This window comes from Chenopodium album, chromosome 14, assembly GCF_948465745.1.
Source record: "Chenopodium album chromosome 14, dcCheAlbu1.1, whole genome shotgun sequence".
Taxonomy (NCBI): domain Eukaryota; kingdom Viridiplantae; phylum Streptophyta; class Magnoliopsida; order Caryophyllales; family Amaranthaceae; genus Chenopodium; species Chenopodium album.
Window position 1 is genome coordinate 17,450,276 of NC_137847.1, and position 72,089 is coordinate 17,522,364.

The following is a 72,089-nucleotide window of genomic DNA, read 5'->3' on the forward strand; positions in this document are numbered from 1 at the left end:
GTTCGGGGAGGGCAGTGTTGGGTTGGGGAGAGGGCGGTGGTGGCGCGGTAGTTGACATGGAAGATCGAGGAAGATGAAGAAGAAACGTCAAAAAGGTGGGCCCTACTAATGGGTTCATGGACGGAATCTATTAGTTGGTGGTAAAATCGAATTTTTGGAAATTTTGTTGGTGGTAAAATAAATCTTTTTTTTATGGAGGTGGTAAAATCAATTAAGTCGTTTTTTAGAGGTGGTAAAAGTCAAAATTTCCTTAAATTTATTTTTCTTATTTAAATGGATAATGCTAATAAATTATCCATCCAAAGAGTACAAAGAGTAGGAGCTTAATTTTACTTTGGTTGTATTAAAATTCTTCAACATTAATTGTAAAGTCCCTAAACTTTTTCTTAGTCATCACTTTTAGTCCCTATACTCCACTTAGTCATCACTCCCAGTCCCTAAACTTTGTTGACTCCACGCTAAAAGCCCCTAAAATTTGGCTAAGTTGGTAGCAGACATCCCTAAACTTTGCTAACTCAAAAATCCCTTCACTAAAAATAGTGAGGCAAGGGTAGTAGAGGGACCAATTTGCCTCATTTGAAAGACAAGAGACTAAATATACAATTAATAGTAAAATTCATAGAGCATATTTTAGTTTATGTCTACGCAAGTACTAAATGCAGTACAAAATAACCTAAATGCAGAATTAAATTAATGATAATAATAGAATAAAAAGACTGAAATACCCTTTTACAAAATTAAAAGAATGGAAAAATGACTCTTGTTTTAGTATTTCACGCTTAACAACCCTTTTTTCTAGTTTTTCACTTCAATTCATTTTGTTCTCAATTTCTACCTCTTGAATCCCTAATCCCTCAAAATATTTCAATCTGAGAAACGAAGAAATTGTTCACCATTCATAAATCTTCCGGTCTAAGGTATGTTTTTTTGCTTAATTTATTGATAAATTTGTTGATTTTGAAAATTTTTTGATCGTACAATTGTTCTCAAATTGACGAATCTTGTGACTATTCCTTCTGATTTGTAATTTTTCATATGAAGTGGCTTGATTTTTTATATTCATTTGGGTATTAATGAAATTATTGATATTGGAAGAACCCAATTGAAATTAGTTTAATACATTGAAATTTATTGAAAGAATTGGGGAATTTGGGATTGTAAATTATAAGAATTTTGCCCAGATTATCATAACATGAACATGCATTGTAGCTTGGACCCTTTGTGTTGATAATTTAATAATGATTACTTGTAGAATTGTAAATGTTGAATTTGAGTGAGGTGAGGTTTGTTCTGACTGCAGCAAGCTTTACTAGTACTAACAGCAGGGGAAATTGATTAGTTTAGCCTTTGGGGCTTTAATATCAGCTTTTATGGAGTGTAATTTGCTCGAAAACAAAATAATTCATGTGTGTGCATCGCCCATAGAAAAATTCCTGATATTAACTTCTTTTTTTTTTTTCTGAATTCGATTTCCATTATATTTTATTTCCATTATATTTTTCATGTTAAAAATAGCAGATCTTATGGGCGATGCACACACATGAATTATTTATAACATTGGCGTGTTTTTTAAATTTTTTTTTATAAGCCTCAGTTCCATTTTCTTTTGGCTTTTTGTTCAACTAAAGTTATTACTATGATTGTCTAGAACTAAATGCAGAACAATTGCTCTGCCTCAAACTTTTGCCCATAGGAACCATCATGACATGCATTGGAGTCCATGTGACGAAATTGTTATGAATAATGGAACTGTATCTTGATCGTGGGCTTTTTATTGTAGTCGGTGGTGTGGAAATTAGCATCATCTAGGAGTACTCTAGAGCTTATCTGTTCTGAATTATTGAGAGTGGATTGTGATAAAATTATCCCAAATATGAAAGGTCAGTGTTAGATTTAGCAAATGAGTCAAAGTGTTAAGAGTATGAAAGGTCAGTGTTAGATTTAGCAGATGAGTCAAAGTGTTAAGAGTATGACATTGTCTGATATTAATATATTATGGTTTATTGGTAATTTTGTTAAACAAATTTTGTTAAGCAAATGAGTTAGTGTTAAGAAATATGACATTGTCAGAGTGTTAAGAGTATGACATTGTCTTGTAGTCTATTGAGTTGCCATTTCCTTGACATTCATCATAAGTGAACTGAAGAAATCTAAAATGTACGACATATGGCCTGACAATATATACCATTAATTAATTATTACAATTTTTTTTATCAGATGTCACAAGTTGTAGAGGTGGACGTTCGAAAAGTAAGAGGCTGAAAGAGAGTACTAATATCAATGAGGATATTCCTATTGCACGACTACGTCCTATAGTATCTAATAGGGCTAAGCGTGTTAAGACCAGCAAACTTCTTTCAAATAATACGCATAATCCTAAATTTGGACCTTTATACATTGAACTAAAGAAAGGGGAACAAGAGTACTTGGATTCATTTGAAATAGCAATTCAGCAATCTGTTCATGCTAATCAAATAGGTTCAGAAGTTCCGTCTTGGAGTGGGAAGGGAAAGGTTTAATGTCTAAAATAGATTGTCTAACCAATGAAGACGATGACGATAAGAATAATGAGGAGGAGGAGGAGGAGGAGGAGGATGAGGAGGAGGAGGATGATGATGATGATGAAGGATGAGCCACTATCAAAACAACAATTTGGTTAAAAAATGAGTAGTTATCGAGGTAACTTTGAGGTGCATGGGAGATTTGGGAGAGATAGATAGGTTTGTCTTGAAGACTATAGTGAGTTGCAAGATTCAATTTGATGGTGGCCCAACAAATCCTGAATTGCTAAAAAGTTTTCGTGGTCACGTTGCATATTATATTTGGCATGGTCGAGTAAGTCTAAATAGTTTGTTTATTATTTAATTAGTAGTATTTATATAATCTGTTTTATGATCTACATTTCACAATTTAATTGGAGAGAGATAAATACATATTTATATTGAATTCTTACTTGATATTTATATATGCATTACATTTGTGACTTGAATAGGAACGAAGTGTACTGAAAGGTCACAAACAAAGTGAGCGTTTACAAAAGTGGAAACCTTGTAGCAAGGAGGTGAAGTCATTAATTATAGCTAGTGAGCTTTTTCATCTGGTTGATTGTATGTATTCTAATTTGAATATGCCGTTAATATCTGCTTTTGTGAAGAGGTGGCATCCAGAAACAAATTCATTTCATCTACCATTTGGAGAGATGACAATAACACTACATGATGTGGCATACATTTTAAGTATTCCTATCACCGGACTAGCAGTTTATGGTAAACCTATAGTTTCTGAATTAAAAGAGCATTTAAAAACAACTCTTAATGTATCAATATCTAAAGTGGATAATGAATATCGTAGGGGGAGTGTGCGGTTGAACTTTATACAAGGGTGTTGTTCATCAAATAATTTGCATTCGTCTTTGGAAGTTATTGGATAATTGTTGTGGTTATTAGGGTGTACTATTTTTGTAGACAGGTCATCTACTAGTGTTAGTCCTTATCTTATACCATACTTGGTTGATTTGGAAAAGGTTAAAGATTATGCATGGGGTGCTGCTTGTTTGACATATATGTATCGTCAATTAGGGGTAGCTTCCAGATTTGACAATGCTCAAATTGCTGGATGTTTAACGCTAGTTCAGGTACTATTTAATATAAAATTTCCTTACATTTTAATACAAAATTTTGTAATGTTAATAATATATTGTTATTTTTGTTAGGCTTGGATATATGCTTACTTTCCGACCTTTCGACCCCAAAAGAACAAGGATTGGGATTTAAGTTTACCGCATGCACAACAATGGATCCCTCCACATGTCCAAAGGGTTGGTATTGATTCTTTGGTGTCTTATAGACGCATACTAGATGATATGAAAGTTGATGAGGTTAGAACTTTACAAATTTGTATTATTGAAAATATATTACTATATCCTTCAACATTTGTTACTCATAATGTTATTTTCAAAATTTAGGTAGTGTGGACTCCATTTGATAGAAATCCTCATCAGTCGTTTCCGATTACATTGTATTCCGGTGTAATTCATTATAGGGATATTACAGAGCCACATATGCCTGATCGTGTATTGAGACAATTTGGTTATGTGTAAATTATACCAATACGTTTATTGCACCCAAAACTAGTTCCAGAGGACCAGAGAACAACAAATATAAATGCAAATATGATGAGAACCTTTGTGCATGGGATTCTTAGATGAATCATTGTTGTAGAGTAGGTGAAGCAGGTTCTTACAGAGCAAATTTTTCTACTGAAATGGTAGAAGGATATCTTGATTATTATCGAGCTCGCACTCATATTCGAGTTCATAGAGATGTCGCATTAGCACCATGTCAATACAACCATGTGATATGTCCGAAGTTGCAGTAAGTTTTATTTTAATTTATTTTATTATTTTAATTGGAAAGTAGAGTCCATGTTATTATTGTAGGGTAACATTTATTTGAAATTGCAGCGTCTGCAATACTTAGGTGCAAGAGCTTACCCACTCCACCCAGACGTTCGACATCGGACTGATGATGTGACATTTTGGCAATGCCTTGATGATTTAACCCGTCACTTAGAAGATTGGATGCCAAGAATACAAGATGATCGTCAGCGAAGAGGTGTAGGTGGTTGTTCAAGGAGGGGTAGTCGTAAAGGATAACATTTGTTTTATAGGAAGATTTTTTTTTTATAGATGCAAAGTAAAACTTGTTATAATCATATTGTTTCATATATGTATCTTGAATTAGATGCAAAGTGTAATATTTAAAATTGACCCTTGTTATAATCATTTCGATTGATTTATAAACACTAACTCTATATATGAAGCAAATAAAAAGAAGTGGAAATAAAAAAATAAAAAAAAAGCAAGAACATAAGTAAGAAACTTAGTAATAATAATATCAATAAGCAAATTTCCTCCATAAATTTTTATAAAAACAATAAAATTTTCTACTTATCACCATTTAATTGACGATATAAATCAAGTTGATCCTTGAATATAGTTGAAGCCCATCGTCGTACATCAGAGCTACCATTATGGATGTTACTGGAAAAAATAGGTGGTAAAGGAATATTTGGTGGCATGTGGAGGGAAATATAATGATTACTCCATACACAAGCTAAATTGATGTATATAGATGGCGGTTGATCAACCACTCGAGTCTCCAATGGTAAGAATGTGACAGATCGATTTTTAGACCAACTAGTCACAATTCTTTGATATCTAGTAGCGACTACCATGCCCAAACCTAGTGTATCATACCAATGTTGAAACGGAGCTGGACACTTGTCACAATTTACCACATTAAGCATTCTATTATACTCTTGAATACTTCCCAATGCTTCTCTATCTCTATATAACTCCACATGCTTTGTTAACTCATCTTGTAAATCACGCTGCACATCAAGCCATTTGCTTTCGTCACCATACTCAAAAGTGGCAATTGCTCGAAAACCACAGTGTCCATCACCACACACATTTATATGTCCTTCAACATAAGGCAATATGAATTCGGGTAATTGACAAGGCCATGGAAATGAATATCTAGTTGACTTTGTTGTTTTCTTTTGCCCTTCATATAACATATTAAATTAGAACTTTTGATTTGTTAACACGAACTATTATTAATAACAGTAAAATAACAGTCAACACCTTTTGATTTATTTTGGGAGGTTGGTACATGTCCGGTACAACTTTCTTTTGCACTCTTTTCCTTATTCGGATCTATATATGTTATAGATTATAATTATTTTTGAGATAACTAAATAATGCACTACATAGTTAATCAAATATATACCATTAAAAAATGTACCTTTTGATTTATTTTGGGAAGTTGGTACATGTTCAGTATGACTTTCTTTTGCACTCTTTTTCTTCTTCGGCTCTGTATATATTATAAATTATAATTATATATATAAGAGAACTAATAATGCACTACATAATTAATCAAACATATACAATTAAAAAATGTACCTTTTGATTTTTTTGCAGCATCTTGTTTAGGATCTTTATTTGAATTTTGTTTTCTTCGATCCTGCATATAAGTATATACATTAGAATTAAAGAAAAATATGTTTGACACCGTGACAATAAAGTTGTTAAGTTCACCTTTAGTAGCATTCTTCTCGGAATGCTCCCAACCAGATTTATCCCTCTTTGTTGGATTATGTTTTGGACGACCTTTGTGGGGACGATGTATTGGCTGCTTCAAATCGATAGATTCAAGAAACAGTATATTATATATTGCATTTGCAAAAAAGTATTGTTGATCAGGAGGGTATTGTTTCATCATTGCTACTAATTCGTCTATTCATTGTGAAGATGTTTGTCTTAAACCCTCTTTCTCCTGAAAATTTCGTCCCTCCATGTCCAAAGTCTTCCAGAATATATGGACATCTAATAAATCAATTGGAGTATACGTATTCATTAATTCACACATTTCATGGGCACACGGTAAACATAATTGTTCCTCATTTCACATCCACAAGCCTCGACATTTGTACCTATTTTCTTGCATCTATCATTGTATTCGTTTTTTAATAACGAGATAGCATGATGAGATACCTTACACTTAAGACGACTAAATAATTGATATCTAGTGATGTGCAGACTTTTTGTACGAGATTTTTCCATTTCAGCTTTGATTTCATTAAGTTGCATCTCTACTAAATCATGAATTCTTGGAAATATCACATGAAAAGCTCCAGAAGCCGTTCCTAACCAATTCTTCAATTGAGAGTGTGCGCTCTCCACCCTACAAAAATATATTATCAAAATTATATCGTAAAATATAAATCTGCAGTATTATAATAATCATACATTATAATTGTATCATAAAATTTACCTATTTGTCGTACGAGCCCCAAAATGAAGAATTTTTTTGGTCCAAGCGGATACGAATCTCTCTTTATAAGTATCTAGCCATATTTTGTGAACATAATCAACTACTGTCGATAAATTAGGACTCCATGCATATACCATTTCAGCAACAGCCACATTGTATTCTTCCTCTGTTAAAGAATCGACTATTTTTTTCCACCTAATTGAAAAAGCTTTTGCATATATTTTATTACCCGTTACATCTGTTACATATCTCTCCATGTCTTTAGCGATATGCCTCTTGCAGAGTAAATGTGCAGAAGATGGAAATACATGTTCGACAGCATTCATAAGTGCCCACTCTCTATCTGTGACAACTACTCCGGGGTTATTCTCAGAGCCAAATAATTCTTTCATCCTTTGCATCGCCCATAAGAAACTTGTAGTTTTTTATTTCTCATGAAACCAAATGCAACATGAAAAATTTTGTCCCGTTGAAGATACTCCAATCACCTCTAACAAGGGCACATCATACATGTTTGTTCGATGCGTTACATCTATTAGAATTACATGAGGGAACAATCGAAGCAGATCAACTGCTTTGGGATGTGCAAATAAGACATCCCCAACAGCATTAGTCCCATCCTCTTTTCTATGCCATTGATAATACCCATAGTCCTTCAATAACTTAAAAAAATATTGCATAGGAGATAAATCACCCATTTGTTTTCTTTTGATTTTTTGCAATGCATCGTCGATGTGTCTCCTTCCACTTACATTTTTGGGGTAATCTAATTGTATTTGTTTTAACATTTGTTTTGGCTTCATGTTACTTCGTTTAAAATGAGAAACCTTCTCAAATTCTTCTGTACTCAATTTTGCAGCCGATGTATGCCATTGCTTATATTTCCCTAATGTGTGGTTATGTTTACTTTTATTCACATCAACTAATAATTTCCATTTACCCCCAACTTGCTCAGCTCCAAGAAGTTCAAAGGGACAACAATTCCTTTTCGTACTAGTGTTGTATCTAGGTTTGAATTTTTTGTCGGGTGAAGGAACATTATACCTATAGGGTCCACTTCTTTCACATCCAATTTAAACTCGACCAAATCCCAATCCATTCCCTCTACGAGAATTTTTAATAGCAAAATACATATCATTATTTTTGCCGACTTCTTTCACCCATTCTAACAGTTCTTGACGATTATTAAATAATGTGTCCGTCATAAAAAGATAGCCAACCATGTTCTCATCAGGTTTAAAATGATAATCATGTCCATAATTTTGACAAAAATCATCTCAATTAAACATCACTTAAAAGAATATTATTCTTATCTACTATAATAATGATTAAGAATAAAAACATTATACAACTACTGCAAAAGTTAATAATAATAACAACAACAACAACAATAATAATAATAAAAATAATAATAATAATTAAGCCCTAAAAATTAAAATCCCCGAAAATCATATCCGGGGGTCGACAATAGCCCTCGGAAATCAAATTAGGGGAGAATAGTTGACCCCCGAAAATCAGATCCGAGGGGCATTGTCGACCCCCGAAAATCAAAACCGGGGGTTATTATCGACCCCCGAAAATCAAATCCGGGGGTTATTGTCGACCCTCGGCTATGATTTTCGGGGGTTGTCGTCGACCCCCGGCTATGATTTCCGAGGGTTGTCGTCGACCCCCGGATATGATTTTCGAGGGTTATTGTTGATCCCTAAAATCATATCATTGATGTTCCGTGCAAGATGAAAATTTTAACTTGTTTGATTGTTCATCTATAAATTAGATTTTGTGGAAAAAAAGTTATAGCACATAATATTCATACCTCAAAAAAATCGTCATAGTGCACTTCGTTATTGTCCATGACTTTGTATATTATTGAATATTAAAGGTCGAGATGAAAGGTTGAATATGTTTAATTATGCTTGTAAATTATGATTATATAGGTAGGAGTGTAAATGATTAAATTATAATAAGGACTGTTAAGATAATAATTAGGAAAGATTGTATATTATCTTTAGTTTCCTAATTATGTTAGTATTTATCTTATTCCTATTATAGTTAGGGTTAGGAATATTTCTTGTAACTATATATACTCCTTACATGTGAATGAGAAGGTTGAGCCGTTTAATTGAATTTGACATGGTATCTAGAGCTTAGGTTCCGAAATTTTTTTTCCGCAAATTACAGTGAGGCAGCAGAGAGATGGCGAAGGAGGATGAAACACCACCGCCACCACCACCGGTTGATCACGAGTATTACCTTGGCTCAAGCGATCATCCGGGTATAGTGATAACACCGATTAAGCTACAAGGATCGAACTATGATGAGTGGTCCAAAGCCGTGCGTCGGTCTTTAATTGCGAAGTGGAAGTTTGGTTTTATAGATGGTTCAATTAAGGAACCAGCAGCTGATTCATCCAAATACAAACATTGGATAGCCGTGAATTCCATGTTGGTATCTTGGATAAATAATACTCTTGATGATGGCCTTCGGTCGACGATAGAAGATTATGATGTTGTGAGTGAATTATGGAAGCACTTACAGCAGCGTTATTGTGTGGTGAGTGGGACACGTGTGTGTCAACTCAAGCAAGAATTGGGAGTGTCCAAACAATCGCCCAACGAGACGGTGACGGATTATTTTGGTAGACTATCAAAGATATGGAAAGAATTGGTCCAATTTTGCCGTGTTCCTAAATGTTCATGTGGAGGTTGCAAGTGCAATATAGCAAAGCAAGTTGGAGATATTCGTGAAGAGGACTACTTGCATTATTTTTTGATAGGCTTAGATGATCCATATGAGTCAATTCGCGCACAACTACTTGCACAATCCCCTCTTCCCATGGTGGATAGTGCATATCAAACGGTAATTAATACCGAGAGATTACGAGGTCGTGATAATAAGCCAAAGGAGAATGTGATGGCATTCAAGGTCGATTCCCGGGCTAGGAGTGATTCGGGAGATGGAGACCAACCATTTTGTACTCATTGCAACCGTGTGGGCCATGACAAGAAGGGGTGTTATCAAATTATTGGTTTTCCGCCGGGTTGGGATGACAATCGAAAAGGTGGAAGAGGCCGTGGCCGTGGTGGTTCTACCAATCGTGGAGGTAAAGGAGGTCGTGGATATGTAGGGGAGCAAGGGAACTCATCTAATGCTACTCCTACATCGGCACGGGCCAATGCGGTGCAAGGAGGGGGTGCAACTAACTCTGGTAGTAGCTCTTCATCAAGCACTAATCTTGTTCAAGGACTTGCGGGAGTTTCGGTGGAGCAAGCCCAACAAATAATCGATATTTTGAGCAAAACCAAGTCACGATTGGAAGGTAATACAAGCGTATTGTGGATTGTGGATACAGGAGCTTCTAATCATGTCACTAATGATTTGTCCATTATGAGAAATATCAAGACCATACAAAATTGTCCGGTGGGTTTGCCGGATGGTCAAACGGTGAATGCGAATCAATTGGGTTCGGTCACCCTAGAGGGTGGTTTGGTGCTTGATAATGTGTTATTTGTTCCCCACTTAAATTGCAATTTAATTTCTGTAACTCAACTTAGTGATGAAAACCGATGTATAATTCAATTCACTAATAAAATTTGTGTTATTCAGGACCAGTTGACGAGGACGGTGATTGGCGTGGGTGAACGACAAGATGGACTTTACTTTTTCCGAGGTGTGCCGCATGTGAAGATTCTAGCAGTGGATTGTGTGGTGGATCTTTGGCATCAACGAATGGGTCATCCGTCGGAGAAAGTTCTAAAGTTACTTCCACCTGTGAGTAACTCTATTAGAAAGAATAATGATGTGTGTGATGTATGCCCTCGGGCAAAACAATCTAGAGATAGTTTTCCTGTTAGTGAGAATAAAGCTAGTGGTTTGTTTGATTTAGTTCACATTGATTCATGGGGTCCATACAAGGTAGCATCGTCTTGTGGTGCTAAATTGTTTTTGACAATAGTGGATGATTTTTCTAGAGGTGTTTGGGTTTATTTGATTCGAAATAAAACTGAAGTTGAAATTACCTTTCTCAATTTTATTGCCTTGATTAAACGACAATTTAATAGAGATATAAAGGTTGTTAGAAGTGATAATGGTACTGAATTCAATCACCTTCAAGATTATTTTGTTCAAAATGGTATTATTTTTGAATCATCTTGTGTGGGAACGCCTCAACAAAATGGGAGAGTAGAGAGGAAACATCAACATATTCTTAATGTGGCTCGGGCTTTGCGTTTTCAAGGACAACTTCCTATAAAATTTTGGGGTGAATGTGTGTTGACAACATGTTATTTGATTAATCGAACTCCTAGTTTTGTGCTTCAAAATAAAACCCCATATGAGATGTTATTCGGTAAAATTCCCCCATATGAGCTTATAAGAGTGTTTGGGTGTTTGTGTTATGCACATAATCAACGAAGTAAAGGAGATAAATTTGAGTCGCGGAGTAGAAAATGTGTTTTCTTGGGTTACCCTTTTGGGAAGAAAGGATGGCAGTTGTTTGATTTGGAATCTCGTGAGTATTTTGTTTCACAGGATGTGAAATTTCATGAGCATGTGTTCCCATTTATTAAAGAGAGTTTGACGGAGAATGGTGACTACTTAAAGACATCGAGAGTAGTTGGTGAATTGGAGTTGGGTTACGATGATGAAGAAGATGAATTTATGGCGTGGCACAATGGTGTATTGGCGGATAATGGAGATGAGGGGAGTGCGAGGGAGGTGGCTGGCCAGCCGCATGTAGCAAGGCAGCCACACGCAGCCAACCAGCAGCTGCCAGACCCAGCGTCCGCAGCCAGCCCGCAGGGTAGCAGGGCAGCTGCTGCTGATCTGGGCGCTGGAAAACCAGCGTGCGCTGGCAGCCCACGAGACAGCAGAGCAGCTGCTTCTGCTCGAGCCGCTGGTTTTCCAGCGGGCGCTGGCCAGGCCGCACCATCAGCAGGTGCTGGCAGCTCGCTGGACCAGCAGCCCCAGGATGCCGCAGCTCGGGGAGCTTCTGTTACAGCCCCGAGTGGTCAGGCTACGGGGTCCGATGGTGTACAGCAGCAGCAGTTCAAGGGGGACAAGGACGGTGCAGGGGTGGTTTCCGGTGAGGTGGTTTCCGGTGAAGAAGAGTTGGGTCGGGGAAAGAGAGTAAAAATTCCTTCGACAAAATTGCGTGATTGTGTCACTCACACTATTCGGAAAAGTAAAAGTCCACTTACACCCGCGACATCATCCTCGTCAGGTACTCCCTATCCTATAACATATTATGTGAATTATGATCGTTTTTCCGAAAAACACAGAAATTATATTGCTGCAGTGATAGAGGCAAGAATTCCGAGATCTTTCAAAGAAGCAATGCAACATGAAGGTTGGAGAGAAGCTATGGCCTTAGAAATAAAGGCTCTCGAGGATCAGGGGACTTGGACACTAGAAGATCTTCCGGTGGGGAAGAAGGCACTTGGAAGCAAGTGGGTTTACACCGAGAAGAGAGATGAGGCAGGAAACTTGTTGCGTTTGAAAGCAAGATTGGTGATCCTTGGCAATCATCAGGAGGAAGGCATTGACTATAATGAAACATTCGCACCCGTAGCAAAAATGTCAACGGTACGTATTTTTCTAGCAGTTGCCGCAATTAAAAACTGGGATGTACATCAAATGGATGTGCATAACGCTTTCTTGCATGGTGATTTAGAAGAAGAGATATATATGAAAGTTCCACCAGGGTTTCAGAAGAACAATTCTGAAAAAGTGTGCAGAATGAATAAATCTTTGTATGGTTTGAAACAGGCTCCGAGGTGTTGGTTTGAGAAATTGTCCAAGGCGTTGAAGAAATATGGGTTTAAACAGTCATATTCCGACTATTCTCTATTCACTTTTTCGAAGGATGGATTGCAGTTGAGTGTCTTGATTTATGTGGATGACATGATAATTGCAGGAAATAATACACTTGCGTTGGAGAAATTTAAGGCATATTTGAGTGAATGCTTTAAAATGAAAGACTTGGGAGCCGTGAAATATTTTTTGGGGCTAGAAGTGGCGCGTAGCAAGCACGGTTTTTATGTATGTCAACACAAGTATGCTATGGATATTATTTCTGAGACAGGGCTACTAGGAGCTAAGCCGACAGATTTTCCGATGCAACAAAATCATAAACTTGCTCTTGCAGAAGGGAAGAAGTTTGCAGATGTTGAACAATATAGGCGGTTGATTGGTCGTCTGATTTACTTGGCAGTCACAAGGTCGGATTTAGCTTATTCAGTGCATATTTTGTCACAATTTATGCAATGCCCCAAAGAGGAACATTGGGAGGCAGCTTTGAGAGTGGTCAGATATTTGAAGAAATGTCCGGGTCAAGGTATTCTCTTGAGGTCGGATAGTAGTCTTCAGTTGGAAGGTTGGTGTGACTCGGATTGGGCGAGTTGTCCTTTGTCTCGTAGATCGTTGACAGGTTGGTTTGTACTTCTTGGGTTATCTCCTGTGTCTTGGAAGACTAAAAAGCAACCAACAGTAGCTACGAGTTCCACAGATGCCGAGTATAGGTCCATGACTATGTTGACATGTGAGTTGAAACACTTGAAACAAATACTTCGATCCTTGGGTGTAGAACATAAACAAGGTATGAACATGTATTGTGATAGTCAATCGACGCTTCATATTGCAAATAATCCGGTGTTTCATGAGAGGACAAAACACATTGAGGTAGATTGTCATTTTATTCGAGATGCCATTAAAGAAGGAGTGATTAAGCCATTGTATGTTTCTACAAAGGTTCAATTGGCGGATATTTTTACAAAAGCCTTAGGGAAGGCGCAATTTGAACTTTTACTTGACAAGATGGGCATTCGAGATCTACATGCTCCATCTTGAGGGGGGATGTTAAGATAATAATTAGGAAAGATTGTATAATATCTTTAGTTTCCTAATTATGTTAGTATTTATCTTATTCCTATTATAGTTAGGGTTAGGAATATTTCTTGTAACTATATATACTCCTTACATGTGAAAGAGAAGGTTGAGCCGTTTAATTGAATTTGACAAGGACAAAATTGAAATAAAAGTTTTTTTAAAAAATTAACTTATTCTGCATTTAGGAAAAACTATTCTGCATTTAGTACCCCTATGTCTATTCTAGGTAGAGGGGACGAGTCCTTAATGACGGAGTAATGTTACGTCCAAAACATTTGGATTACCACGGCAGTTAAAAATTGACCCATAGAATAGGCAGCCTTAAGTCAAGCCCAGTCTCTATTAAAGTTGTCACACTATTTTTTCCTTTTTAAAATTCTCAATTAAGACATCAATTACCTTCTCCTTTCTTCTCTTAATACCCACCAAACTCACAATACAGTTGATACTGTGTTACAGAAGACGCTACTCAATTTCATTTCATAACAGCTGAATTCTCCAGGTCTTCTTCTCGAAGTCCTCTTCTTTTTACTTTCATCTTTAATGTTTGATTTCTGCATTTTGTTGTCAATTTTGAGTTGAATTTTTGTAGTGTTTTCGAATTTGCCTTTGTTAATTAATCTGAAGAATTATGCTATGAAGAATTAGTTGAATGTAATAATTAAAGATTTTAGGTTGTCGTTATTGTTGATGGTTGTTTCTGTTTTTTTATTCGCTTATTTCTTGCAGATGACTTCTTCAATTTGCAGTAATTGTTATTGATTTTATCTCCATTAAAAAATCCAAATTATTTATATCGCCCTAAATTTTCGTAATTGTTTTTTTTTTTTTAATTATTATTATTCTTTTTTTGCTCTAATTAATAATTTTTAAATGAATGTTTGCTTCTGTGGTAAGTTTCTTGTCATGTCACCAATTCCGGCGGAATTTCAGATTCCCGACCATATTTGGGCTTTTGTGCTTCAAAATTATAGACACGTCATTTTTTTAATTTTTATATTTTTACTTGAAAATTTTTTAATTTTTTTTTTTTTTTTTTTTTTTAAATGCTTATGAGCCTCGAGACCATTACAAATGAGGGTGGAGATTTAAACATACCCTCAATCTTAACCATTAGACCAAGACCTTGTTGGTGAGTCGGTGGTAGTAAGTTGGCGATGATAATGACTACTGTAAAGTGGTACGAGTAATTACCATGTTTTAGGTTTGTTTTTACGTCTTCACCATGTCACAAAGGCACTCCGTAAATTGTTAAGGTATATCAAGATGGACAAGTCATAAATTTCACAAATCTGTACTTATATACTAGTAGAGATGTCAATTTTTGATCCGACCTGTGAAACTTCTGTAATTGACCTGCACTGAATCTGGTTATGAGTTATGACACAGGAGTTGGTTATGACCTGATGACTATCAGAATCTGAGACCGAATAATCTAAGACCGGAGTCCAATCTGCAATTGACCCGAATTGACCCATAATAGACTTGATGCATATTGTTAGAATATATGAAAATATATTCCGATAATATTGTATATAATTAGTTTAGTAATTGTATATATCCTTGCCTAGTTTGTAGCTAGATAGTTTCCTAGTTTATCTCTTGTAAATGTATATTTATACTTGACCTTATTCAATGAAAAAAGGCAACGATCACATTCTTTCATGATATCAGATTAGGGTTTCGATCCTAGCCTTCTCTTTCCCTCTCAAACAGCCCATCTTCTTCCTCTTCCTCGATTTTTTCTTCCTTCTTCCGTTGCAACATTTCCATGGCCGACTCTCCCAAATATCACCCTGCTTTGACTATCACCAAAGTGAAGTCTCTTATTCCGATAACCTTGGACAATCATGGAATGTACCACTCTTGGGCTGCACTTTTCAAAGTGCTTTGTAGGGTTCATGATCTCACATCTCACATCATTCCTCCTACGGAGGCGACAAAACTCGCTGCATATGAAGAATCTAAGAAGGCAGGCTTTTTGGAAACGATTAGATGCCACGGTCCTTAACTGGATTTAAGGTTCCATTTCTCTCGATCTCCTCACTGCTATCCTCCTCAAGGATGACACCGCTCAAGGTGCTTGGACTCGCCTCGAGTCGATGTTCTAGGACAATAAAGCATCACGGGCTTCTCATCTTGAACAAGAACTTGCTGACCTTGATTTCGAGAGTTTCTCTTCTATTGATGGCTATTGTAATCACATCAAGTCCCTTGCCGATCGTCTTGCGGATGTTGACGCTTCGATTCCTGATACCCGTCTCATTCTCAAACTGATAGCCGGACTACCCGAGGCATATGCTGGCACAGTGGATTTTATACAAAATCAAGAACCACTGCCATCATTTGAAAGCTGCCGATCACGTCTGAAATTAGCCGAGCGAACTATTAAAAATCACCTGGCTAAGGAAGGGGGGTTCACCAGCCGTTCACCGACAGCCCTCATCTCCACCTTAGCAACATTCTGACTCATCTGTGAATACTTCACGGTCGAACAAGAAAAACAACAACCAAAAGAAATCTGCCTCTAAGTCTTCAGGGAAGGGCTCGTAACTCTACCAGCCCAACAGCAAACCGGCCCAACCCATGGGCGCCGTACTAGCCAACTCCCCATGCCCGTACCCAACCCAGTCTTGGGCTCCGAGGCCTGCAGCATCCTAACCCAGGTGGGCTTGGTATTTTGGGTCATGCTCCACATGCTTATAGTGCAACGGACAATTCTCCAAATCCTACCCCCACGCATATTGAAGCTGCGATGCAAATGCTTGCTACTCTCAATCGCCCGGATAATAATTATTATATGGACACTGGAGCAACATCTCATATGACGGCCGGCCAAGGTATTCTCTCATCCTATGTAAATTCGAGCATTAAAAATCAAAACATTGTTGTTGGTAGTGGTGATTTAGTTCCAATTGTTGGTCATGGTAGTGCTACTTTGCCCTCCCCGTACCCTCCCTTTACCCTAAACCATGTTTTGCATTTGATATCCGTCCGAAAATTCACAACTGACAATATGGTTTCAATTGCTTTTGATCCTTATGGGTTTTCTGTGAATGATTTACAAACGGGGGCCCACCTAATGAGATGTAACTGGTGACCTATATCCAATCTTTCCAACAGTCAAACCAACTCTTCAGTCCAACATTCAAATTTTACTACTCTTTCTTCCGATCTTTGGCATAATCGACTAGGACACCCTTGAGATGCTGTTCTTAGATCTTTAAGTAGTAAAAAATTTATTGAATGTAATAAGGCTTGTAATTCTTTTTGTTCTTCGTGTCCGTTAGGGAAACACGTTAAATTACCTTTCTATGATTCCATGTCGCACACCGCTTTACCTTTTGATATTATTCATAGTGATCTTTGGACTTCTCCTATTACTAGTTCTTCTGGTCATTGTTATTATCTCTTGTTTCTCGATGACTACACAATTTTTATGGACTTATCCAATTGCAAAGAAATCACAAGTCAAACATCTTTTTCAATCTTTTCATAAGATAGCCCAAACTCAATTTGAACGTAATATTAAGACTTTTCAATGTGATAATGGCACTGAGTATGTTAATGACACTCTTAAAGATTTTTTTTGAAAACCATGGCATGCTTTATCGTCTCTCTTGTCCTCACACATCTCCTTAGAATGGTAAAGCTGAACGCCAAATAAAATCAATCAAATAATATTATTCGGACCCTTCTTGCTCATGCTTCCTTGCCACTTTCTTTTTGGCATCATGCTCTAGCTATGGCTACCTATCTCCTCGACATTCTACCAACTAAAGTCTTAGGTTATAAATCTCCAACCCAAGTTTTATACCAACGTGATCCAATCTATTCGGCATTACGAGTCTTTGGTTGTTTATGTTTTTCTCTCTTCCCTTCTACTACTATTAATAAATTGTAAGAACGGTCCACACCTTGCGTCTATCTTGGCCCCGCGCCAAATCATTGTGGTTCGAAGTGCTACAATTTATCAAATGGAAAAATCATCATTTGTAGGCATGTGAAATTCATTGAAAACGAATTCCCGTTCTCAAAGGTTCACAAACCGAAAATTGATGATTATGATTTTTTGGACTACTCTCCATCAAATCACATTCACCATTTGCGCACCACTCAACCTCAACCTCCTTCTTCTCCAGCCAGCCCACGCCTCCTATTGGCAGCAGACTCCACTTTCCTCGTCTGGGCCTACTCCACCTTCCAGCCAATCCCCCACACTCCTGTCACAACTTCGCAGGTGGGCTCCAGCAAATCGAAGCCCAACACACCCCCATCTTAATACCTCCGTTGTTTGACAACCCCATCCTCACTTCCTCTCCCATGACTGCCAGCCCACAAATTTTGCCACCACCAGCAACCATGCCCCACCTCCCTACTTCCCTGGCGTACCCACGCCATCAGTCCGCAAGCCACCTCATCCCATCCAATGACCACTCGAGCTAAGGACGACATTATAAAGCCTAACCCAAAGTACTTTTCCAACCTAAACACAATGACCACTGCCACCATCTCTCCTATACCAAAGGACCCGATTAGTGCTATTCGTGACCTTAATTGGAAAAATGCAATGTTAGATGAATATAATGCTCTTATTGATAATCATACATGGGATTTGGTTCCTCGGCCTCCTAATGTGAATGTCATTCGTTTTATGTGGATATTTCGACATAAACGAAATTCTGATGGTTCTTTTGAGTGGTATAAGGCTCGTCTTGTAGGTGATGACAAGATTCAGCAGCAGGGCATTGATTGTGATGAGACTTTTAGTCCGGTTGTAAAACCGGCAACTATCCGTACTGTTCTTAGCATTGCTATTTCACACTCTTGGCCAATCCATCACTTGGATGTCAAGAATGCTTTTTTGCATGGTTATCTCAACGAGACAGTTTATATGCATCAACCCATGGGTTTTCGCGACTAAAGTCGCCCTGATCATGTGTGTCTTTTGCGGAAATCTCTCTCGCCCCTCGAGCCTGGTATCAGTGGTTTGCAGATTTTGTCACCTCTATTGGATTTGCTAACAGTAAATCTGAGCGGGGATCTAATACTGCTTATATTATGTGATATGTTGATGATATCATTCTTACATCTTCTTCTGACCGTCTTCGGACACACTTTATGGGTCTTCTCCGAATTTGCAATGAAGGGCTTAGGTCCTTTAAGCTTCTTTTTGGGCATTGCTGTAACTCGTAATGCAAATGGTATGTTCTTGTTTCAAAAACAGTATGCTACTTCTATCATTGATAGGGCGGCATGTCAAACTGTAGTTCTTGCCCTACCCCTGTTGACACGAAATCTAAACTTAGTGCTTCTCATGATGCTCCGTGTGAGGATCCTACTAAGTACAGGAGTCTTGCAGGTGCTCTTCAGTATTTGACTTTTATGCAGTTCAGCAGGTGTGTCTTCACATGCATGATCCGCGCAATACGCATATGGGAGCTCTGAGGCGTATCATACGCTATTTACAGGGCACTTTATCTTATGGTTTGCATCTGTATAAGTCTTCTATTAACAAACTTGTTGCTTATACTGATGCGGATTGGGGGGATGCCCCGACCAGGTGATCTACTTGAGGTTATTGTGTGTTTTTAGGAGATAATTTGATTTCCTGGTCTTCTAAACGGCAGCCTACATTATCTAAGTCTAGTGCAGAGGCCGAATATCGTGGGGTTGTTAACGTGGTATCTGATTCTTGTTGGATCAGAAATTTGTTGCTTGCGCTTTATTTTCTTATTCGGAAAGCAACTATTGCTTATTATGACAATGTGAGTGCCATCTACCTCTCAGGAAATCCGGTGCAACATCAACGCACAAAACACATTGAGATGGACATGTCCGCGAAAAAGTCGCTAAGGGCGAGGTACGAGTACTACATGTTCCTTCTCGTTATCTGATTGCAGATATTTTTACGAAGGGTCTTCCACGAGTTTTATTTGATGACTTTCGTGCCAGTCTTAGCGTACGTGATGCTCCCGCTACGACTGCAGGGGAGTGTTTTCATATATTCTGATAATATTGTATATAATTAGTTTAGTAATTGTATATATCCTTGCCTAGTTTGTAGCTAGATAGTTTCCTAGTTTATCTCTTGTAAATGTATATTTATACTTGACCTTATTCAATGAAAAAAGGCAACGATCACATTCTTTCACATATGTAATGACTTGCCTAGGGTCTGGAACTGAAATTCTGGGAACATTAGGTCCCTGAATTATCTCTCTCCTTTGTGAGCTAAAATGTGGTCTGATGCCCTAGTCCGGAACGAGAAATGATATTTTCTGATGTTTTAGCCTTGTAGGCAATGGCCAGAATAAAGTTTAATGGTATTGGCTTAACAATTTCTCGCCCCAAGTACGACCCAATAAGAGAAGTGTGAGTTACTCTGACTAGTCAGATACCAATATCATGGCGACTTGTGACAATACGGTCTGGATGGGGTCTGAGGTCGAATAGATCCAGGTGTCTAGCTGCTTTTAACTACCTCAACATCCTTTACTGTTTGGGAGATAACCATTCCAGTTTTGGCTCTATTCTTATTTTTAAGTGTCTATCATCAACAGTTAAGTTTACTGTCACAAAATTCTCAAAGAAGACATTGGACTAATATACTTGTGTACTCTATTTTTGGTTTGTCTAGTCTTCACTGAGACAAGTTGGTTATGCTTTCTTTGTATTTGATACGATGTCTATCTCTCCAGCCACACACCCAATTTTATTTTTGAATAAGATGGTGTTCAATTAGGGACAATAACTGCCATAGCACCATCAAGTTATAATTTTCTACAACTCTAGTAGAATTGTGAATTTCTGTACTTGCTATTATACTGTCCCAGGTATAATTGAGGGACTATGACACATGTGGCACTGTTCTTTGTTGAAATTTGGCAGGTTTGGGAGCATTGATATGGATGCTAATGAAAGGGATGAGGTGCCAATGTTGTCTGTTAACCCGCGACTAATTTCCGATGATCCGGAAGATTCTTCATTCTATAATTTTACATCACGGGCTCGAAGTGCATCTATGTCTGCTCGTATGAGTTCTTCAGAGTCTTGGCGGGAAAGTAATTTTTTAGGACATACTGGTCCTTTAAGAAGCGAAAGAACTTCATTTGTACAGATGAGTGGTCCTTTGTATGTTAGAAGTAAGGCAGAAAATTCTTATGATGACAAATCTGAATCTACTGATAAAAAATTGCAGTTGAATCACAAGTATCCTCTGAATAATGGAATAATCAAGAATGAACAGGTTCATGATAGTTACCCTGAGAAAAATGAACATCTATTGAGATCTGGTCAACTGGGAATGTGCAATGACCCTTACTGTACAACTTGTCCCTCATATTACAATTACAGGCTTCCACAGGGAAAATTTAGGAGGACTTCTGATATATTTGATACAAAGGTGATTTCTCATGTATTCTCGAAATGCATCATTTTGAATGGCTTCTCTATTTTGTGATACTATTCTAGCTCTAGATGAACATGGAGTATTTTATGCATCTAATCTGCATCTTGCTTTACTTATTTTTGGGCTCAGTGCACCTATTTTCATTGTTCTCATCTTTGTCCTTTCCCTTTCTTCATTACTTCAGTGTTTTAGTGGTTGATTGTTGCTTGTTGGGGTGCTACTATATCCGAGGAGCCATATAGGTAGCTTCAAAATCAATGATAATGTTATCCAAATACCTTTAAAGAAGATCTTATTCAAAGTGGGGTGGGGGTCAAATATATGTATCCTTACCATTGTAACAACAGAGGTGTACTTAGCAATTTTAATATGTTACGCAACATTGTTCTGTTACTTCACAATTACTGGAAATGCAAATACTTTAAGGCCTTGCTTGGATTGGGGGTAATATATTAAGGAGTTAATAAAAGTCAAACTTAAAAAAACATAAGTAATTAGAGGTGTTCTTGTAGGAGCCAATGTGTTTACAAATGAAATAAAGTGGTTGTGCCAAGAGGAAAATAGAGAGATGGAGGAATTATTACTTCATAATGAGGGTAATAGTTACCCACCCTCCCTCTAGTGTAATTATTACCCCAAAATGAGCACCTCATACCCCAAACTGGTCCATCACTACATAATTTTCCTTAATCACTATCTTTTCCTTCCCTATATTCACTTTCATTTTGCTTAGTTTGACTTTTATTACCCTAGTAATACATCTCTCTCAATCCAAGCTTGCCCTAAGGAGCGATTTTGATTAGTCCATTATTATCCAAATATCTGCAACAGTGATTTACCAAATTGTTTGACTGTGTACATCATGTAGATATGTTAAATGTGGTTGTTAATAGTTTCAATCCCTTTCCTCCAGTTTCAATATGTGGACAATATGCTTTTTCTATTTGTGTAGATGTGACATGTGAGTGTTCTAATTGTCAGACTGTCTCAAATTCAATCTGTCAATTGCTTAGTTTTGATCATAAGTGGCTTAGTTTTGTATTTCTCCGTAGTTTCTGTTTGAGAGCAGTTTGTCTTCATATTTTTGTATTCTCTGGTTGATATTAATGTATAATTCTTATTCCTACAGATTACTATAAAAATAAATAGTTGTATAAGTTTTGAGATCTTAATACCAGTGCTATATGACATCTTGCTTCATCAGTTATGTGCTTTATATACTGGCTGTTAACAATGTGACAGGTGCATGTTTGTCAAATATATGTAGTAAGTTAAGTGCTGCATAACTGGCTGTTAACATATTTTATCTCCCTAAGATGAATAAGAGTAGACATGGTTTCAAGTTAATGAGTAGGATGCTAATGTTGACACCGATAGCTGGAAGCTTGTATGTAAATATTTATTTATCTACTTGCTGTAAATTTTTTTGGGGCAATATTCTTTTGCACATGTTTTTAGAACAGCCTTGCTACTTCCTAGTTTATTTTAAAGGCATGTAGACATGTCTTCCATTTGCACTAATAATTTAAAAGCAAAGTTTAGCCATTTTTTATTTTATTTTATTTATTTTTTTTATAAATTCCTTTACTAGTACATTTTGCCATATTAAGTGAAATCTCTAATTTCATCCTGCTGAAATGGAATCGATACAAGAAAGGCTGCATGTTGTTAGACATTGACTTTCACTTCAATTGTACGTCCTCCTTTGTCTAGATTTAGCTTTATGTAATTGTAGTAATTTCTCATAGGTTGAGGAAAAGTTCCCAGTTTATTTTTTATTTTTTTGGTTAGTTATGTCATCATTTATACTGTACTTGCAAATATGCATGATTTAGCTTATGATCTCCCTATAAACATCGGGACTTGTTTATCAATTTTTCTTTCAATCAGTAAGTTATTCTTTTTATTTATTTATTTTTTTTTTTTTTTTTACATTTACAGTTCCATAATGCACTCTATGGAGATGCCAAAGGATGGGCAAAGAGATTGTGTTCTTTTCTGTACTCATATCTCCCAGGAGTCATGAATCCTCATGCCCGAATCATACAGAAGTGGAACAAGTTTTTTGTCATCTCTTGCCTTGTTTCGATTTTCATTGATCCATTGTTTTTCTTTGTGTTAGCGGTACTAAAGGTAACTCTCTTCCTTTACCCTTTGTTCTTTCAACTCCTTTCTCCATCTCCATATCTCATGTCTATCAAATTGCGTACTTCTATGCACAAGCATGGCTGCTACATACAACAAGGTGTGCACAAAATGAGTAAGGTGTCTGTTTTACATCTCCAGCAGAATGAGGTTTCACATGGTTGTTATGATAATGATATGTCTCCAATGAAATCAAAATTCTCTATTAGCACTCAGCCAGTTGGGATGAGTGGCGGATGTTCATTGCATATTCAATTTGCAAGTGCTTTTTCTTAATTGGAAGAACATGGGATTTTGGCTTTTATGAGGATAAGTTGCTTGGTGGGATTATACAAAGTAGAAAAAATTCAGGTTACTAATGGAAACAAGAGGGTTTGTGCGAGGGATTCGATTGCCATAAGGGAAGGTAGGGGGGATGGACTGTGCGAGGTGAAGGAAGCTTATGGAGTTGTGCATGCAGAGTATTATTTATTTTTTTTCCTTGTCTTTTTCTGTGAGCTTTTCAAAGTATGTAATGATTGTTATCTAGAATGCTTTTGTATGTGTATGTGGTGATTTTGGTGAATGTTTTGGGAGTTATCCTAAGAATTAAGTAAGCTTTCCTAGCAATATCACAATATTAATTTAAAAGTGAATATTAAAGAGAGGTTATCTTGGGTGTCATCTTCAAGGGAGAGTTACAATTCTAAATTGTGGGTTTTGGTAGGGGAAAAAAGTTTCTTTAGCGAAATGCACTGACAGCAATCTTGTGGTGGTTTGGCATAGATGATAGGATGTTACCGTCCTGTGTGATTTTCCGTGGGATAACGTAGCAGTTTTAGCTTCATTGTGGGTTAAGATGGCTATGGATTTCCTAGTTTTGTTTTTTTTTTTTTTTTAATTTTAATTTTTTATTTAAATGTATATTCATTTAATTTATTTAATCTATGTAGGCTGGTTTTGTCCATAATGCATGCTACTTTCTCTTCAACTCACAAATATGTGATTTTATTCTTATTTTTTCCTTGCTGCACTACTATCTTATTGGAGATGTAAAACCTCAACTGATTCAACATACCAGTTATATTGGACTGTGTCTTAAGGAAAAGTTTATTACGTCCTATTTGGGATTTTGATAATGCTGCACGTCCATAATTGGTATAATTCTTCTCTTTTATAGGATTCAAAGTGCATAGTCATGGAAAAGGCTGTGTCAACCACATTGGTAGTTTTCAGAAGTCTTACAGACTTCATTTACATATTACATATCATTCTTCAGGTAAATAATTCAATTTCTCATACTTAAGAAGTCATAAATGATTAAGATTATTGTAATGTGAATCATCAACGTTTGCTGCTTTAGGTTATCATGTAATAGATTCTTGCAAAATTCTCAACATATTTTGTTTGCAGTTGTTTATCATGGGATGTGACTTGGTGAAAACATGTTCATGCTCAGTATAAGTCAATAAATAGTCAACAATTTCTATGTCCTTTTTATTTGCTAGTAGATAAATATATTACTATAATAGCCTTCTTTAAGAATATGTTTCCTCGTAAAATGGAACTACATGTATTGCGTTGAGTGTTCTCCATATCATTGGTTTACCCTTCTTTAAGAATATGTTTCCTCGTGAGGCATTTTCAACATGAATTTTGGGAGGTGCTCATGTTGGTGAGTATGACCCTAATGAATTCCAATTAGCAAAATTATCCACAAGCCAGAATTCTGCCACTGACAACCTTTACAGGATCACCATCATGATGGTTGAAATGTCCAAATAATTAAGCTGAAGAAAAGCACAATTTGAAAAGCATAGTATTGGGACTTGGAACTTTGTTTAGGGAGCAAAGCCTTCGATTCTGCCATCACTGTGAAGAATCCATAATAATTACAAATAACTTGAAAAAGGGGTGCGTTTGCTTAAATGAATGTGATAGGCTGGGTGTCCTTTATATATATATATATATATATATATATATATATATATATATATATTTTAGTCAATTCTAGCTACATTACTGGGTGTTTTGTTTATTGTTTTTTCTATTGATCTTCCCAGATTGAAATTCTGACTTGCTGTAGTTTAATGACAGTTTCGGTTGGCTTATGTTGCTCCTGAATCTATGGTGGTTGGTACTGGAGTCTTAGTTGATCAGCCAAGCAAAATTGCCCGTCATTATGTGACTGGATATTTTTTTATTGACTTTTTTGCCGCGCTGCCCATTCCTCAAGTAAGGTTCTCTCTCCTCCCCACCCCCCTCTCTTGCATGCTAATGTGGTTAATTACAACTAAGCAGTGTGCTTTGGCCTTGCTGAGTAAAAACATGAAATTAGTCTTCCTTGTACTAGAAATATGTAACACGGATTGCTTACTGTACGGATACTGTCCTTTTTTTAATTTTATTAATTTTTCTGGAGAATCATTGTGGAATCATGCTGTGTATTTTTTTTTCGGTGCTTATTGCATTATATTTTAAGAACAAGAAGTATTTGTTCTGAATGGATATCACAAGAGTAGAGGAAGTAAAATTTAGTGTGCAGTGATGTTGACAAAGTAATGCCAAAATAACTTTACCCTTGTAATTTACTAGCATTCTTTTCCCCAATAATATTGGTGAAAGGATATCCTAATGTGCAAAGCTCTAGAAGATCTTTCTCTCTATTCTCCTGAAACTAGTATAACTGCACAAGTCCACCCACATCTCCTCTATAGATGCATCATTGTAGGCCATCACCAAGTAAACTGCCCCCCCCCCAAAACCCCCCAATCTCTCTCTCTCTCTTTCCCAGTGTTCTTACATTGCATAACTTTATTCCAAAAGGTGGCCCTGTTGTACAATAAGAAAAACTTATTTCTAGCACATAACTCATATGCCTGGGTGGAGTTATTTGGTTTTCAAAGTTGCTTTTTGTTATTAGTGTTGAGCCTCTGCAAATCACCTGTCTATGGAGACGCTTGAACCTTTGAAATTTTAAGTGAAGCTGTATGTTGGTTTCTGAAAATGTTTGGCATGAGGATTGTAGGAGTTGAGCGTGATCGATGAAGCATGTGATGTATTATTATGTGTGAAGCAGCAATTAAGATGTTGGAGACTGAGAGTGAGGGATAGCTCAAGTGGTAAGAGTTTCCCTCCCGATTCCAGGAGATCCTGGGATCGATTCTCACCCCCGCCCTTGTGGCTCTCTAACACCAAAAAAAAAGATGTTGGAGACTACACCGTCATGTGACTCATGGTACATGATCATGTGCCCCTTTGTTAAGAAGAAGGCTAGTTATATGACACGTGATTGTGTGACTTGTTCTTTTCAGAAATGTGTGTGTTTCTCACTTAATTTAGGGCCTACTCTATCAAGATCATTGATAGTATAAGCGCATGCTATAGACTAGGAATTTCAGAGATTTATATTCTAGAACTAGGATGTAAGTAGATGAAAGTTTGGATATTTGATTAATGGCTATTTGAAACTAACGGTTACAAGGAATATAGCTTAATGCTATAACTCTTAAGGAAGATTAAAGCTACCTCTACACTACAACTATTCTCACAAATCTCATGAATACTACTGTTTCATTGCTGCTTCTTTTTATACCAAGCATTCATCCATATCCAAGTACCCTAATGGTAAAGAGTCTTGTCTTGTTCTGCCATGGTGGCCTTCAGAAAACAGAACATCAGCTACCACTCTCCAAAGTGCTTCACTAATAACTTTTGGCCTCATTCTCTTTGTTGATTCTCCTTGCTGCCCTGTTACAGACCTTGTCCCCCAATGTTGCCCTGCTGTCTCTTCCTTCTTTCATAGACCCAAATAGCCTGAGGTTGTGGTTCGACCCGGTTCATTGCAGTGCATCTCTAGCCCTAATATGATCTTAAAAAGGCCTTTATTTTAGGGCCTACTGTATTAAGCTCATTATATTATAAGTGCATCACTCATTCATATTGTTAGCTATATTAACTAGCTTGCATCGAGCTCCTATGCAGATGCATGATCCATCCTAGAAACTCATGCTTAGGCATCAAATGCTTGTGCACGACCTAAGACCTTGGTGCTTTGGTGACTCTGGATCCCATCAAGCACTTCATGACTCCATGAATCATTTTGTAGCATATGCAAGCGGCTTCAAAGCTATCTGTAAGCCATGCCATTCTAAGGCATGATTAACATGCCTTGCTTGCGTTGACTAAAGTGGCAGGAATCTTGTTGCATGTTGCTGTTGGTTACTTCTATTGCTTGGACTCACTGCCCTTTTTTTTTTTTTAAATAAAAGCCATTAATATAGTAGGAATCCAAAATTTACAAATTGTTAGCAAGCTTTTTAAAGAGCAAGTGTGAGAAAGGAATCACATCCTTTCTAACTATGAAATTTGAAATAGCTAAATTACATAGGAAGAGAGCAAAACATGTAGTGAAGAATGATCATTTGCCTACCCAAAGTTTTCTTGATAAACGGATTTTATATATGTTCCTCTTAACTTAATGTCTAGGATAAAAATATCGAAAACTTTGATATGAAGATTGAAAACAAATTGAGACAATAATTTTCATGTAAATGACTGCACCGAATGAACATTTTAGTGGTTATCATTCCCTTTGTCCATATGTGTAGTATACTACTATGTGTTGAGTGATGCATTGGTTGGCAATTGGACTGCCTAACTTATTAACGATAAAATTGAAAAGTTGAAAAGTTAATGAATTTCCACATCTATACTACTCCCTCTATCTCAAAATAATCGACACAGTTAAATTTAGTACACATGCCAATGCTCTAGTTTGACCAATATATATAATTAAATATGAGTAAAATTATAAAAAAGTTTATTATAAAAGTTTATTTTAATATTCAAAAACAATATTTCACAATGAAATTTGTATTAACTGCTTAGTAAAAATTATAGTGAAAGTTAATATATGAATAGGCAAACGTGTTTAGTTATTCTAAGATGGAGGGAGTAATATTTTTAAAATGAGAATTTTACATGTTAATATGCCACGTGTCATACCTATGACTTCTTATCCCTTATTTTTATTCTAATTTTATGTATATATCTATTGTAATTAATTTTACAAATATCCCATGATCTCTTTTCATCTCATTTGCTGTTCAATTTAATAAATTTTATTAAACAATAATATCTTTGATGATAATCATAAATACGTCTTGTATAACAATAAGAATGTCATTTTCCCAATACTTTTTACCACCTTAATCTTCAATTTTGTGTTCTAATATATATTTTTTTTAAAAAAATAAATAAATTATTAATTCCTTTAACTTCCAATATTTGTTTCTTGCAAGTTTGATATATTTGCTACATGTACATGAAGAAACTAAATAGCTTTCTCGTTTATCCCATTCATTAGCACAGTTACATTTTAGGAAAAATAGATTGTTTGTACTCTATATTATCTTGTGTTAAAGAGTGAATTTTTGACAATTTGCCAAATTATTATTATTTTTTACATTATCCACATGCTATACACAATCTTCTATACCTGCTTTCCTGAATTTATTTTAAAAGAGTGACTTTTGCATCACATAAGCAGAAAATAAAATCAATAATCGATTGGAAGGTTATCCATGATTATAAAAATTGTGTTTCCTAGAATGATAGATAATGTGACCATGTCCAATCACATAGGGATTACTGTACTAAGGATTTAATATATAGTTCATGTATATTAGGAATTAGTAGAGGGCGTTGAGTATTAATATACATGTGTGCATGTATATGCAAACACAACGTGGAATATATCTTGTATTTTCATTTAATTCATGTGGAAGTACACAAATTAGAGATACTCGCTCTTTGTTTGGTGATTTTCCAAGTTCTTGTTTTGACTAGTTTATTGTTTTACCTTCCTTGCAGATTATAATATTGTTTATATTGCCTACATACTTGGGTTCATCTGGTGCAAATTATGCCAAGAATCTCCTCCGTTTTGCAATTCTTGTTCAGTATATACCAAGATTGTATAGGTTTCTACCTTTGTTAGTTGGACAATCACCCATTGGCTTTGTATTTGAGTCAGCATGGGAAAATTTTGTGATTAATCTGCTCACGTTTGTTTTATCTGGACATGTGGTGGGCTCATGTTGGTATCTTTTCGGTTTACAGGTTAGTGAGGATTGTTAACCCTAGCATATTTAATTTTATAACATTTATTGCGTCTTTTCTCTAGGTTATTTTTTGGATGAATGTCTCCCTAACTGAGCTCTTGAAGTCATGATAAGTACTTTGAATTATAGAGGAAAGTTAATACAAAGCTAGAGTTATATTAGGCCCTGTTTGCAAAACATAGCTGTAGGGGTAGCTGTAAGTGGTTGTAGTAGCTGTGTTAGCTCTGGGAATAATTGTTAACCGTCAACAAGAAGATATGTTAGAGGAGGTAGATAATATAAGAATGAGTGTTTGGTAAATTAGATGTTGTGCTATTAGATATTTTTGTTCCTATATTGTAGAAAGAATATTAGCTACTACTTTATCATTTAAAAGCTAATGATATTAGCTTTTGATAGAAGCTACCTCCACCACTAAACACTATCCCCACCATTGCTTTTCCAAACACTCAAAAACTACTTCCTCCATTCTCATCTACTCGCAATGTTTGGAAACTTGCACTATTCACGTTTTATCATTTGACCAGTTTCGACAAAATCTAGTCATATGAGATCTTGTTATATTCGTCTCAATTTATATTTTCACAATATGAATTTTTTGTATGTTTTACTTTACTTAAATTGGAAATATGAAGGGTTTAAATTATGCTTGGCAAACGTGAAACGTTGTGAGTAAAAAGTTGAGAGTAGGAGATTTGACCTGGAATCCTTGTATACCTACTGGTTGAGACAATTAATGGAGGTAATGAAAGGAAAGAAACACCATGGTCTGATTGCGATAACCTTGTGGGCAAGAGTTGATGCTCACAAAATGAGCAATTCCATGAACCTTATGAAAGTGTAATGACTTGGGATTCTTAGCTTTAAACAATTTGAGTCACATAAATGTGACTTAATACCCTCTTGAACTAGTACTTATAGTCTCTCTTGGGTTGAGGATGAGACTCAACTTCGTTAGAGAAATGAATCCTAAAACATTTCATTTGAGGAGTCTCCTTCAAAAAGACAATTTTTAAAGCAATGATTTAATTCATCATTGCCAACCTAAGCTGGGTATGTTCGTTCTTTCACTAATCCGATTAATATCGAGGGAACTCAATCATTGACCACATAACCAGTCCTCCTTTAAAACAAATGTTGATGAGTATTGCTTAGTTGGAGGACCTTGTAAATACTGGCTCCCACTTTTCACTTATCCATCATTTATCGTCCTGAAGTACCAAGTACCAACTGAGGCACTTCTAACTTCAGAACCATGACCTCGAAGAACCATGACACGTGAATTTTTCTTCACATGAAACCTCCAACTTTTAAACGCCTAGATTTGGAGTTAACACAGACAAACCCATGCTCAACAGGGATTGAACATTTCCTTAAATCCCAATTATTGCCAAAAAGCTAAGCATATCCAAGAAAAAGCCAACCTTGAGGAATGGTTATGCAACTACAACCAACAACCTCAACTAATAGATCTCCTCTAGCAAGATACAAGATTGCCAAGAAAACTGAGGATAACAACTGAATCTAACACAAGGAAACTATAAAACTCCAAACACTACATTAAGCAGAGAGTGAGAAGAGGTTTTGTATGCTTACCCCTTGAAATCAAATCTGAAATTCTAATTATAAGGTAAATGTATTCGAAATAGAAAGTCAATCCCCAAATTTGCTGATTTGACAGCCAAAAGCTTTTATCCTTATCATTTTCTACTGAGATTAAGGGGTTGCTATGCATATTCGAAACTTACTGGGCGTCCTTTTCTAGTAACCTAGATCAGCACGAGGATCAGCTGGAGGATCAGCCTAGCTTAGAAAAGTAATTGGAAAGTTTATTTTATATCCTTTTTCTCCTCCTTCATCCGAGCTTGAGACCGGTAGTGAATGGCACTAAGTGACATGCACATGCAGAGTTGGAACTCTTTATGAAAATTGAGATAAACCAATTTTCTGTTATCATAGATTTTGTTTAACTATTCTCGTGACCACTGAATTCTTGACTTATATTAATAGAAGGAAGAGATGGAGAAAGACTATAACGTAGTAAGAGGAGGAGAAAAGGAAGGGAAGTGGGAAGAGTATGAATTATGAGGAAACAAAAAGTTGGAACATCTATTAATGATCTTCATTACCCATTTACCCCTTTAATTTTTATCTCTCAAAATTATAAAGAAACAAGTGGGAATTCATGAGCGCATGGCACATAATTTTGGGTTTGTATTTTTGTACATTAGGTATAGATTGTTATAGACTGACTATGGCTGCCGGAAATTATGGTGATTAAAGCAACAATTAAGAAAAGGAAGGCTGAATGCTTGATTACTAATAGAAGAAGGATTACAAGTTCATAGCTTTAGGCTATCAATCTCACCAAGTAGCTTGAGGCTACTAATCTCACCAATGTGTTTACACTCAATTTTTTGGATGATTTCCCACTAATACTACTCATGCTACTTATACTAAGATGGTCAACATGACCTTAAGGCTTAACATGTGAAACTTAACTAATATGGAAAAACATAAATAAATAACATAAAACTAAGGTTGCTTCCTTTCCTTCTCTGGTTCTTAATTACTTTTGTCATCTTCTAATTTGTAGTTGCCAAGGCATGGGATTTTTCTCTGTTGTAGCCCTTGGTTGTCTTTCATTGACTTTCCTTCTTCTTGCATAGACCCTCATAGGAGGTTGACCCGCATTGAGACTTGGATTACTTGGATCCGTGACAATACCCCGCCCCAAAGACTCACCTTGTCCTCAAGGTGGAAGTCCGGGAACCGCTGATTCAAGGACGCGCCGTCTTCCCAGGTGGCCTCGAAAGTTGTCAACCCCTTCCACTTAACCAAGACCTCCCAACCCCGTCCATTAGCGCCTGCTGTTTTGACCTGCATGAATTCTTCTGGCTCAACCACCATTTCAAACTCTTCGTTGAGCTGCTGGTATGTTCGGATTAACCATGGCCTCTGCCACCGCGCATTTCAATTGGGAAATGTGAAACACAGGGTGAATTTTGCACGTTGAGGGCAGGTCTAATTTATAAGCCACCTTCCCAATCCGCTGAACCCACCGTATAAGGCCCATAGTATCTTGCTGCCAACTTCTCGAACGGCCGTTTTGCCAAGGATTTCTGTCGATAAGGTCGGAGCTTCAAATAAACTGCATCCCCCACAAAAAATTCATCATCCTTCCTCTTTCTGTCAGCGAATTCTTTCATAATTTGCTAGGCTTGAATCAAATTAACTCGTAATTCATCCAACACAAAATCGCGCTCCCTCGGCCCTTCCTCCACATTGCTGACCGGAGTTTGCCATGTCCCCAGCCGCTTCGGTGGTTCCCAGCCATAGACCACCTTAAAGGGGGTCATCTTGGTTGAGGTATGTGGCGACGTGTTGTAGGAGTACTCTGCCAAAGCTAGCCACTTTGCCCATTGTCTAGGTGGTCCTGCTACGAAACACCGGAGATTAACTTCGAGCCCCTTATTCACTATCTCCGTCTGCCATCCGATTGTGGGTGGTAGGTAGTACTTCGTTTTAGTTGCGTGCCCTGGAGTCGAAACAGCTCCTTCTAGAATATACTCATGAACACGGTCGCAGTTAGAGACGATGGAAGAAGGAAGCCCATGGAAGCGCACTACCTCCTTCACAAAATAATCCGCCACCTTTAACGCATTAAAGGGGTGCTTAAGTCCGATGAAATGGCTGTACTTGGACAAACGGTCCACCACTCCAAACACCGAATCGATACCCTTGGACAGTGGTAAGCCTTCCACAAAGTCCATTTTAATGTCTTCCCAAATTGCAGCTGGAATTGGGAGCGGTTGGAGGAGGCCGGGGGGTGTCGCTGGGCCACCTTGCTCCGTTTACACACCTCACACTTGCGCACATACTCTCCGATTTCTTTCCTCATTCCCTGCCAATACCAATCGACAACAATTCGAAGATAGCTTTTACTTCACTGTCGTGACCGCCTATTAGGGTGGCGTGATATTCCTCATGCAATTTAGGAATAAATTAGGAATTTTTGGGCAACACGATTCTACCCTTGTAGAGAAGTCTGCTGCCTTCTAATGAAAACTCTTTTGGACCTTCTCTACTTTCAAGGCCCATTTTTATTTGGCCCAACCAAACATCTTCTTCTAACTCTTTCTCCAATTCAGCCCACTCAACCCAACTTGATGATACCATACCAGGAAATTGGGCTTCAGAGATTGTTTGGCCCATTTCCCCTCCAATTCGAGATAACGCATCCGCAACCCGATTTGAAGCTCCGGGTTTGTATTGCACCTCAAAATCGAACCCGACCAACTTTCTTAGCCACTTTTGATACTCTCCCCCGACCTCTCTTTGTTGCGTAATGTACCCAAGACTTTGTTGGTCGATTCTTACCACGAAGTGTCGACCCATTAAATAATGCTTCCAACGAACTATGGCTAAACAAATTGCCATTAGTTCCTTCTCGTAAATGGACTTGGATTGGGCCCGAACTCCCAACATTTTGCTATAATAAGCTGTGGGCCACCCAGCTTGCATGAGAACCGCCCCTAGCCCATAGCCTGAGGTATCACCACAAACTCCTTATCGAAATCCGGCATGGCTAGCACGGGAGCGGTAACCATAGCTTCCTTGAGTCGACGGAAGCCTCGAGTGGCGTCATCGGTCCACCCATAACAATCTTTCTTGAGGTGGGCCGTAAGTGAGCCGGCTATCAAGGCATATTGGGCCACAAATTTTCTATAGTAGCCCGTGAGCCCAAGGAAGCCTCTAAGCTCCCTCAAATTCTTTGGCAGGCCTAATTCAAGATGGCTTGCACTTTCTCATTGTCCATGGCCACACCATGATAAGAAATGACATGGCCCAAGTAGGAGATTTGCTCTTGGCCAAAATCACATTTCTTGAAATTGGTGTACAGTTTGTTGTTTGCCAATTTCTCAAACACTTCTTCTAAGTTTTTTGCATGCTCAACTTCATTCTTGCTATACACCAAAATATCGTAAAAAAATACTAAGACGAATTTGCGCAAGAAAGGAAAAAAAAATATCATCCATCAAGGATTGAAAAGTGGCCGATGCATTCGTAAGACTGAAAGGCATAACGAGGAATTCATAATGCCCTTCATGAGTACGGAAAGCGGTCTTAGGAATATCCTCGGATTTGACCCGAATTTGATGGTAGCCCGACTTTAAATCGAGTTTTGAAAATATCCTACCTCCGTGGAGCTCATCAAGCAACTCATCGATGATCGGGATAGGATACTTATCCGACACCGTCTCCTTGTTTAAGGCGCGATAATCTACACAAAACCACCACGATCCATCTTTCTTCTTAACAAGTAAAACTGGGCTAGAGAAGGGGCTTGTTGAAGGTCTTATGATTCCGGCTTCAATCATCTCGCCTATGAGCTTCTCGATCTCGTCTTTTTGAATTTGAGGGTACCGATAAGGACGGACACTCACGGGTGCTACCTTCCTTGAGTGTGATGGAATGCTCATGATCACGTTTTGGAGGAAGACCCTTAGGCATCTCAAACACATTCTGAAATTTTTCAAGTAGGGCCTTAAGGTATGTTGGATTGGGCCTCACGGGTTGGGCCTCTATCATGTTGATTTCCACTAAGATGCCCACCTTTTCTTTGCATAGACTTCTCACCATGGCCTTTAAAGAAACTTGTGACTTTTCAAGTGTGGGGTCACCGATCAAGGTCACCGGAGCTTCGGCGATGGTGAACCTCATGACGTGAGTTTTCCAATTGGTGGTCACGGACCCCAATTTTTCCAACCATTGCATCCCAAGTATCACCTCAACATTTCCCAAGGACAAGGGTAGGAAATCCTCGGTGATCGTAACACCTCCATCAAGCTTGATCATCACCTTCCTACACACCCCACTTCCCTTCACGGTGTCTCCATTTCCGAGAGCCACCCCGAATTCCCCACTCCCACACACCTCTAGTGGTAATTCCGACACTAGTTGTCCCGAAATAAAGTTATGAGTTGCTCCCGCGTCAATCATCATTACTATACGCCGCCCCTTAACTTCACCACCTAGCTTCATGGTTTTTGGGTTTGAGAGATCAACCACCGAACACAAGGATACTCCAATGGCGGGTTCACTAGGCTCCCACGCTTCACCTTCTTCATTCACCTCATCACCATCTCCTTCTTCGTCTCCCGCTACCATGAGAGTGAGCTCCTTATGTTTACAACGATGGCCCACTCCCCACCTCTCATCACACCGGAAACATAGCCCTTTTGCCCTCCGATCTTGTAATTCCGACTCCGTTAACCGGCGGTCGACCCTACTGCCTTGCTGCCCAAGCTTGGTTTCCCCAAGTTCACAGGTGACTCAAGGGCCTTAGGCCAAGTTTTTGGGCCCAAATTGCTTGGCAGCCCATAGGTCTTAATTAGCCCACCTCCCATACTACTATTTTCTCTTGGGCTACTGGAACTTGCATCCCCAATATTCGAACTACTTCTCCATCCTTCGGCTCCTTTCCACATTTGAGTGACTCTGGTTCCTCTCCTCCACCCTAACTGCCATTTCCATTGCCTGACCGAGGTTGTAGGGATTCAACAACCGCATCTTCGCCTTGATGTCCTCCCTTAGGCCGTTTATGAACTGACCCAACATCAAGCTCTCCGAAATGTCCTCCAACGGAAAAGCCATCTCAATGTATCTCCGCTGATACTCCTCCACGGTGGTGGTTTGTTCCACCGCTAGCCACTGTTCATGGAGGGAGCCCACGTTGGATGGTCGGAACTCGTTCAATAATCTCCGCTTGACCCGGCCAATTAACAAACAGCCGGCGTTTGTCCTCCCACTGGTACCATTTAACGCCAGCCCGTCCATCGAGACCACGCTTCGAGCTTCTCGTCCTCCCGCAACTGATAAAAGTCGCAATACATCTTGGCGCGTACCAACCAAGTATCTGGGTCCTTGCCCTAAAAAACTAGTAATTCCAGTTTCCGGTGGCGCCGGCGATTTCCCCAGCCCTCTCCTTCGTTGTTTCCGTGAATTAAACCGTTTTGGTCAAATCCACGGTTGTTGTCTTCGCGCCGCGGTGTTCTGAGACGAGGTCCGTCGTTCGCCTAACTGGCTACATCCTCGTCTTCGTCGTGCTGGTGCGACGGAGGGTTGCGGTGCGATGGTGGCGGTCCCTCCCCGAGCACCCTCAACTGCTGCACCTTGCCGCGGTCAATTGCGGCCAAGGTGTTCTAATCGTCACGTTGACGGTCAAGACGACCCTCCAGCCGCGTCACGGCGGCGGCTAAGGCCTCCTCCTGCCTTCGCCGCTCCGCCTCCATGGCCTGAGTGATTGCCTGGGCGACAATCCTGCCAATGGAAGCTTCTTGTGTGTCCAACTTGCCATTAATGACTGCAAGCGTATGTTCAAGGCCTTCGACCCTCCTGTCCACGGCGTTGATCTGCTGCGTGGTGTTGCTCACCATGACCGTACCGCTCTGATACCACTTTGTTATGGACTGACTATGGCTGCCGGAAATTATGGTGATTAAAGCAACAATTAAGAAAAGGAAGGCTGAATGCTTGATTACTAATAGAAGAAGGATTACAAGCAAGTAGCTTGAGGCTACTAATCTCACCAAGTAGCTTGAGGCTACTAATCTCACCAATGTGTTTACACTTAATTTCTGGATGATTTCCCACTAATACTACTCATGCTACTTATACTAAGATGGTCAACATGACCTTAAGGCTTAACATGTGAAACTTAACTAATATGGAAAAACATAAATAAATAACATAAAACTAAGGTTGCTTCCTTTCCTTCTCTGGTTCTTAATTACTTTTGTCATCTTCTAATTTGTAGTTGTCAAGGCATGGGATTGTTCTCTGTTGCAGCCCTTGGTTGTCTTTCATTGACTTTCCTTCTTCTTGCATAGAACCTCATAGGAGGTTGACCCGCATTGAGACTTGGATTACTTGGATCCGTGACATAGATTAATTAATTGGTAAATGTATTGAGTATTGACAGATTCCAACTACTTTTCTTCCTTCCCTTATTACAGAGAGTGAATCAATGCCTGCGAGATGCTTGTCACCGTACTGGAAATAGTTCATCATGTATGAAGTTCATTGATTGTGGATATTCAAATCCAAAGCAGCATGAATGGAATTCAGAGTGGCCTAACTGGAAAAATAATACAAATGCTATTGATTGTTTTGTCAGCACAGATGGTTCTTTTGATTATGGGATCTATGAAAAAGCAGTGAACCTTACATATCGCAAAGTTGTGAGCAGATATATATATTCCTTGTTCTGGGGATTCCAGGTATGTAATTCTCAAAAAGTGTGTGATTCACTGCTTTTTTTATTTATTAATGAGAATAATGGAACCATGAACATTATAGACAATTAGACATCCTGAATTCATATGTTCCTGTTTTTTTTTTTTATTTTTTTATTTTTTATTTTTTATTTTTTATTTTATATTTTATATTTTTAAATTTTCTTTTGCATTATCTCTGCTGCTAAAAACTTGAAGGTATATGTAAAAAAATTGGATTAGTATCAAACTGCTGGTGAAATGTGGATTGGTCCTCAACTAGTTTGGTCCCACTAATCCTTGATGCACATCTTCACCATCACCCTATCGTTGCATCAATTGTTAGCCATTAGACATGTTTGTTTGTGTTCATGCTCTTTATCTCCTCTCCTCTACTCTCTCTCTTTCTCATGCCCTCGCCAGGTATTGTCAAAAGATGACAAAGGCTATTATTTCCCCAGTGAAACTAAATAAATTAAACTTGATTGGTGGGAATAATCTTTACTCATCTTAAGCTAAATGTGAAGATTTATGTTTAATGGTTTGGTGTGTAATATATGCATGCTGTAATGATTTCTGTAGAGACCAATGGTTTATGTTTAATGGTTTGGTTGTGGAAGGCTAGTGTGAACACATATAATTTCTTTTGTCACCTCATGTCTATTAGTTCTTTCCTTCTTGCCTAGTGCCAACATTACCTCTAAAGGTGTCATGCTTGATTACGTGTTTGAATTCTCTCGTTGTCATATCTTCCTTCAGTGATATTCTGTATACACATACAACCTGTATATATATACTATAGCCATATACACATGCATGCATGCATTCATACATACATACGCTCATATATTTATCATGAACACAGTTATGTATGCATGCATATACCTTTGAATGGAATTAGATTTAAATTTTTTTGCAAACTGGCTAACACTGTTTATTAGTCATAGGAGGTTTCGTTAGAAGTTCCACTGACCTAGGGGGGCTAGGTGCACGTTTTTTTCCATTTTGTGGAATGCATAACTTTGAAGCTTATGTCAAATGAACTATGTATTTTTGTTTTTAACAAGTACTTCTGCATTCTATGTAAAGTTTTTTCTGTGATTTTCTTCTAATATGCTCTATATAATTACTTTGGCACAATAAGAGAATGGAGTTATGAACTCAGATTTCCTACTGTACTTTCATTAGCTTGATTCTCTACGATATGATTATGCTGCTATTGGAAAGTCACAAGTCACAACATTATCAAAGGCTGAAATTGATTAGCATGTGGGGTTATGCAGCAAATCAGTACTCTGGCTGGGAATCTTGAACCAAGCTACTTTGTTTGGGAGGTTCTTTTTACCATGGCTATTATTGGGCTTGGTTTACTACTCTTCGCTCTACTGATTGGAAACATGCAGAACTTCTTACAGTCTCTTGGCCGTAGGTAAGCTTACAATATTCCCTTGGCTCCTACTACTGTTCTTTCTTTTGATATATTTTTTTTTTTTTGTTTATGCACATGGATGTTTTCGGTTTGTCCCTTTGAATGTTGTAAGATGGTCATAGACATGTACTATACGTCTATACATGCTTAGGATGCCTTATTTTTCCACAATTATGATTTATATGTGATGGATTAGGAGTTTTGATCTTTAAGTTGCTTGCTATACTTATTTTTCCTTGTTACTGTGTATTAATTTTGGACAATATTTGGATTATGCTTTCATTCCATGTCCAGTTCATCACGGATAAAGGGTATGGGTTCAACATGGAGAGTGGTTAAATTTTAAGCCATCGTTCATTCTTTGATGTCCTAGTAATGCAACTGTTTATAATGAAGCAAATTGGCAAACTTTTTCCTGCAGCAATGCTTATTGTTGAACCAGTGAATCCCTATGGAAAGTTATATTAAATTGAGTTGCACATATCTGTTGTTGCATAGTAATTTATGTTGTGACCTAGATTCCTTTCTCATATTTCATGCAGTCCCCTGAAATATTGCTGAGCTCAATACTACACTGTCACACGACTTACATTTCAACCACAGCCATGAATATGATAGAGAACATTAGAGAATTGGGGTCCTTTGGAGCTTAGAAAAGACAATAATAACTACTTTGATCTAGAGTTATCTTTCAAGTGAGGCTTAAACATGCTTAAAACATGACTGGTGATTCCAATTTTACTTTAGTTTACCTTTTATGTAATGCTTCTTACAGAAGGTTGGAGATGTCACTAAGAAGGCGTGATGTTGAGCAGTGGATGAGCCATCGCCGTTTGCCTCAGAACTTGAGAAGGTATTCTTACTTTACGCATAACTTAGACGTTTGAACTTTGAAGAGATAGAAAAGAGTAATCTTTTCTTGTGGAAGAAGCTGATCGAGGTTTGTACTATCTCTCCGCAATATGACTACTGTCAAATAAATTTTACAATACTTAGGTAGCTGGAGAAAATTTTTGAGCTTATGTCGAATGTCTTTATCTCATAGGTATTATAGGGTATTTTTATGGGTAATATTAAAGGGTGAAACTGAATGTTTCATATGGAGTACTTGGCTATCAAAGATTAAAAGTAAATTATAGGGTATTTTTATAGGTAATATGGGTAATATTCAGTTAAAAGTAAATTATTTTTGATATAGTCTATTCTATGGGTTACCACTACATTGATAATTTTACGAAGTTTCTGTCAATTTGGTGGTTGTTAGGTAGCTAACAGCTTAACAGGTGAACCAGTAAGAACTATTCATATTATCAAGATAGCAAAAAATTTAATGGTTATTTTTTATTTTTTTGTTTTATTTTATAATTATTATAAAGATTTATTTTAAGGCATAATTATTTCAAACGCATATAGCATTTATAATACTAATTTCAAGTATCATATACTATGAATCCACAATCCAATAAGTTAAGTTCTCTTTTTGGTCATTCGATTTTTATCCACCCAATAAATTTTACCTGTAATTGAAATAAATTATCATGATTCATGAATATGCATCAAAAAATTAAAACCGGTATTTATGATCGTTATGGAAGAGACTATGTAACAATTACTACTATAGGAATTTATAGATGTGAGTAGTGGATTTCAGGAAACAATTCCCTAATACCTAAACTGAATCTCAAGATACACACAAATTTTGTCAAAAAAAAAAAAAAAAGATATACACAAATCACAAATTGTGTTTAGATGTATTCCTTAAGGTTTTTCTATTCCTCCTTGGAGCCCTAGATACTCAATTTTGGATCCTCTTCTTAGTCTATAAACACGGATTTGTTCCCCATCTATGCTAGTATGCAAGGAGGAAGAAACTCTCTGTATTTCTAATTGGGGCACCGGATATGGTGAAAGATTAGGTTGATTGCTCTCTTGTAGTATGCCACAATTACATAATATGAGATAAGTTGCTTGGGGACCAATTCTTCTAGCGACTTTCTAGCCCCAACGTCCCCTATGGTCCTTCACCTAGTCCCTTAATGGCTTGATGTGCTTTTGATCCAACATCATTTTTTATATTTGGGTTCACTTATCATAGTTGGTTTCTAACAAAACATTATGACCTGTAAAATAATTAATTAATTATCTCCTAATCAATCCTATGTTTGTTATTTAGTAATTGCCATACTTGATTGAATTACATTTCTTTCAAAAATCAATTCAATCCGCCTATAGGGGAAAAAGAAAATACAAAGAAAATTTTCAAGACCATGGTTGCCTACTGAAGTTCAGCTTTCGTAGCTGTGCAATCGCCTGTTAAGTCAATGGTCACGATTGGTTGCATCTCTTCAAACACCATTTCCTCTCTTTCGATCTTTTTGTATTGAGAAACCCAAAAAACATGTTGATCGAATATGCTAAAACGGGAATACATATTTTGTGGAAAAGATGTATTTGACACAAACAAACAAAATGTATTGTATGTTAAACAACATATATGTCCATCCTGGCATGTAAAACACCAAACCTTGCTTTTTACAAGTCAAAAATTTACAATTCACTTCGAGCTTATGGACATTTTATAATTTTTATTAGATGTCTGGATGGTGTAGAAGAAAGGAGAAATATGGAGACTGTCGATGATATATATGCACTGATATTATCATCAAATTGCTAGTACTGACACACAATAAAAGGTTGGTTGTGCTACCTGCAGTCAACTAATTCAGGATTTCTTTACTGCAGAAAAATCATAGAAGCAGAACGTTACAATTGGGCTGCCACTAGGGGTGTAAATGAGGAGATGTTGATGGAAAATCTTCCGGAAGATGTTCAAAGAGAAATAAGACGCCACCTCTTTAAGTTTGTTGAAAAGGTAAGATATGTTACTGATGATGGAATAGATCTTATTAAGTTAGGAAGTGTAGAATTTCTCATGTTTCTCAACTTTCCTACTATTTTTTTAAAAGAGCATCTATTTATTTTATTCTATTCTAATCAGTTTGAGATAATGGTAAATCTTGTGTGGTGTCCATCACACGGTGTGGCCACATTAATTTATAAGAATAATTTGGACTCATTCGCATAGTATAAAAATGCGATCTCAGTTGCAATCGCAGGAATGGTTGCGGTATCACGATAACGGTATTGATGTGTTGATCGTGGACCGGGTCGCGGCTGTGGCGGTAGAATTTTATTTAAAATTTATTAATCCAAATGTTATAATCTAGGATTTTTAATTTATTTTTATATGGGTTTTACATTAAATTATTATACTCCGTACTTTTATGACCTTTAAACCAAAACCATAAGTCCGTATTACTCCTAACAGTCCTAAGATTGTTTGTTTTTTGTTTATTCATTCACAACAATTTAAAAAATAAAAGGCCACCTGTCATAGCAAGTGACCATTGTCCCACTATTGTCCAACCAACTTATATTACTCTATAATAAAATAAAATATTAAATAAATAATAAATAAAGCCTACCAAACCCATTCAACTTACACGTGATACCTTGTTACAGCTGACCTACTATTTACTTTTTCTCTCTCCCTTTGGTTCTAATCTAAGAAAATCATCGGTTTCAATGGAGTTTCTCCATTTTTTTTTTCTTTTTCCGCTTTCTTTTTTTTTTTTTTTTTTTTTTTTTTTTTTTTTTTTGTGTGTGTGTCTACGAAGTGAGTAATTCTTCTAGAAATTAACTAAATTTTGAGTCAATAATGTTCGATGCGGACAAGATTAATTTCGTATCGGCCAAAATCTCGGCCTTTTGAAAAATGTCGTGCTAAAACGGTAAATATCGGATTGGTAAGTTCGCAACGTAACGGCCGCATTTTTATACCATGCTCATTCGTGTGAGAAATCCCATTTATTCATAAAAGTACCCCTTTTTGTCCATAAAAGTAACCCAAATTCATTATATGAGTAATATCAATTTATTTAAAAACTAATTATTTGTTCATTCAAATAACCCCTATTCTTTTGTTTACATCTTTTAACTTATAAAGAAATAGAGAGAGAAAGAAAGTTTATTCAAGTAACCCCTATTTTTTGTTTTACATCTTTTAACTTATAAAGAAATAGAGAGAGAAAGAGAGAGAGAGGGGGGGGGGGGGGGAGGGGAAGAGAGAGAGAGCATTATTCGGAGGTATCAACATATTTTCTAAATACATAACCCTTCTTATCTTTTATTACTTCCCTTCTCGTCTAGCAACTTCTGGAACTTCAAAGTTTTGATTGTTCTCATGTATTTGTAACCCAAATCACACGCAATTTAGGTGCTACACGCGAGTGCAACACATTTTAAAAAAAATGTATTCTTTAACTTTGAATTGTGTTCTTTTGGGTGCATGATATGCATCATGCTCTTGAGTGCATGATCGAAGCGTTGTAAAGAATAAACAAAAGAGATAAATAGTAGGGTCATGAAGTGGATGTATTACAATTTTTCTAATCCCTCCATTTCCCTCCAAATTTTTCATTGTCTAAAGCAACACTTCAAGTTTTTATGTGCGAGATTTGAAAATGATAAAGCATTATCAGCTCTTTAGACCCTATGTAACTCACACAAGGGTACGAGTTATAGTCGTGGTTTTAAGAAGCGCGCCTCGCTCCCTGGGAAATGGGCTTTAGCTAGGCGAGGCTTAGTCACCTACGGAAGGCGCGCGCCTCAAGGAAAATAACTAAGATTTAAGTTATAAATTGAAGAATGATGGACATTTTTTCAAATTCTGACGGCCTTAGCTTTACATATATCGTTATTTAATTTATTATGAATCTTTTTAATTGGTATTAAGTACAATCAAAGTAAAAAATAATTTAAAATAAATATATAAATACATGCGCCTTGTATACAAAAGGCGTGCGCCTTCGCCTAGGCTGCAAGGACCATTTGCGCCATGGTGCGCCTTGCGTCTTTTAAAACTAAGGTTATAGTACACGTACATATCCGCTGGAAATTTGGAATTTGTATAGAAGACACGGGACGGCAGGGGTAGAGTTGTCAAAAGCTGACTCGAGACGAAGAATTTACACGTGCCGGAATATGACCCAACCTGTTTGAACCCGAGAAAATGGTGACCCGAACCTGATATGACCCGACCTGAAATACACCCTAGACCCGAGTTAACCGAGTATTTGTGACCCGAACCTGATCATGATCCGACTTAGAGATGACCCGACTTGAATATAACCTGTAAATTATTAACCTGGATCAAACCCGACTTGAACTGAGTTTGCCCCAAACCTATTTTAACCCGTTGAACCCCGAAATTAATCCGACATGTAACTAATCTAACCTGAATTCAACTCGACTTGTAATTGACCCGACCTAAATTCAACTCGACATGTTCTGGCCCATCTCAAACTCAAACTCAACCTGTTATTGACCTAACCCGATTTCAAATCACCTCAAATTTATCATGACCACCCTATTCATATATAGTTACATAGTTACCTATTAAGAATATGATGTTCGTCGTACAAATAAGAATATAAGATAATATTATATGAATACAATGACAATTTGTGTCCGATGTGTGCTTGTGCCAACGAGTTACTATGAGAAGTCCAATAGTCAAGTGTTAGAATATATCTGTTTGAATTGAACCTGATCATGACCCGTCGTGTTTGAACCAACCTAAAACCAACTCGAGACACGAGTTAACCTAGGTTTCGAGACCCGACCCGACATAACCCAACTTTGAGATGACTTGAACCCGAGAATGACCATAATCCGTTATACCTGTTGAAACCCGAATTTAACCCGAACCTGTTGTTAATCCGACCCAAATTCAACCCGACCTGTTATTAACCCAATTTGATCTCAACCCAAACCTGATAGGATGCATGACCCAATGTGACCAGACCCACATTAACCCAACGAACCCGACCCGCGAAGGTAATGATATTAACCCGACCCTAGTTGGCCCGACCCACATTGACCCATCTCAAACCCGACCCGATTACCTGAATCGACTGCTCTAGGTAAGGGACAGTGTCCTAAAACTAGACACACTTGTGGTAACATGTCTTTTATATAAATACTTTCTCACGTAAATACTTGCATCTAAGAATTGCAAACTTTCAAGGTAACATATAGAACCTAGTTTGATGTTGGATGTGCTAATGAAGCACATATGTCATGTTTGTAAAGAAAGTTTTCAACTTTGGATTACTGTGGACTACATGAAATTCTCTGTAGTTTGTTGTTTACTTCTTATTTAGTTGAAGGGGTAAGTCACGTAAGTGGATCTGGGTTAGATAAGCGATAACAACCTCTCTAATGTTGTACCTGTAAGATGACTATTGTTTATATCTAATTGCAGCCATTTGAAATTCTATGCAAAGTGGGTAAAAAAAACTTAGGATTTTGGGTTTAGGTCCTTTATAAAATCATCCTCTTTTATTTTATTTTTTCTTCTTATCCTTATTTGGTGAAATAATCAAATACATTTAGCAAAATCAGGATAAAAATAACCAAAAGGATTATGCCTATATATATCTTACATGGACTATGTATGCAACCAGGTCATAGTGAAAATAAGGCTACACAATTTTGGCATCTTCCTTGACCTAGAGCAATGTTTAGGCACTAGAGTAATGCTATGGAATAGTAGAGATTTTAAACACTCCCAAGTCTATCAGTACAGCCATGGAATATATTGGTATTGGTATGTGAGTATTTTTTTGAGGTTTATCCTCAATTTGTCACTTAAGTAGTAAATCTTGTAATATCCAGAGTTTATGTAGTATCATTTCATTAGTAAATCTTGTTCCTTTTCTCAGTTGAAATTTACATCAATATTCATAATCTTGATTTATCTTCACTTAAGTAGAACAAAACAAGATCTTACATAATCTAATGTATCAAAAATTTGTTTGCAGGTTCGAATTTTCAAATTGGTGGATGAGAAGGAGCCTATTTTAGATGCTGTTTACGAGAGGCTTAAACAAAAGACATACATCAAGGACAGCAAAATTTTATATCAAGGAGGTATTATAGACAAGATGGTATTCATTGTACGAGGTAAAATGGAAAGCATGGGAGAGGATGGTATTGTTGTTCCCTTGTCTGAAGGAGATGTGTGTGGTGAAGAGCTTCTTACGTGGTGCCTTGAGCATTCTTCAGATAATAGAGGTCTACCTTTACTCTTGTGTTGGTGATTGGTATAGTATGTTGTCTTACCATATCTGACATCATAGTTACCTTAACTCCCCCAGCCCGATTGTGGAAATGTCTTCTTACCTTTCTTTTGATATCCTTAGTTTGTAAACTTCGAATCTGGTATGAAGTTGTATTTACTGATGGGAACGATACATCATACTCCCTCTGTTCCATAAATATCTTCCCACTTTTCGTTGTGGGTTGTTACTTGAAATTTTTTTGCACTTCTTTATTCCTTATTGTTGTTAATGAAAGACTAATCTTACCCCAATTCGGCCCATTTTGTAGGACTATTTTTTTTTTTTTTTTTTTTTTTTTTACCCCCTTATTACTCTATATCTCTCTTCAAAAAAGTAAGAACAAGTAAGCACATACACTACTTCATTCATTTTCCTTGGTAGGGTAGGTCCACAATAAGTAGGAAGAATAGTTTGCGGAGACTTTTTTTTTTTTTGGTTGTCTGGTGGGGGGGGGGGGGGGTGGGGGGAGGTCTTGAGTATTGTGTACTTACACTATATAATCTTCAACATCAATTGGTGTGTGACTGCTCATTTTCCCTTCTAATGTTACTCACTTTGTGCCACCTACTTTTAAACATATTTTAATGCTACCGAACTGTATTTATTCTGTTTCTCGGGCTTTATTGCTTTTGACTTTTAATACTCAATGCACTTGAAGAAATATTTACAAATGTCTCACATTTTAACTCTTGCTCTATGTGGTGATTTCTCGACTATAAGTTTTTTTTTCCTTCCTTTTTTGAACCTGCTGATAATCTGTATTTCAATTGAATTTTGTTTTAGATGGGAAGAAAGGTAGGACATATGGACAGTGGTTAAGGAGCAACAGGACTGCAAGATGTTTAACAAATGTTGAAGCATTTATACTCAGAGTTCGGGATCTTGAAGAAGTCACAAGTTTGTTTCCAAGAATCTTGCGAAATCCAAGAATCCAGGGAGCTATAAGGTTTGTTACATCTATACTTTTTTCTTGATGAGTAAGTAATTAGCAAAGTTGGCTTTGTTACAAACTATGTTCAGTGCCTGGGTATGTTAGTTTTAAATATTTATGTGAGAGAAATGCTAATTAAGTATGAAATAATTGTTCTGAGGCATATATTCCCTTATCATGTCAACTTGAAGTCCATGAGCTCTTTTTAGAATAACATGTCTGTATTTTGTATAACAAATTATTTTTGTTTAAATTCTCTCCCCCTCGCTTGTGTAGAAAAAAGGTGGGGAAGAAGCTTTACATGTGCTCAGGCCTTAACTGAACAAAAGCTTCTCTAAGGCATATACTAAATGAAGAAAAAATCAAAGCTAGACTATAATCAGCAGCCAATAAACTTAGCAGCAGACCACACCATCTGAAAAAGCACTCTTAAAGTTTATAGTTTCAGAAAAAAACAATCTGAGAAGAACAATCTATTTCCTGCAGGCTTTGGTTGCTATAGCAACTTCAGAAAAACTTTGAATTGGTCTAGCACATTTAGGTAGAGATAACACCCGATGCCAAATACCAGCATGACAAGATTTTGCCAAAAAAATAAGTGCCCAATGCTAGATATACCACAAAGAGAACAAGTGTAATCACAAGCTACGTTATTGCACTTCAAGAGTCTGTCAGTAGTAGCTGTTATTTTGAACAGGCCATTGGATTAATAAACTCTTTGGACTAGCTTTTGTTATTGCACATAAGCCTCTTCCAGGTTACTTAAGATAACTCCTCCTGTTCAGCAGGATAGAGATAATAAAGATCCCTAGCCAGCTTGTTGACAGGTCCGACCACCAATATCATCAATATTGGATAGACAACCCAAAATCATTCTCATCATCTAGGACATGCAAGTTTCCTTCAGTAGACTGTAGACCTCTTCACATAATAACAGTGTATTCTTTCACTCATAGATAGAGATTCTTCGTATATAAACTTTGTGCAGTAAAGGCATACTAACTGTGTTCAAAGAGACTGAAGCTTTTCTTAGGAGCTTCATTGCTATTCATCCTGAGAAACATTATGCAGCAAGACTCCACCTCCTTTTGAAATTTAGGCATAACAAAGAGCTGGGACCAAAAGTTCACATGCTAAATTAATATCATAAATTTGAGGATAATAATTCCGTTTAGTGATTAGGTGAGGTTGATAATGAAGACAATGTCCAAATTTTTGTTTACAAATTGGAGATGCAGTTTCATTGCTGAGGAGAAGAGAAAGCACGCCCTTAAAGAAAATTAAAGGAGAAAGTAATAGTCTTTGAGCACAAACGTCCTACTACCCCACCTAAAGTGGTCCTTTTTGGAACAATATGTTACTTGCAAAATCGGTTTCTGTGTTACCAGGACTCAGGTTTGGTGTTCTATATAGGTACCTGTTTGAGTGAAAAGTTTTTAGATTTTATACTTCCTACAAACACTTGACATTTAAAACATCCCAACTACTGCTGTGCAGCAAATTCTCAGGTTTGTAGGATCGAGCTTTCTGTTTGCCCAGGTTTTAATTTAATTATTATTATACCTTCTTGCTAGGCACAGCTTTGCTTCATCTCGAATGGGAAAAGTTCCCGTTTAGAGTTGTGAAGAGAATTTTCTTTATTCCATTATGGGATTCTAGCTCGGAGGTGTGTTTGACACTATGGCAATTCCCCATCTTTTGGGACCCAAAAATTAGCTAGAAAAGGCAAATTACCATGGATAAGAGCTTTAGAGTAGTTATTATCTTGTGATTGATGATATTTTGCTCAAGTGTAATGTGATTGTTGAGAGTAGTTGTTTTAAGTGTGATGCGAGTAGTTCGCAAGAAGAGGGTTGGTGTAGTTATTATCTTGTGATTGATGCTATTTTGCCTGTTGGTATCTTGGTGAGTTGTTGTCTAGTGTGCCATAGAATTATAATAGTAGAAGAGTTTGGTGTGATGACTTCCCTTTCGAGTTTGTCATTGTGTGTTTTCATCGTTTGGTTTCATTTCTAGAAATTACTGTTCCTTGAGGCTTCCTTCTTTCTCCCCACCCACACACACAGCGAATGTCAGGAATTAATGCTGCCTTGGTTATTATCATAAGTTTAGTATAACGCCTTCTTATTTTTCAGGTATGAATCCCCGTACTATAGATGCCAAGCTGCAACAACGATTCAAGTCGCTTGGAGGTACAGAAAGAAGTGGCTAAATCGCATGGAGACTAGAAGTAGGTCAAGAGCCTAGAGTCACTTGTACAAAGCTCTTAGTGATTTGCTGTAGCCTGTAGCTGTGAAATGACAACCCTTTTTGTATACTTCGTGTATAGGAACTCTTTTGCACACCTTTATACTTGTAGACCTGTGGTGACTGTTATAGTCTTCTAGAATCTTTGTTTTCAGAGAATGTGAAATGTAATGATTACTAACTGGTACAAGGAAATCTATCCAAGCCCTTTTACTACGTTTCATTTAATTTCCACCAATAACACCGTGTATCAAAATTTGTCTTACTCTACAAAATTTCTATCCCTATTTGTTTGCTCTGTTTGATATTTTTATTTATTTATTTTTTTTACGGTCTTTAAGATACATCTTATTATCTTAAAATATTAATATTTTTAATTTTGTTCAGCAAAATATTTAAAATTTTTATGTTGATAAAATACATTATTACGGAGTACGAATCTAAGAGTATCCTTAGCCATTAACAATTTGGGGTGGTTATTAGGAGAGGTTGTAAAAATAAAAAATGTAGAGAGAGAAATCAAAGGAGAAATAAACCAATAATCTGGTTGAGATGATAATCGGTTCTCAGGTATTGGTTTTAATACAGTAAAATATAGTGTCAAACTGCCAACTTTCATTGGATTCCTTCCCTCATTTATTATTTAGTGACGTGGGTAAGGGAGGTTTTGGCATACAATGCATTGATCAATGGTCAAGATGCATTCAGAAATTATAATCGTTGTAATTCAACAATCATAATTTAAAAATACTAGTGTGTACCTCACGCAATGCTTCGGATTGCTAGTTTGTATACTTCTTTAATTTATTTATTATATTTGACTATTTGTATAGTTAGTGTGTGTACGTGGTGGTTCGGGCGTTGCCTCAGGTGTCACTTTTTTTTTTTACATCATATGTATTTATATTCTAATCTTATGAAAAATAAATGAATTATATTACCTCTAATTTACTTAATAAATGAAAGGGAAATATATTATTTTGTGAAATTTAAAACATTAATAAAAGTTGGTTGAGATGGTAAATGTATCACTTGTATGAATCAAAGGTTATGGGTTCGAATCTTGTTCAAAGCATATTCAATAATCTAATAGCAAAAAAAACCACAAAATCTCAAAACTCATCGCAACCCCAAAAAATTACTAATCTTCAAACTTCCTATTTTAACCTTCCAATTAATCTCAACTCTTTTTTTAGATACAAATTTTCAACAATTTTTATTTAGTTTCACATTTTCAACAATTTTTAAATTATGGTTCATGCTTGTCAAAAAAATAAAAAATAAAAAAAATTGTGGTTAAAAAAAAAAATTATGGTTCACAGAATGTCAATTTCTCAAATCCAAGTACTTTCACTCAATTCTCTTTTCAACCACCACAAAATCCTAAGTATTCACATTTTCAAAGTGTTGTCCCATCTTTGGAGACTATTCAGATTTCTCAAGGTGATTCGACATTTCCCATATCTCAACATTTTTCTATGTCACAAGTTGAAGGAGCATTTTTGAATTTCGATTGCTCATACACATCGAACGCATCAAACAGCGACGTCAAACTAGAAATTGAAGAAAATGAAGGAGGTCATGAAGGAGGCAGTCATAATGGAAGAACAAAGTTTTGGTCAAAAACTGAAGTAGTTCTTATGAAGGCTTGGCTTGACATTAGCCAAAAAAAATTTTGATTAAAAAAACGAGTAAACGGATTCGGGTTAGGGTATCATGTTTAGACCTGTACCCAGATCCGTTTTATTTCAAAGGATCCGGATCATCTGACCAGGATCCGTTGGGTCCAGATTTTGAAGACCTATATTCGTAAAAAATGGATATGGATCCACGGATGCGGATCGGGTCCGGATCCATTGCCATCCCTAGTCTAGAAGGCTTTCTACAACAAATTTCAAAGCAAATGTATATACTTGTATTTGTGAATTTATTTTGGGCCATAATATGAATCGAAGGTAGTTGGTTCATCCATGCAAGATGGAAAAACACCATAACACTGCCATTCGAGGACCCAAAAAGCACAAAAATAAGTAACCTAAATAAATACTAGTACCTACACTCTAATGTATATGCCTACACCACATCCTAAAATCATTTTTGTGAATTAAAATTTTTAATATTACAAACCAATTTTGTTCTCTTTCTCTAAAACCTTCATTCTCCATTTTCTCACTCCATAAACTTTCATTCTCAATTTTTTTTCTAAAACCTTTATATAATCTATAATATCATTAAAACACTATGAGACAACATGCTAATAGCATGTGTCACGCATTGGGAGTGGAAAAATAGTCCCATGGCTTGAAAAGCACAATATGCAGGTCATACCAAGAATGCTACACTCATTTTGGAAGCCGTTGCAGATCAAGATTATGTTGTTTAATTTTGTCGATCAATTATCTCATAGATTGAATAGTTGCTTGTTTATTTTTTTTATTGTATAATTTTAACTTCCATTTTTTTTTCTAGTATTTTGTATGATTTTTATTTGAGTATACATGTTTTTGGCATTATAATATAATAACATTATAATGTTTTTAATTGAATATTTACTATTTTGATTATGAACAATTTTCTAATAATGACTCGGTTTGTTTTTTGTCATTTTTAATTTTTTCTAAAATAAATGAACATTTTATGTTTTTGATTTGAACATTTATAATTAAACACATTATGAGTTGATTATAATTGAACATTATGTGACGATATTATGTTCATTTCTTTCGATGAGTAAAGATCCAATAATGGACATTATGTGACTATATTATGTTCATTTCTTTCAGTGAGTAAAGATCCAATAATTGTTCAAGAGTCAGACAAATCTGAATTAATGCTGAAGATTGTTAAGGGTGTTGTCCCACTAGTACATAATTAACCTTAAGTAACACCCAACAAGTGTTATATAAAGTGGTAAAAGTGTTATTATAGACAATAGGTAGCACTTTAGAGGGTGATACATCCGCCCATGTTACCTAAGGTCTTATGTAACACTTTGGGTAACATATGGTAACACTTTTAAAAGTGTTACTATACACCCCCTTATGTAACACTTGTTATATTATTAGTATCATTTTTTAAGTGTTACTTTTTATTTCTTATGTAACACTTACTTATCTATAGTAACATTTTTCAATCATATAATAACATTTTATTCGACATTGTGTATTACTTTTGCGAACTAATGTGACATTTTGTTGATTATTAGGTAACATTTTCTAATTATCTTCTAATGTATAGTAACACTTTATTCGGCATTATGTATCATTTTTTGCAAACTAATTTAATACATTGTTAATTAATAGGTAACATTTATTATTTAATTTTTATTTTTTTAATATATAAATTATATTATGTACAACAACCACAAATATGAAATTAACGCATACAATATACAATAATTTGAATTGAAATAATTTCATAGTTCTTAAAAAAAACTATCCATAAACACTATTTTTTTTTTTTTTGGCTAAATAATCAAATAATCAAAACAAAAAAAAAAAAAAACAAATAGCATGTTCAGTCAACTTTGATTTCTAGACCTCCAAATACCAAAATTCAGTCAACACAGTACATTTTGGAACTATCATTTTGCTCAAGAACTTCTGCTCAAGTCTCAAAAGATAGAGGAACATGCATGTTCATTTCATCAGCAAATAGCATTAATAATGGCAGATAGCAGCAGCATAGTAATAGCAGCTACAGTCTTCAATTTGATTATCCACCTCATAGTCTCACACAGATCAAGAAATTCCCAATCACAAAGTGGAGAACTATCTTCATAAGCCACTCTCGAAACTCCAAGATTCTGCTAATTCATTATAGACAAGCAATAAGTTTGACATGCATCAAAAACAACAATTACATTCATTATCAATATAAAGCCTTTGAATAAAAAGTGCGTTGTTAAAGTTGTATGCCAGCTTATACAAGATCTTTTTAGCTCCATTAAAGGTGTGAAAAAAGCTGGTTCATTTCTGAAATGGAGATAGTACAGTGTGTGGTCTGTGTGAAAAGAGGGATAGAAATAATTCAAAAATAAGGAAATCATAAACACTGTTAACCTAGAACGAATTACTACGTACTAAACATTACACATCCACATCAAGGTATCTCAAACAAATTATAAGACAACAAAACCTGCTATTTTCACTTTAAAAACATTGGTCTATCACAAAAATTCAAACAATGCTAGGAAAAAAAGCGACACCCCTGTTTCATTTTGACAATTATATCTGTATACATTCAATTTTCATTTAAAAAATCAATCAACCCTAAAGTCCCTAAATTGATAAATATCTAGAATAGTCCATAATAGCTAAATAGAGTATAATAGCAAAATACTCTAGACTGGTCATTGATAACTAATTTTAAATTGCATAATAACTTAAGGTCACGTTCAAGTAACACAAAATTTTTCTAAAATAAGGAAACATTCTTAGTCTCTTTTGTAGTAGTGTTACAACCAAGTGTTACGTAAAACCCAAGTGTTACACAAGTGTTACTTATATATCAAATAACTTTATAACTTTGAAAGTGTTACCATTTGGTGTTACCTAATGTCACTTTTGTAGTAGTGTGCAGAGGCTTACGGTTCATATAATGATTATGCATTTCAAAAGGTTTTAGTATTAGGAAGGGATCGTCAAGGAGTAGTAAGAGAACTAAGAAATAGACTATGAGGAAGTTTTATTGCTCAAAAGCTGGAGCTAAAGTCAATAAGAAATAGAACACTAGAAAGTATGAAAGATAGGATGAACGTACAAATTGTACAGCATTTGTTCAGTTTTCCATTGGAGTTGATGGTGTTTGGAAAGTTGTTAAACATAATATGATCCATAATCATGAAATGATATTGATAAGTGGTTTATTTGACCACTTATAGTGTTGATTTAAACCCGATTTTGTAATCTTTTCCCTTCTTTCTAACCCGTTTTTGAATGAAAATGTTGTATCTTGGCTTCGCCCTTTCTTTGCTTGTGTTTGTCCATGTTTTGCAGGTACTATATCTCAATTTGACAAGCACTCAAAGCATGGAGTAATGTTCAAGGCTTGAAGACAAAGAAGGGAGAACCCGCTCCAGGGGGAGCGGGCGTGCACCTCTCCTGGAGCGGGCGCTCCTCAACTTCAGCAACAATCTGCCTAAATTCAGAGCCTGTGAGGAGCGGGCGTGCTCCTAACCAGGAGCGGGCTCTCCTCTCTTTGAAGTTGAATTCTGCCTATGCTGTGGAACAGGGGAGCGGGTGTGCACCCTGTGAGGAACGGGCGCTCCTCCTTGACACTTTCAAATCTGACTTTCACTGAAGCAACTGGAGAGGGTGTGCAGCAGCAAGGAGCGGGCGCTCCTCGTGCAAATTGATAATACTTTATGTGATCTTGGGGCTAGTGTTAGCCTTATGCCATATTCGGTATATCAAAGACTTGAGATAGGGGAGCTTCTACCCACCAACATTACCTTACAATTGGCCGATCGTTCTATCAAATTTCCAAAAGGTAAGGTTGAGGATGTTCCTCTAAGGGTGGGAAAGTTTGTAATCCCGGTGGATTTTGTTGTGTTAGAGATGGATGAGATGTGAACATTCCAATAATTCTAGGAAGACCTTTTCTTGCTACTTCGGGTGCTTTAATAGATGTTAAAAGTGCTAAAATTTCACTAAAAGTAGGAGATGAGGTGATAGAATTTGATTTGAATGAGAGTATGAAATATCCAAGCTTTAGTCTTGATAATTGTATGATGATTGATACTATTGATTCTATTGTGACTTCTATGCATGAGCACTTGCTCACTACTAACGATGCCCTTGAAAATGTCCTTTTGAATAAGGAAAAGATAGGTGAGTAAAGCAAGGAGATGTCATTATATAAAGGAATACTTGAAGGAAGTACGGAAGAAAGCATTGAGCAAGTATGCATGGGAATCACAAATGATGATACTTTGGAAATAGCTACCTCAAGAGAGGGTAAGGGTGTTCTAATGGTAGAGTTGAAACCTCTACCATCACACCTAAGGCATGTGTTTTTGGGTCCTAATTCAACTTTTCAGGTAATTGTGAATTCTTCTTTGAACGAGTGCCAAACTCAAATGTTATGTGGTGTTTTAAGAAACCACCAAGGTGCTTTACGGTATACCATTGATAACCTCAAAGGTATTAGTCCCGCTTTCTGTATGCACCACATAACACTTGAGGAGGGTGCTAAGCCTTCCATTGAGAGGCAAAGGAAATTCAATCCTCAAATGGGGGAGATGGTGAAGAAAGAAATCACCAAACTCCTTGATGCCGGCATCATCTTCCCTATTTCGAGTTCTAGATGGGTTTCCCCCGTTCATGTGGTCCCTAAAAAGGGAGGAATGACCGTAGTTGAAAATGAGAATGGTGATCTCATTTCAACTAGAACGGTGACCGGTTGGAGGATGTGCATAGACTATAGACATCTAAATGCATCCACTAACAAGGATCATTTTCCTCTCCCTTTTATCGACCAAATGCTTGAAAGACTAACCAAGCACAAGTATTATTGCTTTCTTGATGGTTATTCGGGTCTTGAAATTCCCATGAACCCGGATGATTTAGAGAAGACAACTTTTACTTGTCCATATAGTACTTTTGCATATAGGAGGATGCCATTTGGACTTTGCAATGCATCGGTTCAAAGGTGCATGATGAGTATCTTTGGAGACATGCTTGAGGTCGAAATGGAAGTGTTCATGGATGATTTCTCGGTAGGGGGCCTTTTATTTGAAGATTTTTTGTCCAATTTGGGCAAATGCTTAGCAAGATATGAGAAGGTCAACTTGGTCCTAAATTAGGAAAAATGCCACTTCATGGTTGAAGAGGAAATCGTCCTTGGTCACAAGATATCAAGCAAGGGGATTGAGGTCGACAAGGCCAAAGTTGAAGTGATTGAAAAATTGCCACCTCCAATTAATGTGAGAGAAGTAAGATCCTTTTTGGGGCATGCCGGGTTCTATAGGAGATTTATCAAGGATTTCTCACAAATTTCTAGACCCCTAAATGCTCTTCTTCAAAAGGATGCCATCTTTATTTTTGATGAAAAGTGTCTTCAAGCTTTCAACAAATTAAAGGAGGCTTTGATCTCCACTCCAATCGTGCAAGGGCCAAGATGGGATTTGCCGTTTGAACTTATGTGCGATGCTAGTGATGTTGCAATTGGAGGGGTGTTGGGACAAAGAATTGAGAAGAAGCTTCACGTCATTTACTACATGTCCAAGACTTTGAATGAAGCTCAACAGAACTACACCATGACAGAGAAAGAGTTTCTTGCCGTGGTACATGCTTTTGAGAAGTTTTGGAACTACCTTATTGGTTCCAAAACTATTGTCTACACCGATCATGCGGCTATTAGGTACCTTGTGGCAAAGAAAGAGTCCAAACCTCATCTTCTTCAATGGGTCCTATCTCTCCAACAATTTGATGTTGAAATCCGTGACAAGAAAGGGGCCGAGAATGTGGTTGCGGACCATTTTTCCCGATTAGAGAATGTGCAAGCTAGTGATGATGGAATCCCCATATGTGATGGATTAAGAGATGATGTGCTTTATATCTTGAATGAAAAGGAGCTTCCTTGGTTCGCCGACTTGGTGAACTACTTGGCATGTGGAGAATTTCCTCCTAATTTCTCCAAGAACCAAAGGAAGAAGCTAAAGAGAGAAGCAAGTCACTATGTATGGGATGACCCCATTCTCTACAAGAGAGGAGTAGATGGTTTGCTCCATAGGTGTGTTTCGGATGAAGAAGTGCGAAATGTGCTCAAGATGTGTCATTCAGATCCTTGTGGAGGGCATATGGGAGCAAATAAAACAGCATTGAAGGTCTTGCATAGCGGGTTGTGGTGGCCTCACGTCTTTAAGGATGCTTGGGGGTTTGTGAAGACTTGTGACCGGTGTCAACGAACCGGCAACATATCCAAGCGAAATAAGATGCCTCAACAACCGATACTTGAGCTAGAGGTATTTGATGTGTGGGGTATAGATTTCATGGGACCATTCCCTATTTCTTATGGAAATCAATACATCCTTATGGCGGTTGATTATGTCTCAAAATGGGTTGAGGCCATTGCCTCCCCAACTAATGACCACAAGGTAGTTATGAAATTGTTCAAGAAAGTCATATTTCCAAGATTCAGAATTCCTAGAGCTGTGGTAAGTGACAACGGTTCACATTTTGTTCATAGTGCTTTTCAAAAGATGCTAAAAAAGCACGGGGTTCACCAAAGGTTCGGCCTTACCTATCATCCACAAACTGGTGGACAAGCGGAAGTGTCCAACCGTCAAATCAAGCTAATCCTTGAGAAGACGGTTGCAAGAAATAGGAAGGATTGGTCGGAAAAACTTGATGATTCCCTATGGGCATATAGAACGATCTACAAAACCCCTATCGGCACAACTCCATATCGTCTAGTGTATGGAAAATCTTGTCATCTTCTGGTGGAACTTGAACACCGAACCCAATGGGCCATTAAGAAGATTAACTTTGACTTGGCTATTGTTGGAGAATAAAGATGGCTTGATTGCATGAGCTTGAAGAGCTTCGATTGAAGGCCTATGAGTGTGCTAACAACTACAAGATTCGCACCAAGGAATGACATGATCGGAATATTGAAAAGAAAGTATTTCTTGTGGGTGATAAAGTTCTCCTCTACAATTCAAGAATGAAGTTGTTCCCCGGAAAACTTCTATCAAGGTGAAGTGGACCTTTTGTTGTTAGGCAAGTTTTTTCACATGGAGCCATTGAAGTCACAGATTTGGATGGAAAGAGATTTTTCAAAGTCAATGGGCATCGCCTCAAGCCTTACTATGAGGGTGCTCATGTTGGTCTAGTTGAGTTATTACAATATGATCTTACCTCTTGAATGTGGAGGTCATCAAGCTAATGACGTTAAAAAAGCGCTATCGGGAGGCAACCCGAGTAAAAAAAAAAAAAAAGAGAAGAGACAAGAAAGAAAAATGAGAGAATGAGAAATAAAAAAAAATTTAAGTGAGTAAGAAAAGAGAGAAGAGCGTTAGTGATGTCTCATCTTGACTACAATTTGGTTGAATTATGTTCGTGTGGTTTTGATGCAGGAACTTGGAGCAAAAAGAAGCAAAGAAGCAAAAACAGTAAAGCTGTCAGCAGCTAGGAGCGGGCGCTCCTACTCTATCACACGCCCGCTCCTAGTTCAAAAGAAAAAACAGAAAGCTTCAACCCTGCGAGGAGCGGGTGCTCCATCCACAATGCACGCCCGCTCCTCACAGGGCCATAAAAACAGACCCTACAGGAATCGAAAGGAGCGGGCGCTCCAGAAAACTAACACGCCCGCTCCATTCTAGGGTATAAACCCAAGTTCAAGAAACAAGGTAGGAGCGGGCGCTCCTTAACACAACACGCGCACTCCAGGTTGTGCAAAAAAGGAGGCAGGAACTCCTTTGGGATTCGGAGCGGGCGCTCCAAGCTAAGTGCACGCCCACTTCTCACAGGTGAAGGAAGTCAAAATCAAAATCGAAGAATGGAGCGGGCGCTCCAAGAATTCAGCACGCCCGCTTCGTTTTGGGAAGGAAAACAGAATCCAAGAACATGAGAAGGAGCGGGCGCTCCAGAACTTGAGCATGCCCGCTCCTCGCAAATGCCGTAGCCAAAGTTTTATTAGAAGCGGGCGCTCCATCACATATGCACACCCGCTCCTCGCTTGATGAGAGAATCAAAAGTTCTGTGAAGAGTAGGAGCGGGCGCTCCATCACACCTGCACGCCCGCTCCTTGCCAATGTCGTAGCTAAAATATTAATCGGAGCGGGAGCTCCTCTCACCTTGCACGCCCGCTTCAGTTTGGGGCTCAGATATCAGAATGGTTTTCAAAGATAGGAGCAGGCGCTCCACATGTCTTCACCCCCGCTCTTCGCCGGGTTCGTGAAACCAGAATCTCTTCTTAAGGTTCGGAGCGGGCGCTCCTCTCACCCTGCATGCCCGCTCTGACCTGTCCGGGTAAAATAAAATAAAAATTCTTTTCTTTTCCTTTTATCCTGCTTTACCCATTTTCACCACTCATTCTCACATTCTTACTCCCTCTCTCTCTTCTATACCCACCTCCTTCTCTCTCTAAAAAACCTCTTATTCTCCAACTTCTCTCTTCAAATTCATCATCATTCTCAACAATTTTCACCAAAAATTCACAAAATCCTCCTCTCCTCTTAATTCTCTTTCCAACAACACCAATTTTACCCATTTTCAAACACAAAAATTTCAAACCCTAACTCACCACCATTGCAAATCAAAGGAAAGCTTGAGGTTTTTCAAGAATTTGGAATAAAGGAAGCAAGAGTCAAGCAAAATTTTTGAGTTTTAGAGTATTTTCATACTCTACTTGGTATACTCCTCTTCCCTATTTAAATTCCTCCATTAAACCTTAGGTTTTTTATGCAAATTTCTCAAAAATTTGATAATTTCATGAACAGTGTGTGATTAATTGCATAATTAAGTGATTTTAGACAATTATAATTGAAAGTTGAGAATATTTGGTGGAAAATTGTGATTGATTGTGGAGTTGTGAAAATGTGTGTTTGAATTAGTTTGTCTTTGTGGTAATAATAGTTGAAAATTGTGATTGTTGTGATTAGGATAATTGTGAATATATTGGATTTATTGTTGGTTGTGAATTTTGTGTTGGAATTGTTTGTTGGATTGTATTGGAAATATTTGGAAATTGTTGAAACATGTACTTGGATTATTTCGGGGGTTTGAAGTTTCGGAGGTTGTTTGTGGTGTGTTGTGACTGTGTTTGTGGTGTTTTGATTTAGCTTTGTAAACCAATTCTCATTACCAAAATGGTTCTTCGTCTATTTGGAGGTGTGGGAGGGAAGAAGAGGAAGACTACTTCCGGCATCCAAATAAATGAAAACCGTTCTTCCAAAAGCCCAAATCAAACCCCTAGCCAAACACCAAACCAAAGCAATTCTCCCCCTTCAATAAAAATTCCTGAAAAATTCAAGGGGTATCACAAAAAGCTTTCCACACGAAAAATTCTTCCAACTCAATTTTACGACCAAGAAGCTTGCCAAATCCAAGGATTAGACAATGGAATTCGGCGAGTGGCCGAAAATTTCGGATGGTTAAACTTCCTCGACAAGAGGGAGCTAACCTACGAATCGCTCACTCTCGAATTTCTTTCTACCTTAACCATGCGAAAAGTTAGTGGTGAGGGAGAGCCTATTGAGTGCGAGCTTAAGTTTTATATGTTCAACCAACCCAAAACCTTAAGCTTAACTCGCCTCAATGAGATTTTTTGATGGCCCGTATACAACCAAATAACCGAACCCGATAATTTCTACCTCTCCAGTTACGAGGAGTATAATTGGTGGAACATTATCGCGGAGTACCCCAAATTCACTATCGGGTCTAGCCACGCTAGCCACATCATCAACCCCGTACTCCATATATTCATGAGAATTATGGGGTACGCTTGCTTCTCGAAGCAAGATCTCGGGAAGCTAACTAAAGAGGAGATAAAATGCCTCTTTATAGCTTCCCGATTTGAGGGAGATCTTGAGGGTAACAAGAATATGGGGTACTTATTTGTTAAGCGGTGCCTTGAAATTAAGAAGAGTTCGGAGTTGACGGGTGAAATCAAGTGGTGGGATGATCCCTATCATTGCTAAGGCATTGAAATTCACCAATTGGGTTGAGCAATTAACCCCGGTGAATGGCTCCAATGCCCTTGACCTTGCCGGACTTGCCTCACTGCATATGCTTGTGGAAATCTGAGGTAATGTGACCACCAACTCTTGGTTGGTCAAGGGGAAACACCGTTGCATTCTCCCTAATGCGGCGGTAATGAACACCGTGGGAACCACTTGGCAAGTGCCAAATGAGCCACTCCCCGGGAATGTTCCCGACCTTGACCAACCATCTCAACCCCGCCGCCATAGCATATCCACCATTCCTAGCTTTATGGGCGGCTCTTCCTCCTCTTCTTCCTCCTTCAACCTTGAGTCGGCCTTTCACCATCTCAACCTAACCAACCAAAGAATCCTTCAAGAAAATGAATACCAAAGTTTTGTCTCCCAAAGGTCCTATCAAAACCAAGTTGAGAGGGGAGATTTCCTCCCGTATGTCAACTATCCTCACCGCCCCGTACAAAGAGGGGCCGGTTCCGGGTTGGAACAACAACCAACCCACCTACTCTTATTGGCAAGGACCCCGAAGCTCCATTTTGGAGATACAATCCTTCCCTCCCTACGATTATACACAACCCGGAGGTTGTGATTTTAGGGGGGACCCTTCTTATTACCACGTCCCCGAGACATGTGGTAATATGACTCCCGAGGAGATCGATAACCACCCCTTAAGGGGATACTTCGGGTTTCCACCCAGGTATGATGGTGGTTGGGGTACTATTAGTGCACCGGACTACGGTCACTATCGTAGTAGCCCCAATTATGATCTTCCTCCATACGTGGATCAACCTTCCTATTCCAGCGATGTGGATCTAAACTATAACTACATGCCATCGCCGCTTAGGGAGGATGATCGGGAGTAGCCTTTAGACATTTGTTTTTACCGTTCCCTTCTCTTCCTTCCCATCATGTGTAACACCGAGGCCGGTGTCAAGTTCTAGCTTGGGGGGGGGGGAGATGTTTCTCATTGTGTCCATCTATCGGTGGGAACGTTAATCAAATGTCTAGCTTAGGGGAAGTCTTGGGGTCTTTGTGTATAGGGTAGTTTCGGTTTTGATAGGATTTGTGCTTTCATGTGATGATCTTGTGCTATATAAGGAGAAGTTTGAGTTTGTGTGTGGAATGTTTGTCATGAAAGGCTTAGCTTAGCCTTTGGGACTTGTGGTAGGATTCATGTGTTATTATGTTCTAGATTGCATGCCTATTTTAGGTTGGTTGTGCTCTTTTCTCGATGATATGGCATGCCTAGGCTAGAACTATTGCATATTGATGTGTTTGTCTCACTTCTCCTTATATGTGTGCTTTGGAGCATCTTATTCTTATGATTAAGTTTTGATATTTGCATATTTTTGGTTGGTTTGTGTGATGGTCGATTGCATGGTATGGTTGGTTTGCTCTTGGTCTCTTGTGATGATGATGATTTATGATGATTTGTGATGATTGATGATGTTGGTCTTTCCCTAATATCCAAACTTCTTCTTCTTATCTTCTAACCCCTCTAATATCCAAATTCCCTAACATCCAAACCCCTAATATCCAAATTCTTTAATTAGTTCTCTTATCCCCCATTTTTAGCTTTTTACTTAAAAAAAAAAAAAAGGGAAAAATGAGCTTTGAACATAGAATTGGCTAGTTTAGGCTAGTGTGAGAATAACTTTGCCGAATGTACGAGACTTAAAGTCTAGGTTTGTGGTAAGATAGTGTCGCCTATCTCAAAGGAATTTGATCCTCAATGGTAGTATTTGATCCCATATTGTTCCAAAAAGTGAGGTTTTAGTATTTTTCAAGCCTACTACATTTTGCATGAGTGGCAATAATCCTCTTTGATTTAGTACCTAGATCGAGAACTTGAGTCTCAACTCCCAAGACCGCGGCCTAAACTACTCTTAGTTTTGATGAAGGTTGTTATGTGTTGATAATTCACAAAAGTTAAGGCGTATCATTTTTGTTTCTTTAGTTCATTCTTTAAGTTGATTGTATTTAGTAGTTAGTAATTTAAATATCCAAGTTTGTTTCAAAAAAAAAAAAAGGAAAAGAAAAAAAAAGAAAAGACAAAAAAAAGAGAAGTGAAAGAAAGAAAGAAAAGAAGTGATGAAATGTCACCACCCTAGCAATTAAACAAGCTTGGGGGTGTGTTTTGTTTCAATTCATTCATGGTTTGTAGCATGGGTCAAAATTAGGAACCTCTTATATACAATTTAGTTTGGCTCATATTGCAAAACACTTCTAGTTCTATCTATGCCTTAACTTTGTGTCGAAATCCTTGAGTTTTGTAATGATTAGGAGAGTAGTGGAAGCCATAGTCGGTGGATGGAGTCGATTCACAAGCATATGGAGAAGGTACTTTTTCATTGAGATGTCGAGTGTTTTGAAACCCGCTTTATCTATGTTTTTCCGGCTTCTTCGAGGAGTCACGAGACACTACCATTAGGGGGGATTTGAACTTTGTGATGGGGACGCGGTAAGATGTGTTGAATAGGCTTAACTTGAGTATTTTCGGAAAGGTTAGCTAGGCCTTGGCTAGTCATGACCGTGGTTGATCTTAGGCATATACCTCATGCTCGAGTTTTATTGCTTAAGGATTCTTGTATCTATGCATGTGCTTTTCTTTGGGCAAATTGATCTTTTGGTTTGTTTTTGGGCAATGTGAATTGCTTGAGGACAAGCATTTGGCTAGCTTGGGGGGATTTGATAAGTGTTTTATTTGACCACTTATAGTGTTGATTTAAACTCGATTTTGTAATCTTTTCCCCTCTTTATAACCCGTTTTTGAATGAAAATGTTGTATCTCGGCTTCACCCTTTCTTTGCTTGTGTTTGTCCATATTTTGCAGGTACTGTATCTCAATTTGACAAGCACTCAAAGCATGGAGTAATGTTCAAGCTTGAAGACAAAGAAGGGAGAGCCCGCTCCAGGGGGAGCGGGCGTGCACCTCTCCTGGAGCGGGCGCTCCTCAACTTCAGCAACAATCTGCCTAAATTCAGAGCCTGTCAGGAGCGGGCGTGCTCCAAACCAGGAGCGGGCGCTCCTCCCTTTGAAGTTGAATTCTGCCTATGCTGTGGAACAGGGGAGCGGGCGTGCACCCTGTGAGGAGAGGGCGCTCCTCCTTGACATTTTCAAATCTGACTTTCACTGAAGCAACTGGAGAGGGCGTGCAGTAGCAAGGAGCTGGCGCTCCTAGCAGAGGAACGAGCGCTCCTCATTATGGAGCGGGCGCTCCTCGCTGGGAATCCGTTTTATTTTGACGGATTTCCCTATGTGTTTCGGGGAGTATAAATACTTCCCCTTTAGCTCATTTGTATTTACAGAACAGTAGCCTAATTTTCAGAAACCTCTCTTAGTTTGAAACATTCCTTTTAGTTAATTTAGCTTAGTTTTCATCAAATCAAATCATTGTATTAGTGAAATTCAAGAATTATTCTCAAGGTTTGGCACCTTGTATTCAACATTTGAAGCTTCAATTAGTAATTTCTTCAACCTTCTTCTACTTAATTTCAGATTTTATTTGGTATTTGCATGTTACTTGAATCCTTTTAGTTCTTGATAATTTCTTGTTGGATGATAGTGAATTCGATTGTTAACCACTTTTCCCCAATTATTGAAGTAGCTAGAACCCTAATATTTGTTTGCATGTTGATGAATATGAGCTGTGAGTAGTCTTCTTTCTAGGGGTTGGGTGAAGCTCAACCTTTTAGGTTAATTATGCAAATGTGGGAGTAGCATTGATGTTTGTATTGCAATTAAATTGATTGTGTGAGATTGCTTGTTAGATATTCATGATAGGATTAGCTACCCTTGATTTAGGAGCTTGATAGCATGAAATGCTTAGTTTGACATGGAAACGTGAATGAAGCATGGCATTACTTATTGCAATTTGATTATGTATCTTCTATTGCTAAACTAATGAGGAATCTAAGTTTAATAGTGTGAGTTGTTTCCTAATTGCATGAGGTTGATCTTATATATAGTCCTTGCTATATCTTGTCTATTTTACTCCCCGTTTGCCTAATTTCCTTGGTTGAGTGAATCCCATTCCCTAGGGTCTTTAATACTTCGTTTTAGAACCATAATTTGTTTGTCTACTTGACGAACCCCCAATTCACCAAAGACTTCGAATTAGCTTAAGTGTTAAGATGTTTAGCAACCATATCCCGTTCCTTGTGGACCGAACTCTTACTTGTCATTATGCTTAGTTTGTAGGATGTTTGTTTATAAGTGAGTTTGATTGAGTGTGGAATGTGCAACCGTTCTAATGCCCATCAGATACCTCTTGAAAAAAGACATTTACTTAGAACCCAAAGAAAAGTTGCTGATGATCAATTGAAATTTATGAGTAACATGAAAAACAGTGGGATTAGAGTTTCTGATATATTACGTGTAATCGAAAACGAAGTTGGAGGATCACCTACTATGAGGTTTATAGCAGGAGATGCTTATAATGCTCTATCTAATATAAAAGCTAGTAAGCTTGAAGGTGGTGATTATAATCAACTAATGGAGTATTTTGCTAAAAGGCAAGTAAGAGAGTCTGATTTCTTTTATGAGTTCGAGGTTGATGAGTTTGGATCTCTTTGAACATTTTTTGGCGAAATGGAAAGATGAAAAGGGATTTTAAATTTTTTGGAGATTTATTGGTTTTTGACACTACATACAGAACTAATAAATGTGACATGATATGTGCACCCTTAGTTGGAATGTACCACCATTGTAGTAAAGTCATGTTTGGAATGGGTTTTGTTGTTAATGAGCGTACTAGCTCTTTTGTGTGGTTATTTGAGTCATTCATGTGTTTTGTCGGAAGTAAACATCCTGTTACTGTGATGACTGATCAAGCATTAAGAATGACAGCAACTATTAGAATTGTTTTTCCTCAATCTAAGCATCGTTTATGCACTTGGCATCTTGGTGAGAATTCAATTACCAATATTGGGCATTTGAGAGCTTTGAAAGGATTCAGAGATACATTCAATTATCTTCTCAAATATTGTGAAACTGTAGATGAATTTGAGCATTATTGGCCAAGGTAATACATTCTTCTCTCTCTTTAATATGATCTTTTACATTTTTTTCCTTTATACATATGCAAATGAACATATATTTTTACAAAAATGAACCTACATCTGATTTGCTTTATACTTCATATATCTTAATGCATTATTATATTCCAATATATGTATGTGCTTATGTTGTTTTACTATTTGATTTTCAATTGATTATTATCTTATTATTTTAAGTTCTGTTGTTTCGAACATTCAAATTTCAGATTTTCAACTCCAATATTTGTGTTTGTTTAATAAATGTTCATTTCTTTCAGTCATTATGTTCATTTCTTGCAGTTATTATGTTCATTTATTGTAGTCATTATGTTCATTTGAATTCGTAGGATGATGGAGAAGTATAAATGTAAAGATATTGATTGGTTGAATGAGTTGTACCAAATGAAAGAGAGGTGGTGCCCAGCATATTCTAAGGATTATTTTTCTGGTGGTGTTTCATCTTCCAAAAAAAGCGAATCAACAAATAATTCAGTTTCTCATAGGCAAAGAAAAACTGATGGGTTATGTGATTTCTATCATACATTTCTTGATGTTATCTCATAATGGATGAGCAAGGAAAAAGGTTTAGACTTTCGGTTTTTAAAGGGTAATAAACACTTAGCTGTTGCTAATGTGCCTATACTTGTTCATGCTAGAGAGATTTACACAATTTAGATTTATATGTTGCTTGTTTGAAGAGCAATTTGCCAAAGGCATTGCATGCAATCAGGAATAAACTTTGGTAAATCATCCTTTTTTTTACCTACTTGGTGTGGAGGCCTACTATTGATCTTATTAGGCATGAGGTTAAGTTTAACAAAGACACACATTCTATTCAATGCACATGTAAATTCTTTAGTGAAATGGGTTTACTATATGCTCATTCACTTCGTATTTACAATGTGCATTGTGTGTGTAAGATTCTTGAAGAGTATATCTTGAAAAGGTGGACAAAATCAGCTATGCGCAGCCATCCTGTTGATGAAAAATATATGCAATCTAATGTTGTAGCTGCATCAATTTGGAGAATTCAAACTTTGAGAAAGTTTTTTGTTTGGTTTTTTCTTCTCAAGATTGTGTTCAAGCAAGGGTTCAAATTGACATGGCTTTTGATTTGCTTAAAGAAACAGTTGAGTACATGATAGGAGATATTGATTTTACCAATGTTGATGATGATATTTCAAGTGAAGATGATGTCAACATAAAAAATCCAAAATCGAAGAGGAAAAAGGGAGGTAGGAATGAGAGGCCGAAGAGTACTGTGGAGTAAGAGTGTAATAAAGCTAAGGGTTGGAAGAAGAGAACACAACAATATACTGAAATGGTTAGATTTAATGTCCAGACATTTGCTCAGGTATTATTGAACATATAGGTTTTTAAATAAGAACAATTTATGAATTGATATGATCATATTTTTAACTTTTTTTTTTTTTTTTTTTTTTTTTTGGATTTTACAGGAATTCGATAATAATGGTGCTCCTTTGATTTTTTCAAATTTTAGCATTGAAGGACCAGGATTGGCTATTTTAAACAAGGGTAATACTCAATCAATTGAAGGAAACAAATTTCATAAGGATAAGGTAAGTATATGAACATTTCATATTTTTGTTATGAACATTTTATTTTACCATTATGAACATTTGTATTTTTATATACTTCCTCCGTTCTTTTTTTATTGCACCATAAGGGATTTCACTCTTGTCAATGCATTACTTTAGCTATCAATATCTTCAATTATACTTTTGTAAAAATTATAAAAAAATATTTGAAAAGTAGAGTTCGATACGAATCTAACTAGATCCCACATGACTATATTTTTCCTAATGTATAAATCACAAATGATGGTCAAAGAAGATTAAGTGAATAGTGTAAAAGTCCTAATGGTGCAATAAAATAAAAACGGAGGAAGTATAAAGGTTGGTGTTGGAATTGCTACTCAATCAAAAGATGCAACTCAGGATAAGAATAATAAGGTAAATGCAATTAAACATATATTGACTAATGTACTTATATAGTATTTATTTTGTTTTTTTTTTCTTTTTGGTATTTCTTGAAGCATTTTAAGGTTGGAGGTGGTAAAGACGCATATTTCAACGAAGTTCTATCAAAGTTTGATTATGAATAATACTTAAGTAAGTTTATAGTAATTTTGCTATGTTTGATTTGTTTTTTTTTTTTTTTTAATTGAACATATTTCGAAATTAATTAATTTTTTTTTGAAGGGATTTTTGCCAATTATTAAAGCATGCTATACTTGGTTCGAAGCATTGCATTTTTTCCTTGAAGATATTGGAATTTATTTTGAGCATATAATAAATTTTTACTTGTAATGAAAATATTTGACTAGAGTATACTTGATATTCATAATGATGTAAAGATTAAAGTTATAGATATTCTGTGTCGTACTTTTTTTTGCATCATTTTATTAATAACTCGATCTATCAATTCTATATCCAACAATGAAACTAGAAATTTATATGACAAAGTATAAATGAACATATTGTGAAATCAAATGAACATGTTCCAATGTAAATGAACATTTTTAAAAATATGTTTTATTAGAATAGGTGATTTTGTTCCATCTGATTTTTGTTAACTTTATATGAAATTGTTAACTAAAAAATTGTATCTATTTCATCAAATATAAAAAAGATAATATTTAGATACATTCTTCATTCAAAGTAAATTGAAATACCTTTTTTCTACAGAAATTTAATATTGTATAGTACATAAAAACATATATTGTTCTATGAATGAACATTTACTAATTAGTCACTATCTTTATGTCTTCTCTTTGCTGCCACTTTGTTTGTTTGGTGGTATGTTTCCCTCAAAAAGCATCAGTTATGCACAATATATGACCCATAACTTCCTCTATTGATCAACCTAGTTAATAAAATACATATTTACAAAACATTCAGCACCATACATAAAAAAAAAGGATCACATTTTTAAAACTGAACATCTGGGTGAAAAGAAAATAACATCTGGGTTAAAAGAAATGAACATAAAAAGCACTTACATCATTCACTTTCAAGTCACAGTTCCTTTTTTTCCTTAGGGTCAGCTGTATATGTTTCCATGTGCTTCATAACGTACAAACCACAATTTTTATGATCCAAATTGCTTCGCTAGCTCATTTGTATCAACTTATATTTGTATTTCTCAATTTCAGCACCATCATATCTAGGTGATTTCAGAAATGCTTCATATGCTCTTAACTGTAATTTCAAATAATGATGTACCTATAAAAATTGTTTATTAAATTTCATTTATCAATTACTATTTACCATAAGTTGTGGAAAGTCTTTGTACTTCTCTTTCTTCTTCATGTTTTGAGGTAACTTTCAATTGTCTATGATATCTATTGTTCCACTGAAATGGTTGATGCACAAAATGTAGTAATGTTTGTAAACTGAAACAGGGAAAAATATCTGTTCCAAAATGATCATTAGATATTAAAAAACTGAACATTTTATAATATACAAAAAACAATTCAGTTATTAAAATATAATTTACATGTTTTAGTTTATCAGGTTTTTGCACGTTACTCTCCTTAATTTCACCATTCATTCTAATTATGAATGAGTTAATTATTTCTTTCATGTTCATAGTTTTATCACAAATCTGATTGGTACACATTGTAAGCTGCAACATATAACATATTGTTATTATCTGGAATTTAATAAGCAAGTAATATCATTATTAAAATAATGTTCAACTTACAAATGGAAAGGTTGAGAGGTATAAATTTTGGTCTCTATTGTTTTTATTCAGAATTCTTGACCAAGAATCAATTATGCAATTCACCACTTCCGTATCTCCTTCAAGAGTTTTCATCTCCTTTCTATTGATGCCATTTGTCACATCAAAGTATAAAGGATCACTACCAAGATTAAAAATAAAACAAAAGCATAATTAAATGGGTTCATCATTTTAAAAATAAAATTAATTACTTAAATGTTGTATAATTGATGAACTTACCTTTCATCACCACCACTGAATGCATAATCTGACACAGCTTGTTGCATGGTGTTGACATCTTTGAACAAGTCGGATATTTTACCAAGAATGGTGATTTAAAACAAGGTACATCATGTAGGAGTCTCTTTGGTCTAACTTTTCTCTCATTGTTTCCTCTGCAATTTATAACATATAGTGAAACATTAATGAACAATTTTAAAAGTATGTAAAATGTACAAAATGAACAAAATGATATAAATGAACAATTTATAGTACAAAAATGTACATTTAAATACTCAGAAGGTTTTGTATGAGTCCATTTCACGTGAGTTCGGTTTATAATGGATACTCTCATCACCTATCCATTGTCATTTCCCAGTCCCTGCCGATGGCCGGCGACCTTCTCCCTCCCATTCCCCGGTGCCGGCGACCCTAACAGTCACATAACTAACAACCCCATGTTTTTTCTTCCTCGAATTACTACCCGATTGCTGCAAATGTCCATTTTTATTTGATTTCAAATTAGGTTTTGAATGACTAGCTTTGGATGTTATTGATTTCGAAGGTGATGATCTTGATGTTGGTTCAGCAATCTCACTGAAACTCTCTCTTTGAGCTATAAAAGCATCTGGGGTTGGTGAGAAAAATGACCAAATGGGTATGAATAGCAGGCTAAGAATCACTACTGTAGTCAGCTTCGCGCACAACCCAACTGGGAGTGTTTAATATATGATATATATAACCTATTTTCTGAGTATTATAATATAATAACTGATATTTATAATCTAATATCTGACCATTATAATCTAATTTCTGACAATTAACACCTAATATCTGACAATTTTAATCTAATACCTGATAAGTATAATATAATATCTGACCATTATTATCTAATTTATAACACTTAATAGTCTAATATATATATATATATATATATATATATATATATATATATATATATATATATATATATATATAAAATCTAATATCTGACTATTATTATTTAATTTCTGACAATTAAGATTTAAAAAAATATATATTTGTTTATGTTTGTATGACCGGACTCACGTGAGTCCGTTCTACACAATACTTTTCCTTAAATACTTTGACTTTAAAAATCATGTAGATAGAATATTATTGAACATAATTTAATAATAAAATGAACATTTCAAGCTTTACGTAGAAGGTAATATTAATCAGAAAGATGAACAATTTATATTATATAAATGAACATTTCAAATTTTGATACTTGTTAATTAAATATTACAAATATTTCAAAATGATAATTGCTCAACAAAATCATATATTGTTCTATTGCTTACATACCATTTGATATTTTTTTCTACAAATTTTCCTTCATTTTTTTCAATTATAGTCAAAGAATTACAATGCTTCCAACATTAAATTCATTAAATTTCTTTGAACTGAGATCAGGATTCAAATTTTACCCTTCATTCTCATTTGGAGTAGCCAATTCTCCATATTTATATCTTCATTCTGGGATATCAGCATTCCGGTAATATTATCATCATATGCTTGTGTAACTCGTTCCCCTGAGGTAAGATTAAATACTTCATGAGTAGTAGGAGTATTCTTGCTGATTTCGTTTGCTGAATCATGTAAAAAGAAAATACCAACAAAGATTAATATACCATAGAAAAGAGAAAGAAATAAAATTTATATTTAATAATTGAACATAAATCTGATTCTAATTGAGCATTGTGAACTTCAGAATTTGGTTGTGGTTCTCCTTCTTTGAGACTAACTTCTTGATGAGTGGGAGTATTCTGGTTAATTTCTTTGCCTAAATCATGTACAAATAAATTATCAAAAATGTTTATTATTGTAATACCCTTAATAATTTTAATACTCTATATACCTATTTTATATAGAAAAGTTTGATTTAGTGTTTACTTTCTCTCAAATTTACAAGTACGTTATTTTTCTACTTTTAAGTTTCGAGGACGAAACTTGTTT

General features: G+C 36.6%; 3 protein-coding genes across 5 annotated transcripts; 2 read left to right on the plus strand and 1 right to left on the minus strand.

The window, feature by feature from the left end:
- Positions 1-4,944: 4,944 nt before the first annotated feature.
- Positions 4,945-7,537, minus strand: LOC145577856 (uncharacterized). The gene is made up of 5 exons (XM_081635287.1): positions 7,335-7,537; positions 6,840-7,232; positions 6,560-6,749; positions 5,969-6,029; positions 4,945-5,567 (listed from the first exon to the last, which is right to left on the minus strand). The coding sequence occupies exons 1-5, from the start codon at positions 7,535-7,537 to the stop codon at positions 4,945-4,947; spliced, it is 1,470 nt and encodes a 489-aa protein (XP_081491413.1).
- A 6,555-nt stretch (positions 7,538-14,092) lies between these two features.
- On the plus strand, positions 14,093-49,689 carry LOC145580108 (putative cyclic nucleotide-gated ion channel 20, chloroplastic). 3 transcript variants are annotated; one of them, XM_081637457.1, is made up of 15 exons: positions 14,093-14,226; positions 19,515-19,587; positions 20,616-21,129; positions 23,077-23,268; positions 24,440-24,538; positions 25,357-25,494; positions 29,134-29,382; positions 37,403-37,457; positions 37,569-37,666; positions 38,944-39,089; positions 39,865-39,942; positions 41,832-41,961; positions 45,974-46,226; positions 47,057-47,219; positions 49,340-49,689. In XM_081637457.1, exons 2-15 carry the CDS (start codon positions 19,553-19,555, stop codon positions 49,449-49,451), a joined length of 2,262 nt encoding a protein of 753 aa, XP_081493583.1. In that variant the 5' UTR covers positions 14,093-14,226; positions 19,515-19,552; the 3' UTR covers positions 49,452-49,689. The 3 variants fall into 3 exon arrangements, with proteins under 3 accessions (XP_081493583.1, XP_081493581.1, XP_081493582.1); XM_081637455.1 differs by having other exon boundaries at positions 37,403-37,666; XM_081637456.1 differs by lacking the exon at positions 19,515-19,587 and having other exon boundaries at positions 37,403-37,666.
- Positions 49,690-65,451: 15,762 nt separating this feature from the next.
- On the plus strand, positions 65,452-67,419 carry LOC145577857 (protein FAR1-RELATED SEQUENCE 5-like). The gene is made up of 5 exons (XM_081635288.1): positions 65,452-65,627; positions 65,768-66,136; positions 66,497-66,701; positions 66,806-66,891; positions 67,161-67,419. The coding sequence occupies exons 1-5, from the start codon at positions 65,452-65,454 to the stop codon at positions 67,417-67,419; spliced, it is 1,095 nt and encodes a 364-aa protein (XP_081491414.1).
- Positions 67,420-72,089: the final 4,670 nt, after the last annotated feature.

What these genes read in the sequence shown, in the direction of transcription:
- LOC145577856 (XM_081635287.1), bottom strand. Translation starts at nt 7,537, where the DNA reads ATGGGTGATTTATCTCCTATGCAATATTTTTTTAAGTTATTGAAGGAC. An exon ending in GGGGCTCGTACGACAAATAG is followed by an intron (nt 6,750 to 6,839) that starts GTAAATTTTATG and finishes ATATTTTTGTAG; the next exon opens with GGTGGAGAGCGCACACTCTC. An exon ending in TGCTGCAAAAAAATCAAAAG is followed by an intron (nt 5,568 to 5,968) that starts GTACATTTTTTA and finishes TGTTATATGAAG; the next exon opens with GGCAAAAGAAAACAACAAAG.
- LOC145580108 (XM_081637455.1), top strand. Translation starts at nt 19,553, where the DNA reads ATGGACATGTCCGCGAAAAAGTCGCTAAGGGCGAG. An exon ending in TTGTGTTAGCGGTACTAAAG is followed by an intron (nt 23,269 to 24,439) that starts GTAACTCTCTTC and finishes TCTCTTTTATAG; the next exon opens with GATTCAAAGTGCATAGTCAT. An exon ending in AGAATCCAGGGAGCTATAAG is followed by an intron (nt 47,220 to 49,339) that starts GTTTGTTACATC and finishes CTTATTTTTCAG; the next exon opens with GTATGAATCCCCGTACTATA.
- LOC145577857 (XM_081635288.1), top strand. Translation starts at nt 65,452, where the DNA reads ATGAAAAACAGTGGGATTAGAGTTTCTGATATATTACGTGTAATCGAA. An exon ending in ATGGAGTATTTTGCTAAAAG is followed by an intron (nt 65,628 to 65,767) that starts GCAAGTAAGAGA and finishes CACTACATACAG; the next exon opens with AACTAATAAATGTGACATGA. An exon ending in TCTATCATACATTTCTTGAT is followed by an intron (nt 66,702 to 66,805) that starts GTTATCTCATAA and finishes TGTTCATGCTAG; the next exon opens with AGAGATTTACACAATTTAGA.